This window comes from Phoenix dactylifera, chromosome 13 (assembly GCF_051530095.1).
Source record: "Phoenix dactylifera cultivar Ajwa chromosome 13, Ajwa_hap1_PhDact_Kaust_v1.1, whole genome shotgun sequence".
NCBI classification, from domain to species: Eukaryota; Viridiplantae; Streptophyta; class Magnoliopsida; order Arecales; family Arecaceae; genus Phoenix; species Phoenix dactylifera.
This window is the reverse complement of record NC_143202.1, coordinates 10,921,775-10,993,863: the sequence shown is the minus strand read 5'-3', so window position 1 is coordinate 10,993,863 and position 72,089 is coordinate 10,921,775. Positions and strand designations below refer to the sequence as shown.

At 45.2% G+C, this 72,089-nt stretch overlaps 1 protein-coding gene across 5 annotated transcripts; it reads right to left on the bottom strand.

The window, feature by feature from the left end:
- Positions 1 to 43,518: 43,518 nt before the first annotated feature.
- Positions 43,519 to 58,126, bottom strand: LOC103696998 (MACPF domain-containing protein At1g14780-like). Of its 5 annotated transcripts, XM_088709693.2 has the most exons (8): positions 57,208 to 57,564; positions 56,950 to 57,119; positions 52,667 to 52,905; positions 52,004 to 52,205; positions 51,850 to 51,927; positions 51,591 to 51,774; positions 51,183 to 51,349; positions 43,519 to 44,420 (listed from the first exon to the last, which is right to left on the bottom strand). In XM_088709693.2, exons 3-8 carry the CDS (start codon positions 52,903 to 52,905, stop codon positions 43,710 to 43,712), a joined length of 1,581 nt encoding a protein of 526 aa, XP_088565819.1. In that variant the 5' UTR covers positions 56,950 to 57,119; positions 57,208 to 57,564; the 3' UTR covers positions 43,519 to 43,709. The 5 variants fall into 5 exon arrangements, with proteins under 5 accessions (XP_088565819.1, XP_008776979.2, XP_026656894.2 ...); XM_008778757.5 differs by lacking the exons at positions 56,950 to 57,119; positions 57,208 to 57,564 and adding an exon at positions 57,571 to 58,126; XM_026801093.3 differs by lacking the exon at positions 56,950 to 57,119.
- Positions 58,127 to 72,089: the final 13,963 nt, after the last annotated feature.

The window sequence follows — 72,089 nt, the reverse complement described above, 5'->3', positions numbered from 1 at the left end:
CCCTCATGTCAAAATCAGCCCTCCTTCGGTCCAGAAACGGCGCGCCTTGCCGTCTTTGATGAGTTCACCCATGGAAGTGGCCCATTGATCCTTCTCCATCTCGGTCTTGACCCTCTCCATTAGGTTACTTGCTGGTCCGGAAAAGGAAGAGACTGCAGCCAGCTGTGCCTTTCTACTCAAAGCATCAGGGACTGAATTAGTTCGGCCCGGCTTGTACTCGATGTCGAAATCGAATTCAGCCAGAAACTGCTGCCATCTCGCCTGCTTGGGGGTGAGTTTTGGTTGGGTCTGAAAGTAGCTTGTGGCCACGTTATCCGTGCGCACCACAAACTTAGATCCGAGGAGGTAATGACGCCAGGTTCGAAGACAGTGCACAATTGCAGTCATCTCCTTTTCATGAACCGTATACTTGCGCTCGGTGTCGTTCAACTTCCAACTCTCGTAGGCCACTGGGTGCCCTTCCTGCATGAGCACCCCTCCAATGGCAAAATCTGATGCGTCGGTGTGGACTTCAAAAGAAATAGAAAAGTCCGGTAGCACGAGGACCGGCTCCGCCGTGACCGCCTGCTTGAGACGATCAAATGCCTCCTGACATTGGTTTGACCACCGCCATGGACGATCCTTCTTTAACAAATCCGTCAGTGGGGCGCATAACTTCGAATATCCGGTGATGAACCTCCTATAGTAATTTGCCAAGCCAAGAAAAGAGCGTAAGTGTGTAACACGTGTAGGTACCTCCCACTCGGCTATGGCTGAAATTTTTGAGGGATCCATCATGAGCCTTCCATCCCCAATGATGTGCCCGAGGAACGGCACCCTCTGCTGCGCAAACACACACTTCTCCTTCTTCACAAAGAGTTGGTGCTGCCGTAGGGTAGAGAGGACTTGCCTCAGGTGTGCCACATGCTCATCCAATGTCCGGCTGTATACAACAATGTCATCCAAGTATACTACCACGAATTTATCGATGAAGTCGTGGAGTACACGCTGCATCAAAGCACAGAAAGTTGCTGGTGCGTTGGTGAGGCCGAAAGGCATGACAAGGTACTCGAAGCTCCCGTACCTTGTCACACATGCAGTCTTCTCAATGTCCTCCTCCGCCACGCGAACCTGATAGTACCCGCTGCGAAGATCCAACTTGGAAATCCATCGTGCCTTGCCAAGTTGATCGAACAAATCATCAATCCGAGGAATGGGGTACTTGTTCTTCACCATGATCTTGTTGAGGGCCCTGTAGTCGATGCAGAGTCTCAACGAACCATCGTGCTTCTTCTGAAAAAGTACCGGTGCTCCATACGGACTCTTCGAAGGTCGAATGAACCCGCTGTCCACCAACTCCGTTAGCTGCCTCCTCAGCTCCTGGAGTTCAGGTGGGGCCATCCTATATGGTGCTTGAGCTGGTGGACGTGCTCCATGCACCAAATCAATCCGATGATCGATTTCTCTTTCTGGCGGCAATTGCTTGGGTAACTCGGGGGGCATCACATCCCCGAATTCAGTGAGAACACCCTCGATGGGCGCTGGAATCTCCTCTCCTTCCAGTAGTTCTTCCTCCTGAAGGGACGCAATATATGTTGGAAGTCCCCTTCTCAGCCCCTTAGCAAGTTGCATCGCCGATAGGACTCGCTGCGGAGTCCCTTTAACTCGCTTCCCTGGAACTACGCAAGCTCCACTCGGATTCAGGACCACCACCACATCTGAATCCGGCATTATCATGGCTTGTAGCTGGGTAAGCAAAGACATGCCGATGACCACCTCGTAGTCGTCGATCGGGGCGACCACCGCTGTCACCCGTCCGGTCCATGCGCCGAATTGGATCTCAACATCCTTCGACGTTCCGCTGGTAGCCACTTCTGCGGAATTGACCGCCTTGAACGTGTGTTCATCATGTTCAATCTTCAGATTTAACCTCTTTGCCGTAGCTAGGTCCACGAAGAAGTCAGTGGCACCCGTATCAATGAGTGCCTGGAAGATGTGACCACCAATGCAGATAGGTGCATAGAGCAGACCTCGTGGTCCCTTGGCCTTCAGGGCATTGAGACTGAGTGAGCCCATCCTTTGGTCGGTCTCTTGCTTCTCCTCCACCGCCATAGATGCTATCTTGCCCCTCAATGGATAGTCCTTCACCTTGTGCGGTCCATTGCAAATATAGCATGAGATGGTGCTGGTACCTTGCGCCACCCCTTTGCCCTTCGCTTGGGAAGCCCCTCCACTCGAGGAGCTCGGATTCGAGCCCTTTGTACCTCCTTTGTGACCTGATTTCGCTCCCCCACCTTTGCCCTGTTTCGATGCTTGGGCTTTGGGAGCTGTGGGTTGAGTCTTGAACTCGATGAGAGCCTCCGCTTGAGCTATCGCCTCGTTCAAACTCTGGACTCCTCTTCGCTGCAACTCCATCTTTGCCCACGGTTTGAGCCCGTCAAGAAAAGTGAAGAGAGAGTCCTCGTTGCTGAGGTCTGGTACCTCCAACAACAATTCGCTGAACTCTCGCACATACTCACGCACATCGCCCTTTTGCGTGAGCCGCCGTAGTCGTGCTCGAGCATCATCCTTAGCGAACGCGGGGAAGAATTGCTTTCGAAGTTCAGTTTGGAACTGTACCCAAGTGGAGATTGGAACAGCCCCTCGCTTCACATCGTCGGCCCGACGTCGCCACCAAAGCATCGCCACATCCCTCAAGAACATGGCCGCCGTGCTCACCTTCATGGCTTCCTCCCTCACGCCGGTAACCTGCAAGTATTGCTCCACGGCGAAAAGAAAGTTATCCACCTCCTTCGCGGACCGTTGTCCGCAGAACTCTTGTGGCTTGGGAACATCAAGCTTGTGCAGGGGGCGCGTAGCCTCTCTTGCGACCTCCATTGTCAATGGAGAAGAGGATACGCCTGTGGTGGTACTCTCCTTTAAAAGGCCAACCACCTGATTTTGGAGAGCCTTCACCATGATCTCCAACTCCTCGTTACGCCGCAGCACTTCCTTATAGCGCCGCTCCATATCGAAGGAAATCTGGTTCAGCTGAGCGGCGATCTCACCTCGGAGGGTTGCGTCCCTACCCTCAAGGTCCTCCATCCGTCCTTCAACCTCAGCTATTTGGGCCTCGCACCTCCGTAATCGATTGTCGGCGGAGATAACCGGAGATGCAATACGTAACCCATACAGAGATTCATCAACTGGATGCGCTCCACCCATCGCCGTGCCTCCTCCTGAGGCTGGATTGGGATCCATGGTCGAGGATGATGCGTCCGCCATTCCCACCATGGAAGTTACCGTAGAGGTCGTCTCCTTCATTTCTGGTATGGCTCTGATACCAAGTGACACGAACGAAGGGATTACAAAGCGAATCCCAACAACGTGCGGCTCGGTCTATCGAAGATAACCGATCAGCCTTCCTGGCATGGGTACCTAGTCTCTATGACTTAGGTCACGCCTAACAACAATAATGCAGCGAAACACAACACCAGAAAATACCACGAAGGAGAAGAAGAAATGTAGGGGAAGAGAACTTTATTGAATAACCACTCAACTGATTACAATAAGCTCTCTTGGCCTCTCCAGCTCTACCGGATACCAATTCCTCCCCTTTGAGGGTCCTCTTATAGAGGAACAACCTCCAGTTACAAGTCCCTCACGAACTCAACTTCCCATGCACAAGATAAGGATGAATTCTAGATAAGATAGGAAAACCCCGATTCCCGCAGGATTCTGCGCAATCAGATAAAACAGCCAAGTTCGTGCCTCAAACGAACTCCGATTACCATGAAACTAGATTCGTTGGATTCAGGACGAAGAATCCTTCCAGATGGCACCTTTTCCACTTTGAACGGACTTCTGTAGAGTTCCCAAAATGCCCCTCAAAGTGAAAGCGCGTGGAAACAGCGTTTCAGCCACGTCTTCTAACCATACACGTTTTCAGTTATAAAAACGTGTTAAAACGTGTCCCTTGCCTTCTGGAGACTTATGCCACGTTCCTCCATCAGTGGCACACATTTCCATGCATCCCAATTTTCCGGATTCAGTCCATGCTTCGAGATAAGCCCACAACGCTGAATCAGTCTCGTTGCAGCAGCTTTCCTCCTAATGATGAACCAGCATGTATTCTCAACAATACACGCCTTGGAGCACGTGCCCACGGCCCCATGCTCTGGGTATTCCACCTACATCTTGCACACATTTCCCTAGGTGATCCTAGGGTCCAGATTTGGTCTCCAAGTTGCCCAAATCTCTAGAGAGCACCGTCAGACCTCGAACCCGTCCAGCGACCTGATCTGGTTTATACCTTGATCCGCGTCCGGTCCAGCCCCGATTCGAGGAGCCGTGACACCCTCCCCCACCTAAGCCGAAGTCGCCCCTGACGAGGCTAGGCGGTACTCGTTGATGATGTCTTCGAACTGCCATAGTTCGTCACCATATTTCCAGCTTGCTTCTGAATCTGATAATCCTTTCCATCGGACTAAGTATTGCACACGGTTACCCTTTTTCCTGTCCGCCTTGATTTCAGAAACCTTCTTGGTGTAATGAACTCGTACGGCCACTGGAGCTCGCCCGCTTCGAGCCCGAGAAGGGTCAGTTGTGTCCTCTTTGAATGGTTTCAACAAGGACACGTGGAACACCGGGTGCACTTTCAGCTTGGAAGGCAGCGACAATCGATATGCTGTCTCTCCAATCCGATGTGTGATGATGAAGGGACCTTCATACCTCCTCACAAGTGCTTTGTGGTAGCCCGACTTCAATTTCATGTGATGATAAAGCTTCACCAATACCCGATCACCAACCTGAAATTCAGCTGCCCGCCGCTTTATGTCAGCCCACTTCTTCATTCGTTTGGTCGCCTTCCACAAGGAGACCTGAACCAAATCTGTATCCTCCTTCAGATCCCTCACGAACCTGTAGGCGGTCGGACTACGTCCCATGTAGTCTGCTGCGATACTTTCCGGAGTGTCTGGTTGCAGCCCTGTAATCACCTCGAATGGTGATTTACCTGTCGACTCCGATCGCTGTAAGTTGTAGCTGAATTGGGCTTGGTCCAAGAGTCGCACCCAATCCCGCTGGTTGGCACTCACATAGTGCCTCAAATACATCTCCAATAATGCATTGGTTCGCTCTGTTTGGCCATCGGTCTGAGGGTGGAAGGCCGTGGACATCTTCAGCTCCGTTCCGAGTATCCGAAATAACTCCGTCCAGAACCTTCCCGTGAAGCGAGCATCACGATCAGAAACGATACTCCGCGGTATCCCCCAATATTTCACCACATATGTAAAGAACAACCGCGCCACGTCCTCCGCATGGCAAGTAGTAGGTGCTGCAATGAAGACTCCGTTCTTCGAGAAGCAATCCACCACTACCATGATAGAGCTGTTCCCATCCGCCAGAGGTAGCCCGATGATAAAGTCCATGGAGACACTCTCCCACGGACGCTCTGGTATAGGTAATGGCTCCAACAACCCCGCAGGCCGTCGATGTTCAATCTTGTCTTGTTGGCATAATAGACAAGTGCGAACATACTCCTCGATGTCATCCCGCATCTTCGGCCAATAGTAGTTATGTTCTATGAGAGCTTGGGTCCGATGCACCCCCTGGTGTCCCGCCCACATAGAATCATGGTGTTCTCACAACACCTCGCGCCTCAGCCCTCCACCTGAAGGCACATAGACACGTCGCCCTCATGTCAAAATCAGCCCTCCTTCGGTCCAGAAACGGCGCGCCTTGCCGTCTTTGATGAGTTCACCCATGGAAGTGGCCCATTGATCCTTCTCCATCTCGGTCTTGACCCTCTCCATTAGGTTACTTGCTGGTCCGGAAAAGGAAGAGACTGCAGCCAGCTGTGCCTTTCTACTCAAAGCATCAGGGACTGAATTAGTTCGGCCCGGCTTGTACTCGATGTCGAAATCGAATTCAGCCAGAAACTGCTGCCATCTCGCCTGCTTGGGGGTGAGTTTTGGTTGGGTCTGAAAGTAGCTTGTGGCCACGTTATCCGTGCGCACCACAAACTTAGATCCGAGGAGGTAATGACGCCAGGTTCGAAGACAGTGCACAATTGCAGTCATCTCCTTTTCATGAACCGTATACTTGCGCTCGGTGTCGTTCAACTTCCAACTCTCGTAGGCCACTGGGTGCCCTTCCTGCATGAGCACCCCTCCAATGGCAAAATCTGATGCGTCGGTGTGGACTTCAAAAGAAATAGAAAAGTCCGGTAGCACGAGGACCGGCTCCGCCGTGACCGCCTGCTTGAGACGATCAAATGCCTCCTGACATTGGTTTGACCACCGCCATGGACGATCCTTCTTTAACAAATCCGTCAGTGGGGCGCATAACTTCGAATATCCGGTGATGAACCTCCTATAGTAATTTGCCAAGCCAAGAAAAGAGCGTAAGTGTGTAACACGTGTAGGTACCTCCCACTCGGCTATGGCTGAAATTTTTGAGGGATCCATCATGAGCCTTCCATCCCCAATGATGTGCCCGAGGAACGGCACCCTCTGCTGCGCAAACACACACTTCTCCTTCTTCACAAAGAGTTGGTGCTGCCGTAGGGTAGAGAGGACTTGCCTCAGGTGTGCCACATGCTCATCCAATGTCCGGCTGTATACAACAATGTCATCCAAGTATACTACCACGAATTTATCGATGAAGTCGTGGAGTACACGCTGCATCAAAGCACAGAAAGTTGCTGGTGCGTTGGTGAGGCCGAAAGGCATGACAAGGTACTCGAAGCTCCCGTACCTTGTCACACATGCAGTCTTCTCAATGTCCTCCTCCGCCACGCGAACCTGATAGTACCCGCTGCGAAGATCCAACTTGGAAATCCATCGTGCCTTGCCAAGTTGATCGAACAAATCATCAATCCGAGGAATGGGGTACTTGTTCTTCACCATGATCTTGTTGAGGGCCCTGTAGTCGATGCAGAGTCTCAACGAACCATCGTGCTTCTTCTGAAAAAGTACCGGTGCTCCATACGGACTCTTCGAAGGTCGAATGAACCCGCTGTCCACCAACTCCGTTAGCTGCCTCCTCAGCTCCTGGAGTTCAGGTGGGGCCATCCTATATGGTGCTTGAGCTGGTGGACGTGCTCCATGCACCAAATCAATCCGATGATCGATTTCTCTTTCTGGCGGCAATTGCTTGGGTAACTCGGGGGGCATCACATCCCCGAATTCAGTGAGAACACCCTCGATGGGCGCTGGAATCTCCTCTCCTTCCAGTAGTTCTTCCTCCTGAAGGGACGCAATATATGTTGGAAGTCCCCTTCTCAGCCCCTTAGCAAGTTGCATCGCCGATAGGACTCGCTGCGGAGTCCCTTTAACTCGCTTCCCTGGAACTACGCAAGCTCCACTCGGATTCAGGACCACCACCACATCTGAATCCGGCATTATCATGGCTTGTAGCTGGGTAAGCAAAGACATGCCGATGACCACCTCGTAGTCGTCGATCGGGGCGACCACCGCTGTCACCCGTCCGGTCCATGCGCCGAATTGGATCTCAACATCCTTCGACGTTCCGCTGGTAGCCACTTCTGCGGAATTGACCACCTTGAACGTGTGTTCATCATGTTCAATCTTCAGATTTAACCTCTTTGCCGTAGCTAGGTCCACGAAGAAGTCAGTGGCACCCGTATCAATGAGTGCCTGGAAGATGTGACCACCAATGCAGATAGGTGCATAGAGCAGACCTCGTGGTCCCTTGGCCTTCAGGGCATTGAGACTGAGTGAGCCCATCCTTTGGTCGGTCTCTTGCTTCTCCTCCACCGCCATAGATGCTATCTTGCCCCTCAATGGATAGTCCTTCACCTTGTGCGGTCCATTGCAAATATAGCATGAGATGGTGCTGGTACCTTGCGCCACCCCTTTGCCCTTCGCTTGGGAAGCCCCTCCACTCGAGGAGCTCGGATTCGAGCCCTTTGTACCTCCTTTGTGACCTGATTTCGCTCCCCCACCTTTGCCCTGTTTCGATGCTTGGGCTTTGGGAGCTGTGGGTTGAGTCTTGAACTCGATGAGAGCCTCCGCTTGAGCTATCGCCTCGTTCAAACTCTGGACTCCTCTTCGCTGCAACTCCATCTTTGCCCACGGTTTGAGCCCGTCAAGAAAAGTGAAGAGAGAGTCCTCGTTGCTGAGGTCTGGTACCTCCAACAACAATTCGCTGAACTCTCGCACATACTCACGCACATCGCCCTTTTGCGTGAGCCGCCGTAGTCGTGCTCGAGCATCATCCTTAGCGAACGCGGGGAAGAATTGCTTTCGAAGTTCAGTTTGGAACTGTACCCAAGTGGTGATTGGAACAGCCCCTCGCTTCACATTGTCGGCCCGACGTCGCCACCAAAGCATCGCCACATCCCTCAAGAACATGGCCGCCGTGCTCACCTTCATGGCTTCCTCCCTCACGCCGGTAACCTGCAAGTATTGCTCCACGGCGAAAAGAAAGTTATCCACCTCCTTCGCGGACCGTTGTCCGCAGAACTCTTGTGGCTTGGGAACATCAAGCTTGTGCAGGGGGCGCGTAGCCTCTCTTGCGACCTCCATTGTCAATGGAGAAGAGGATACGCCTGTGGTGGTACTCTCCTTTAAAAGGCCAACCACCTGATTTTGGAGAGCCTTCACCATGATCTCCAACTCCTCGTTACGCCGCAGCACTTCCTTATAGCGCCGCTCCATATCGAAGGAAATCTGGTTCAGCTGAGCGGCGATCTCACCTCGGAGGGTTGCGTCCCTACCCTCAAGGTCCTCCATCCGTCCTTCAACCTCAGCTATTTGGGCCTCGCACCTCCGTAATCGATTGTCGGCGGAGATAACCAGAGATGCAATACGTAACCCATACAGAGATTCATCAACTGGATGCGCTCCACCCATCGCCGTGCCTCCTCCTGAGGCTGGATTGGGATCCATGGTCGAGGATGATGCGTCCGCCATTCCCACCATGGAAGTTACCGTAGAGGTCGTCTCCTTCATTTCTGGTATGGCTCTGATACCAAGTGACACGAACGAAGGGATTACAAAGCGAATCCCAACAACGTGCGGCTCGGTCTATCGAAGATAACCGATCAGCCTTCCTGGCATGGGTACCTAGTCTCTATGACTTAGGTCACGCCTAACAACAATAATGCAGCGAAACACAACACCAGAAAATACCACGAAGGAGAAGAAGAAATGTAGGGGAAGAGAACTTTATTGAATAACCACTCAACTGATTACAATAAGCTCTCTTGGCCTCTCCAGCTCTACCGGATACCAATTCCTCCCCTTTGAGGGTCCTCTTATAGAGGAACAACCTCCAGTTACAAGTCCCTCACGAACTCAACTTCCCATGCACAAGATAAGGATGAATTCTAGATAAGATAGGAAAACCCCGATTCCCGCAGGATTCTGCGCAATCAGATAAAACAGCCAAGTTCGTGCCTCAAACGAACTCCGATTACCATGAAACTAGATTCGTTGGATTCAGGACGAAGAATCCTTCCAGATGGCACCTTTTCCACTTTGAACGGACTTCTGTAGAGTTCCCAAAATGCCCCTCAAAGTGAAAGCGCGTGGAAACAGCGTTTCAGCCACGTCTTCTAACCATACACGTTTTCAGTTATAAAAACGTGTTAAAACGTGTCCCTTGCCTTCTGGAGACTTATGCCACGTTCCTCCATCAGTGGCACACATTTCCATGCATCCCAATTTTCCGGATTCAGTCCATGCTTCGAGATAAGCCCACAACGCTGAATCAGTCTCGTTGCAGCAGCTTTCCTCCTAATGATGAACCAGCATGTATTCTCAACAATACACGCCTTGGAGCACGTGCCCACGGCCCCATGCTCTTGGGTATTCCACCTACATCTTGCACACATTTCCCTAGGTGATCCTAGGGTCCAGATTTGGTCTCCAAGTTGCCCAAATCTCTAGAGAGCACCGTCAGACCTCGAACCCGTCCAGCGACCTGATCTGGTTTATACCTTGATCCGCGTCCGGTCCAGCCCCGATTCGAGGAGCCGTGACACCCTCCCCCACCTAAGCCGAAGTCGCCCCTGACGAGGCTAGGCGGTACTCGTTGATGATGTCTTCGAACTGCCATAGTTCGTCACCATATTCCCAGCTTGCTTCTGAATCTGATAATCCTTTCCATCGGACTAAGTATTGCACACGGTTACCCTTTTTCCTGTCCGCCTTGATTTCAGAAACCTTCTTGGTGTAATGAACTCGTACGGCCACTGGAGCTCGCCCGCTTCGAGCCCGAGAAGGGTCAGTTGTGTCCTCTTTGAATGGTTTCAACAAGGACACGTGGAACACCGGGTGCACTTTCAGCTTGGAAGGCAGCGACAATCGATATGCTGTCTCTCCAATCCGATGTGTGATGATGAAGGGACCTTCATACCTCCTCACAAGTGCTTTGTGGTAGCCCGACTTCAATTTCATGTGATGATAAAGCTTCACCAATACCCGATCACCAACCTGAAATTCAGCTGCCCGCCGCTTTATGTCAGCCCACTTCTTCATTCGTTTGGTCGCCTTCCACAAGGAGACCTGAACCAAATCTGTATCCTCCTTCAGATCCCTCACGAACCTGTAGGCGGTCGGACTACGTCCCATGTAGTCTGCTGCGATACTTCCCGGAGTGTCTGGTTGCAGCCCTGTAATCACCTCGAATGGTGATTTACCTGTCGACTCCGATCGCTGTAAGTTGTAGCTGAATTGGGCTTGGTCCAAGAGTCGCACCCAATCCCGCTGGTTGGCACTCACATAGTGCCTCAAATACATCTCCAATAATGCATTGGTTCGCTCTGTTTGGCCATCGGTCTGAGGGTGGAAGGCCGTGGACATCTTCAGCTCCGTTCCGAGTATCCGAAATAACTCCGTCCAGAACCTTCCCGTGAAGCGAGCATCACGATCAGAAACGATACTCCGCGGTATCCCCCAATATTTCACCACATATGTAAAGAACAACCGCGCCACGTCCTCCGCATGGCAAGTAGTAGGTGCTGCAATGAAGACTCCGTACTTCGAGAAGCGATCCACCACTACCATGATAGAGCTGTTCCCATCCGCCAGAGGTAGCCCGATGATAAAGTCCATGGAGACACTCTCCCACGGACGCTCTGGTATAGGTAATGGCTCCAACAACCCCGCAGGCCGTCGATGTTCAATCTTGTCTTGTTGGCATAATAGACAAGTGCGAACATACTCCTCGATGTCATCCCGCATCTTCGGCCAATAGTAGTTATGTTCTATGAGAGCTTGGGTCCGATGCACCCCCTGGTGTCCCGCCCACATAGAATCATGGTGTTCTCACAACACCTCGCGCCTCAGCCCTCCACCTGAAGGCACATAGACACGTCGCCCTCATGTCAAAATCAGCCCTCCTTCGGTCCAGAAACGGCGCGCCTTGCCGTCTTTGATGAGTTCACCCATGGAAGTGGCCCATTGATCCTTCTCCATCTCGGTCTTGACCCTCTCCATTAGGTTACTTGCTGGTCCGGAAAAGGAAGAGACTGCAGCCAGCTGTGCCTTTCTACTCAAAGCATCAGGGACTGAATTAGTTCGGCCCGGCTTGTACTCGATGTCGAAATCGAATTCAGCCAGAAACTGCTGCCATCTCGCCTGCTTGGGGGTGAGTTTTGGTTGGGTCTGAAAGTAGCTTGTGGCCACGTTATCCGTGCGCACCACAAACTTAGATCCGAGGAGGTAATGACGCCAGGTTCGAAGACAGTGCACAATTGCAGTCATCTCCTTTTCATGAACCGTATACTTGCGCTCGGTGTCGTTCAACTTCCGACTCTCGTAGGCCACTGGGTGCCCTTCCTGCATGAGCACCCCTCCAATGGCAAAATCTGATGCGTCGGTGTGGACTTCAAAAGAAATAGAAAAGTCCGGTAGCACGAGGACCGGCTCCGCCGTGACCGCCTGCTTGAGACGATCAAATGCCTCCTGACATTGGTTTGACCACCGCCATGGACGATCCTTCTTTAACAAATCCGTCAGTGGGGCGCATAACTTCGAATATCCGGTGATGAACCTCCTATAGTAATTTGCCAAGCCAAGAAAAGAGCGTAAGTGTGTAACACGTGTAGGTACCTCCCACTCGGCTATGGCTGAAATTTTTGAGGGATCCATCATGAGCCTTCCATCCCCAATGATGTGCCCGAGGAACGGCACCCTCTGCTGCGCAAACACACACTTCTCCTTCTTCACAAAGAGTTGGTGCTGCCGTAGGGTAGAGAGGACTTGCCTCAGGTGTGCCACATGCTCATCCAATGTCCGGCTGTATACAACAATGTCATCCAAGTATACTACCACGAATTTATCGATGAAGTCGTGGAGTACACGCTGCATCAAAGCACAGAAAGTTGCTGGTGCGTTGGTGAGGCCGAAAGGCATGACAAGGTACTCGAAGCTCCCGTACCTTGTCACACATGCAGTCTTCTCAATGTCCTCCTCCGCCACGCGAACCTGATAGTACCCGCTGCGAAGATCCAACTTGGAAATCCATCGTGCCTTGCCAAGTTGATCGAACAAATCATCAATCCGAGGAATGGGGTACTTGTTCTTCACCGTGATCTTGTTGAGGGCCCTGTAGTCGATGCAGAGTCTCAACGAACCATCGTGCTTCTTCTGAAAAAGTACCGGTGCTCCATACGGACTCTTCGAAGGTCGAATGAACCCGCTGTCCACCAACTCCGTTAGCTGCCTCCTCAGCTCCTGGAGTTCAGGTGGGGCCATCCTATATGGTGCTTGAGCTGGTGGACGTGCTCCATGCACCAAATCAATCCGATGATCGATTTCTCTTTCTGGCGGCAATTGCTTGGGTAACTCGGAGGGCATCACATCCCCGAATTCAGTGAGAACACCCTCGATGGGCGCTGGAATCTCCTCTCCTTCCAGTAGTTCTTTCTCCTGAAGGGACGCAATATATGTTGGAAGTCCCCTTCTCAGCCCCTTAGCAAGTTGCATCGCCGATAGGACTCGCTGCGGAGTCCCTTTAACTCGCTTCCCTGGAACTACGCAAGCTCCACTCGGATTCAGGACCACCACCACATCTGAATCCGGCATTATCATGGCTTGTAGCTGGGTAAGCAAAGACATGCCGATGACCACCTCGTAGTCGTCGATCGGGGCGACCACCGCTGTCACCCGTCCGGTCCATGCGCCGAATTGGATCTCAACATCCTTCGACGTTCCGCTGGTAGCCACTTCTGCGGAATTGACCGCCTTGAACGTGTGTTCATCATGTTCAATCTTCAGATTTAACCTCTTTGCCGTAGCTAGGTCCACGAAGAAGTCAGTGGCACCCGTATCAATGAGTGCCTGGAAGATGTGACCACCAATGCAGATAGGTGCATAGAGCAGACCTCGTGGTCCCTTGGCCTTCAGGGCATTGAGACTGAGTGAGCCCATCCTTTGGTGATCCTAGGGTCCAGATTTGGTCTCCAAGTTGCCCAAATCTCTAGAGAGCACCGTCAGACCTCGAACCCGTCCAGCGACCTGATCTGGTTTATACCTTGATCCGCGTCCGGTCCAGCCCCGATTCGAGAAGCCGTGACAATTATAATCTAATTATAATAATTTAATTCTTCCATTTAACTCACTAACTCTTAGTGGGTTATTTCGAACATCAATCTTATTGACAATTGACATTGTGATTCCAAATCACAATTGACATTGTGATTCCAAATCACAATTCGACAATCCTAATAATCAGAACCTTTAATGTGTGTGACCTCATATGTTCTAATCTGACTGGTAATGAGATATATTGAGATCTCCATCTCAATATCACTGAAACACCTTTCAGTGGACTGAAACACTTTCAGTTCTACTCGTCAGGGTTTACCGATCATCAGGTAAATGCCCGTGAGTCCCAACATCCACAAGTGACACCTAGCAGTATGTAGTGGCAACCCAGTAGAATAGAATAATGAACCTCTAGGTGCAGTTATCGTATGATACAGTCCTTCTATCGTGGAACCCTACAGGACGGAGGTCATGGACAACTCGTCAAACCCCATCGTCTGTCATATGTCAAGATTTATTCGACTTAAGTTCGAGAGTGGAAAACTCTTTCTCTACTATTTTTACTGCCCCGGCCGAGGTCTTACGAACTCAAGTCTTATAAATCACATAGGATCTCTCCTTATCTATCAAGGTCGATAGATTCCATATAGGTGCATACCCTACTTTTACAGTGAACCTACTGCAGCCAATCTACACTGCATGGACCCATATGTCTAGAGACCATGTATACGTGCAGTCAAACTACAATAACCTCACTGTGAGTAGCCGAAGCACCGCAGGTCAAAGGACCAGTCACACTACTGCAACATCAAGCAAGTCACTGATGAGTGGATAGACATCCAAGTAACTTCTTATTTTGGTCACGCTCAGTACCCTTGTTCTCTAACAAGCACTTGCACAATTGCTCCAGTGTCCCTACACTGTGGACTCAAAACTCATCCAGCAATATGTGCACTAATCTCAGCGGATCAATCACCGTCTTTGTGATGATCCATCGATCAGGAGCAATTCAGGAATTAATCACCAATGACACATGCCTCAAATTCTCAACTCTTGAGAATATGCGTCATCATCTTATTAATTTCTGGACGATTCATGGACACATAAGAACATGAATGTAAAGAATGCCCAACTTAATAAATTTATAATTAGGTCAAGTACAAATTTATGTTCCAGAATAAAATAATGCGTCAGCCAAATTGGCTTCTAGGGCATACTTCTAACAATCTCCCACCTGTACTAAAGCCAATCAGCCATAAACCTAAGCCCCATCTTCTCAAGATGCGTTTCAGTTTTCTGCTGACTTATCTGCTTAGTGAATGGGTCCACCACATTTTCTGTGGAGTCTACTCTTTGATCCTCTACTTATTTCTTTTCGAGATAGTCGCTTATTAGGTTAAACCGCCGCTCTATGTGCTTCGGTTTCTGGTGAGACCTTTGGCTCCTTAGCTAGTGCTATGGTGCCTTTGTTATTGCAGTAGAGTGTTATGGCATCTGATGACATTACACCTAACTCTGCAATGAACTTCTTAAACCAAAAGGTTTCCACTGCATCCTTAGAGACGGTTTGACATTCAGCTTCTAAGGTAGAATCTATAATGATCGGTTGTTTGGAACTCTTCCAATTTACTGAACCACCGTTGCACATATTCTAATGTAGACTTTCTATCATCAATATGTGTGCATCCTTCTACCTTCAACTCTTATCTTCTCCCAAAGACCAAGAACATGTCCTTAGTTCTTCTTAAGTACTCAAGACTGTTCTTCACAGCTATCCTGCGCTTCTTGCCTGGATTTGACTAATATATGCTCGTGACACTCACAGCATGTACTATATCAAGTCACGTACATTGCATGGTATACATGAGGCTCCCTATAGCCGAAGCATAAGGGATCTTGCTCATCCGCTGAATCTCTTCAGATGTGTTGGGGTACATCTTCTTGGAGAGATTTATCCCATGCCTAAGGAATAATAATCCCCTTTTAGAGGTTTCCATGCCGAACCTCTTCAGCACTTCCTCTATATATATATTCTGTGACAGGACAAGCATCCTTTTAGATCTATCTCTATAGACCTTAATTCAAAATATAGGATGCTTTTCCAAGATCTATCATGGAGAATTCCTTACACAACCAAACCTTGACCTAAGTTAGTATGGAAATATCATTCCCAATTTGAAGGATATCATCCATGTACAATACGAAGAATGCAATAGCCCTCCCACTAACTTTCTTATAAACACATGGTTCCCTTTCGTTATTGATGAAATCAAACGATTTGATTATATCGTTGAAACGAGTGTTCCAACTCCGAGATACTTGCTTTTGTCCATAGATGGACCTTTGCAGCTTACAGACCTTGTGACCACCATCACAGTATCATGATATGCTGCAACAGCAAGCAATATTCGAATGGACTTCAGCAATGCTACAGGATGAAAAGTATCCTTATAATCAGTACTTTCGCACTGACTATAACCTTTCGCCACTAGCCTTGCCTTATAGGTCTCTACCTAGCCATCCAAACTTAATTTTCTCTTGTAGATCCATTTATACCTAATAGGTACTATACCTTCTGGTGGATCTACTAAGGTCCAGACTTGGTTGGCATGCATGGAGTCCATCTCTGACTTCATCACTTCCAGCCATCTCTCGGAATCGATGTCTAACATCGTCTCGTTGTAGGTATTAAGATCCTTACCTTGATCCCTATCTCTCATGAGGAACACTTCCTCTACATCCTCTGTAAGCATACCTAAGTACCTTTCAGGCGGATGGGAGATCCTACTAGATTTACGAGGTGGAGGAGGTACTACGTGTACTGGCTTAATATAAATAGGTTCTATAGGCACAATGGCTCGTTGCTGTTTTGAGACTTTCTCTTCAAGCTCAATTTTCCTCCCACTGTCTCTGTCAAGGATAAACTATTTTCCATGAAGATAGCATCTAGGCTCACAAACACTTTGTGATCCTTTGGGACGAAAAGTCGTATCCTAAAGACTCTTTAGGATATCCTATAAAATGAGCATTAATTATCCTATCCTCTAACTTGTCCGCCTGTTGTTGCTTGAGTTGAGCTGGACATCCCCAAATCTTGAGATAACCAAGACTCAGCTTCTTACCATGTCATATCTCATATGGTGTGGTAGGAACGGACTTTTAGAGGGAACTCTATTCAATAAGTAAATAGTTGAAAATAGGGCATCTATCTAAAGAAACAAGGATAAATCAGTGAAGCTCATCATGGACCAGACCATATCCAATAGAGTTCGATTCCTCCTCTATGACACTCGTTGAGCTGAGTTGTACCAGAAAAAGTCCATTATGAAACTATACCATTCTCCTTGAGATAATCACGGAACTCTTCACTAAGGTATTCACTTTCTCGATCTGATCGAAGAACCTTAATGAGTTTTTCTGTTTATTTTTCTACTTCATATCTCAACTCTTTGAACCTTTCAAAAGTTTCAGATTTGTGTATCATACACATATCCATACCGTGAGTAATCATCGATAAATGAAGTAAAAAATTACAACCCCTAGCCTGCACATCGAATGGGCCACACACATCAGTGTGTACTAGGGTAAGTATTTCAGTGGACCTCCCTATGTCCTACAAAGGATAATTTGGCCATCTTTCCTTGAAGGCAGAATTTACAAATCGAATATGACTCGAAAGTCAATGAGCCAAAAAGCTCATGTTTCTCTAATTTGTTTATTCTATCTTCTCCTATATGGCCAAGTCTGAGGTGCCACAAATACTTTAGATTTATCTCATTTCTGGATCTATTAGATCCTATGGTATTTACTGTTTGCTCAGATACATTTACAGATAATCCATATATATGTGATAGAGACTGTCAATCATAAAACCACGTTGAACCAATTTATTTCTCAAATAAATGGAACAGTAGTCTTATAAAAATCTTTCTGTGCTAAACAAGATACAAAAATCAAATTTCTACTAGCAACAGGTAACAATCCCTAAGTATCCTGAGCATATCTGACATACCTTCTTAAGGTCTGTCACCCTTCATGTTCTTTATGCTTCCCATGTATGTAGGACAGTTCCTCTTCCAATGGCTGTCCATGATGCAATGGAAACACTTTTCCTTGCAATTGGCCTTTTTCTTGGAACTTCCTTACTTGGCGTTTTCTCAGTCTTCTGCTTCTTCGTAGGCTTCTTCTTCTTCCAAATAGACTCTCTCTTGGAAGTAGAAACCAACTCGACAGCGAGAACGATGCCCCTTGAACTCTTCAAGGTCCCTAAGATAGTTACCAATTTATTTAACAATTCTGTTTTGGTGCATACAATCTTGTTCATATGGTAATTTACTATAAACTGTCCATATGAAGCTAGAAGGGATTGTGGGATCAAATCCGTTTGCAATTCCTTGTGCATGGTCATGCCGAGCTTCTTAAGCTTCTCTAAGTCCTTTATCATGGTCAAACCATGATCATGGACAGACTGCCCATCACGCATCTTGGCCTTGAAGAGCCTCTTGGACACTTCAAACCAAGCTACGTGACTCTGATCACCATACAACTCTTGCAGGTGATTTAATGTGTCCTTGGCAATCTTTCATGTTCTCATGCTGGCATTATAATTTATTGGACATGGATGCCATTATGTAGCACCTAACTTTATTGTCATCGTTCGTCTACTTAGCATGTATCTTACGCTGATCAGTGATCGGACAGATTGGTAATACGGGGATTCCATGGTCTAGCACATACCCTAATTTCTCACAATTCAAAATTATTTTGAAATTTGCTGAGCCAGTCTTTATAATTGGGTTTGGTCAAACGGTTGTTCTATAGGATATGAGTTAAAAGTCTAGAAGCTGACATTATAATCCTTAGAGAGTAAAGATTATAGTTAGAATTTTGTACTTGATCTTAATTTGTTCTAGGATCTTTTAGAACAAATGTACCTCCCACTATTTTTTTGAATTCCTCACACTCCCCTGGTAGGAAAACCAAAATCCTACACGACTAGGATTTCTAGTGGGTACTGCGGTCCCACCGATTTATAGGCCACCTCACCTAACAGTTATTGGTGACACATAAATGGATGAGTGTACAACTCTTGTACAATGCTTCTCAAGCATGTTGCAGTGCTACTTGGTCTCTAAGCCATGAAGACCTCACCTAACAGTTATTGGTCTCATTTCTTAGTTAAGTCAGACCCACCGTATAACCGTAGAAATAAAGTCGTCATTGGGTCCTCACCTAACAGTTATTGGTGCCCAATCCCACCTTTACCCTACAACATCTCATGTCTATAGAGAGGTCCAGCCCCCCGATGCAACTTGCCCACTGTATCCAGCCGAGACAAATCAACATCAGAAAGACCTTAGCAGCTCTACTACGGTGGAAGACCTATGGACTTAATATCGGTTAATCAGGTCTTAGTGTTTGCAACTTGAGCTCTTTATAAGAGGTAATCGAACAATTGGCCAGGTAAGCAGGTGGGAGGCTCCCCTTACTCAGAGAGTAAGGTCCTAATTAAGTAACCACCTTTCATGCTTTTCTAGACACCAATTAGATCAATTAATCTAATATGACTCGCTCATGTTGGTTCACTCTCGACTTGATTGAGGAGATTTTAGTTTAGGTCTCATTGGGTTTGCTACATCACATGTAAACCTATCTACCCCGATCTTATTCACATCACATGCAAACGGCACATCGCAGGCAGTTATAATTGCAGCAATGAATAAAGCTAAACTTTAAATAGGTGATGATCATGGATTCTAATTAGGTTATATTACAAGCACATGCACGTCAATCGATCAACTGGTCTCAACTCTTAAATTGGTTCCAAGCCTCCTTGATTCGATCCTTGACCAACCCTTGATCCAATCGCCATCAACCGCTCAGATCGCCGTTCATCTCATGCACTATCTTCGACTGATCATTGACGTACATTACATCACAGAAATACAACCAGATATAGAATAAATTACATCCCTTTTAGGAGGCACGCAGGCCCCTCAAAACATCAAATAAGATGCATGCAAGCATCTGAAAATATTACATGACATTACAGATCATATCGCAGGTCTTTACATTTGATACCAAAAGGGTTTGAATCCTATGATCATCACCACATGCATCTTATGCATGATTTTATCTAATCTGATTTTAATTTTATTATGCAACCATCTGAGATCCAGACCAGGCAATACCTTAATTTTAAACATCATAATCACATCATAATTTTAAAACTAACATCGCTTCCTTTTAATTATTATTAGATCTAACAAAATAAGCATGCTAAAAATTTCAGCATCACAAAATTTCAGGACGCAGAATTTTTCAGCATGCATAATAATTAAAAAATCAGAACTAATTCATAATCAATTAACTATTATCTTAATTGGATCCCCAAAACCTTGGCTCTGATACCACTGTTGGATTGCCCCGCAGTGGCGCGACGATCGCGGCGGAATCCGCATGCCGGGCCCGATGCATCGCATACGCCGGAACAGGATTGGGTGGATTTCAAAAATTTTCAGAGTCAGAACGATTCAGAACCCTTTTGAATTCAGATGGGGACTAAACTAAGATCTAATAATTAATTATGAATTGTTAAACTACCAGCAAATCAGAAATCTAAAAATTCAAATGAAGATCTCATCTTCACCTTTGTGCGGGTAGAAGAACACCGCAACCGATGATCGTGGTTTGGTTCCTTATAGCCGCACAAACGTCCGACCTCTATAAGTATCCACACGAGGTTACTGAAGATCAGAGATGGGGCTTCACCGGGGTGCTAACTCCTTGCAAAAGCCTCTCTTGGATGTCGAAGAAGAAGGAAGAAGAAATCACAAGGATCCCACCTTGTGCAGCCTTCAAAAGGAAGAAGAAAACCCTTCACTGTTTTTTATTCTTTTCTCTCCCTTTTTGCTGATTTAAAATCCCAAAAAATTTTCTTGCTGCCCCACGCCTGGGAGAAGATGTCTCACGGATGCTTGGGGCATTGAGCTTCATTAATAAGGCTCTCCAAAAAACTAGGCGCCAGGATTCCTAGTCTTTTTAGGTTTCCTGGCGCTGGCTCATAGCAAAGAAGGAGAGGGGGCCACGCCCCTCCTTGCCCTCTTGGCTGCCCCCTCTTTCCTATTTTGACCCCTCAAAATAAGGCATCAAGAGGGAGGTTCTATTCAGGGAAAATGGCTGAATTTAGGCAGGGTTTTAGGGACTCGATCTAGCCAACCCTTGACTAGGATTTGAGTCAAATTTTTTTGGATCAGACCCAACATAATTTGACTCAATTAATCAGCAATAAAAGACTTAATTATAATCTAATTATAATAATTTAATTCTTCCATTTAACTCACTAACTCTTAGTGGGTTATTTCGAACATCAATCTTATTGACAATTGACATTGTGATTCCAAATCACAATTGACATTGTGATTCCAAATCACAATTCGACAATCCTAATAATCAGAACCTCTAATGTGTGTGACCTCATAGGTTCTAATCTGACTGGTAATGAGACATATTGAGATCTCCATCTCAATATCACTGAAACACCTTTCAGTGGACTGAAACACTTTCAGTTCTACTCGTCAGAGTTTACCGATCATCAGGTAAATGCCCGTGAGTCCCGACATCCACAAGTGACACCTAGCAGTATATAGTGGCAACCCAGTAGAATAGAATAATGAACCTCTAGGTGCAGTTATCGTATGATACAGTCCTTCTATCGTGGATCCCTACAGGACGGAGGTCATGGACAACTCGTCAAACCCCATCGTCTGTCATATGTCAAGATTTATTCGACTTAAGTTCGAGAGTGGAAAACTCTTTCTCCACTGTTTTTACTATCCCGGTCGAGGTCTTACGAACTCAAGTCTTATAAATCACATAGGATCTCTCCTTATCTATCAAGGTCGATAGATTCCATATAGGTGCATACCCTACTCCTACAGTGAACCTACTGCAGCCAATCTACACTGCATGGACCCATATGTCTAGAGACCATGTATACGTGCAGTCAAACTACAATAACCTCACTGTGAGTAGCCGAAACACCGCAGGTCAAAGAACCAGTCACACTACTGCAACATCAAGCAAGTCACTAACGAGTGGATAGACATCCAAGTAACTTCTTATTTTGGTCACGCTCAGTACCCTTGTTCTCTAACAAGCACTTGCACAATTGCTCCAGTGTCCCTACACTGTGGACTCAAAACTCATCCAGCAATATGTGCACTAATCTCAGCGGATCAATCACCGTCCTTGTGATGATTCATCGATCAGGAGCAATTCAGAAATTAATCACCAATGACACATGCCTCAAATTCTCAACTCTTGAGAATATGCGTCATCATCTTATTAATTTCTTGGACGATTCATAGACACATAAGAACATGAATGAAAAGAATGCCCAACTTAATAAATTTATAATTAGGTCAAGTACAAATTTATGTCCCAGAATAAAATAATGCGTCAGCCAAATTGGCTTCTAGGGCATACTTCTAACACTGCTATCATCATGGACGCCGCTGCTGTGGAGGGAACTGTGGAGTGATTGATTATAACCCTATTTGATTTTGATGAGCTCAAAGCATTTGAGTATATCTTATGTTTACTAATGAATTCAATCTAGTGTTTCAGTGATATTCTTGTAAATTTATGGTTAAGTGTCTCTAGATTTGGTTCAAGACAATTTGGATAAGTTAAGAAGTCAAGATGAACCAAAGTCTGAGACTCGAGTCAACTCCGGGATATTACGAGTCGACTCCAAGCGTATCAGAAGCACTGGCACAGGCTCGAGTCGACTCCGAAACATTACAAGTCGACTCCGACTGAGAACAGACAGACGAGCAGAAAGATACAACTCAAAACCTGTCAGCGAGTCGACTCCTGAAGAGCGCGAGTCGACTCCGATGCTAGCCGAGTCGACTCCAGAGCAGTATGAGTCGACTCCAGGGAGTTACAGACAAAAAGTCAGAGAGCAGTTTTCGGACCCTAAGAGCCGAGTCGACTCCTGAGGAACGCGAGTTGACTCCGATGGTTGGCAGGTCGACTCCAAAGAAAGCGAGAGTCGACTCAAAGTGTTATACAAGGCAAAAGTCAGAGACCAACTTTCGGGCACTGAGAGGGGAGTCGACTCCCGCAAAGCCCGAGTCGACTCCGAGACAGCGCGACCCCAAAAAGACAGAAGACAGTATTGTTGTCTCTGAGACGCGAGTCGACTCCAAGACAGTTCGAGTCGACTCCAAGGCAGCGCTACTCCAAAAAGACAGAAGACTGTTTTTCGGATACTGAGAGCCGAGTCAACTCCGGAACAGTTCGAGTCACTCCAAGACTGCACGAGCCAAAAGACAGAAGATCGGGAGTTCGGCCTTTGAGCGCCGAGTCGACTCGAGTGAGCCAAGTTGAAGAATACATCTATGGATTCCTTGGGATGAGCCGACTCCAAAAGTGCAAGGTCAGCTCCAGATTTTGGCGAGTCGACTCCGGGTTAAGTCGAGTCGACTCCCAGTCGAGAAGACCACTTTAATTCAAATCTGGAACAGTTGCCGAGCTGACTCCAAAAAAGCATGAGTCGACTCCTGCTACAGCCGAGTCGACTCCAGATCGTGCGAGTCGACTCCGATCCCAACGGACACATTGTCAGGATGTGCAGAATGTGCAGAACGACTAGAAAAGTGTGTCTAACGGCTAGTTTCCGTGGAGAATGGCTTAAATAGCCACAGAGGACTGTAGCAAGGTAGAAAAGTGAGACTCCATTCAAAGCAAAAGAGATTTCCACCAATCAAGAGCTCTCTAGAGTGATTACACGAAAAAGAAGGAAGAAGTGCATTGAAGTCGACTCTCCAACTCTCTTCCTTACATTCAAGGCTCTCCTCCTGACAGCAAGTCTGCATCAAATTCAAGAGGAGACCCAAAGTTCGAGAAGCCCTCCTCTAAATCGTCATAAAATAGTTTGAGGGCTCTTAACTTCTCTATTATTTATATTGCTGAATATCTGATTTCTTAGAAGCTGTATTTTTCTCTTTGTTCCTTCTTTCCATTTTGTCTTTACTTGATTCAATCAGGGGATTGAATCAAGGGTGTAAAGGTTTGTTGGTGAGCCTAGGTTGAAACCAACGGTGTAAGGGTTCGATTGTGATCCCGAGAAAACAATCAGGCGGTTCTAGTCGGTGAGCCTGGGAAAACCGACCGAGTTCGTTGTGACCTCGTAAAACAACAAGTTGGGTTGTGAGCTTGCAAAACAACCGGCTGTAATCCGAGGGGTTATAGTGAATTTCCAAGTGAGACTTGGGGAGTGGACGTAGGAGCAAGGGTTAGCTCCGAACCACTATAAAATCCTTGTGTTTGTGATTGTCTTGTTATTTGCACTTTCTTTGTTAGGGATTCAACCCTACGATTGCGGAATATAAGAAATAGTAGGAGAAAAAAGAACACGGCAAGAAACAATAACAAATGCACAAGACACCCAAGTTTATGTGGTTCGGAGTCCCTTGCTCCTACGTCCACAGCCGCACAGATCAATACTTCACTATATAATCAAAGAAAGTTACAGAGATTCAAGAGAAGAGAACAAACTCTCTTTCTTACAGCAAAACAATCTCTCTCAAGACGAGCAACGCGTCGTCTTCCTGATGCACACAAAGGATCTCATTTTGGAAACTTCTCGTTGATGAGTTCTAGGGTTTCTCAAGGTTGCCACACACCTCTCGTGTCCCACAAGAAGTCTATATATACCTCCCAATCTCTTACTTTGATTAGGGCTTCAAAAAAAAACCTTGGCTTGAACCCGGTTCATAACTCAGCCTCGCGTGAAAATCGTGCTCGAGTCGACTCCCGCAATTCTGCGAGTCGACTCGGCCACAGTCCACAGAAAAAGCCTCTCTGTCTGCCTGTGGGAGTTGACTCCTGGAGTTCTCGAGTCGACTCCAACACTGGGGAGTCGACTCCTATGGATCTGGAGTCGACTCCAAGACTGTGCCAAGTCTGCCTGCGTGCTAGAGTCGACTCCAAGTCTGCTGGAGTCGACTCTGGACCTGGCTGAAATTTTTTCTTTGCTGATTCAACTCTGAATCTTTTCGAACTCTTTCCGGCTTGTCTTTCCTTGATCCTCCACCACCATAGTGCACATAGGGGTCTTGAAAAAAGGGAATGGATCAGGCTCCACAACCCAACAACTCTCCCACTTGGAGACTGATACATCCAATTGTGCATCTCTTTGAAAAATAAACAAACTTCTATATCTTGATCTGTATTCTCTGTGCGGCACCTCCATTCAACTAGCTTTGGAGGCCAATTGAGGCCATGCATAGCCTCAATTTCTCTGTAGTGACTGTCTTAGTCAACATATCCGCTGAATTCTTTGCTCCTTGAATCTTCTCAAGTAACAAACTGCCATCTTCTAGCAACTTCCTGATGAAGTGATATCTCAGCTGTATGTGCTTCGTTCTCGCATGAAACATTGGGTTCTTAGCTAAGTGAATAGCACTCTGACTGTCGCAGAATAGTACACTACAGTTCTGTTCTCTGCCCAGCTCTTTCAGAAGGTTTTGTAGCCAAATTATCTCCTTACTGGCTTCTGTAATGGCAACATATTCTGCCTCTGTTGTCGAAAGAGCAACGATCTTTTGCAATTGTGAGAACCAGCTCACTGCTGTTCCGCCTATGGTATAAACATACCCTGTGGTGCTTCTTCTAGTGTCAGTATCACCTCCCAGGTCTGCATCCACAAAACCTTGTAGTGTTTGACTGCCTTTTCTATAACACAAGCCTACATTTCTAGTACCTTTCAAATATCTTAGGATCCACTTGACAGCCTCCCAATGTTGTCTACCCGGATTGGCCATGTATCTGCTCACAGCTCCCACTGCATGTGCAATGTCGGGTCTCGTGCATATCATAGCATACATCAAGCTGCCTACAGCTGAAGCATATGGTACCCTTGACATCTTCTTCAGCTCCTCTTCATCCTTGGGTGATTGCTCTTTTGAAAGTTTGAAATGGCTCACTAAAGGTGTCTTCACAGAATCTGCATCTGTCATATTGAATCTATTCAACACCTTATCAATGTAGTTAGCTTGAGAAAGCTTCAGTGTGCCAGCCACCTTATCCCTTTCAATCCTCAGCCCAAGCATCTGTTTTGCTGCACCCATGTCTTTCATTGCAAACTTCCTTGATAGCTCTTTCTTCCATCTTTCAATCTCTTGTAGGTTCGGTCCGGCTATCAACATGTCGTCAACATACAAAAGTAAGATGATAAAACTGCCATCAAGTACCTTAAGATAACAGCAATGATCTTCTTGACATCTTACAAAACCATTGTTGATCATGAATCCATCGAACTTTTTGTACCACAACCTTGGGGCCTGTTTCAAACCATACAAACTTCTCTTCAGCTTGCATACAAGGTTCTCCTTGCTAGGGACTGCAAAGCCGATAGGTTGCTGCATGTAGATGTCTTCATCAATCTCTCCATGGAGAAATGCAGTCGTAACATCCAACTGCTCCAAATATAGATTTTCTGCTGCCACAATACTCAGAATCACTCTGATTGTTGAATATTTGACTACCGGAGAGAAAATCTCAGTGTAGTCGATACCTTCCTTCTGTTGGAAGCCTTTCACAACCAACCTTGCTTTGTACCTTTTGCTGCCATCATGTTCCTCTTTAACTTTGTAGACCCACTTGTTCTGTAAAGCCTTCTTGCCTTCTGGTAGTGAACTGAGTTCCCAAGTTTGATCTCTATCCAAGGACTTCATCTCGTCCTTCATGGCTAACTCCCACTTCACCGAATCTTCACTTTCCATGGCTTCTTCATAACACTCGGGTTCACCTCCATCTGTCAATAGCAGATAATGTAAAGAGGATGAATATCTATCCGGTTGTCTCGAGATTCTTGTTGATCTTCTCAGCTGTGGTATACTTGGTTGAGGTTGTGCCACAACAGTTTCTGAATTTTCAGGATTTTTCTGAAAACTTTTGGCAACATCTTCTTCTGTAATCTCTTGCAGCTCAACTTGCTGTTTTTCCTTGCTTTGCTCCCCTGCACTCTCAAGATCTGAAGTATTCTTGTCTTTATAGAGAACTCGCTCATTGAATATCACATCCTTGCTTCTGATGACCTTCTGGTTCTGTGCATCCCAGAACTTGTAACCAAAATCATCTGTACCATATCCAATGAAGAAACACTTTCTGGACTTTGCATCTAGCTTGTCCCTTTTCTCTGCATTAATGTGCACAAAGGAGACACACCCAAAGACCCTCAAGTGTGACAAATTTACTATTTTTCCTGTCCACTCTTCTTCAGGCAATTTGCAATCTAGGGGAACCGACGGGCCTCTGTTTATTAGATACGCTGCGGTGTTGACTGCCTCAGCCCAAAACATCTTGGGCAAACCAGCATGGATCCTCATACTATTGGCTCTCTCGTTCAGGGTTCTGTTCATTCGCTCAGCCACCCCATTTTGCTGCGGTGTGCTCGGTATTGTCTTCTCAATTCGGATTCCATTCACTGCGCAGAATTCCTTGAACTCACTGCTGTCATACTCACCGCCATTGTCAGACCTTAGTCGTTTTATCTTTGCACCAGATTCATTCTCCACCAGACTTTTCCACTTTTTGAAGGTGACAAATACCTCTGATTTGTGCTTCATGAAATAAATCCAAACCTTTCTGGTAGAGTCGTCAATGAACGTGACATAATAGTGTGAGCCTCCAAGAGATGCAACCGGTGAAGGCCCCCACACATCTGTGTGTACAAGCTCTAGCTTTTCTGTCTTCGGTGTTCTTCCACCCTTTGAGAAACTAACCTTTTTCTGCTTCCCAAATATGCAGTCTTCACAGAGACCTACATCAACAGTTTTCAGATCTGCTAGCTTGTTCTTCTTCACCATCATCTTCATACCTTTCTCACTCATATGTCCAAGTCTGCAATGCCAAAGACAACTATCTGCACCTGTTTCTGTTAATGTCACCGTATCCTTGGTGTCATTGGTCATGTAGAGAGTCCCCAACTTGTTCCCACGTGCTATCACCATAGCTCCTTTGGTGATTTTCCATAAACCACCTACGAAGGTAGTAACATATCCTTCGCTGTCAAGCTGCCCAACAGAAATCAAGTTTCTCTTCAGGCCTGGGATATGCCTCACATTCTTCAGTTTCCACACTGACTGATTCATCATCCTGATATGAACTTTACCTGTCCCCACAATATCTAAAGGCTCATCATCAGCGAGATAAACCTTTCCGAAGTCTCCTGCAGTGTAGTTTAGCATACACTCCTTCCGTGAGGTAGAATGAAACGAAGCTCCAGAGTCTAGTATCCACGATTCCATAGGGCTGTCCACGCTGAGAATCAAAGCATCGTTGGCTTCATCTGTGGTTGCATTCACGGACACCTCGTTCTGCCCCTTGCTTGGATTCTTCTTTCTAAGCCAACAATTCTTCCTCGTGTGGCCCATCTTGCCACAATGCCAGCAGCCATCGCCTTTCGATCTAGACTTGCTCCTCCTCTTAGACTTCGATCTGCCACGGTTTTCACTGCGTTGCACAGTTCTTCCTCTGCCTTCAGATGTATTCAGAATCGAACCAGATTTCACACCAGACTCCCTCCTTCTGATATCTTCACTGAGTATCAGATTTCGGACCTCCTCAAACTTCAGTTTGTTTGAGCCGCAGGAACTGCTTACAGCTGTCACCGTTGCACCCCAACTTTCTGGCAAGGAGGATAGAAGAATTAGGGCACGAACTTCATCTTCAAAACTGATTTCCACCGAACTCAACTGGCTTGTAATCAGATTGAACTCATTGATGTGATCAGTAACAGAGGAACCTTCACTCATCTTCAGATTGAATAAACGGCGCATCAGGTACACCTTGTTGGAGGCCGAGGGTTTTTCATACATATTCGACAATGCTCTCAGCAAACCTGCTGTTGTCTTCTCTTCCAAAACGTTGAACGCAACGTTTCGAGCCAACGTCAAGCGAACAACTCCCAAAGCCTGACGATCCATTAAATCCCAGTCGGCCTGTGACATATCTGTCGGTTTCATACCTTCAAGAGGTAGATGAAGTTTCTTCTGATATAAATAATCTTCGATCTGCATCTTCCAGAAACCAAAGTCTTTGCCGTCAAATCTGTCAATCTTGACCTTGCCTTCTTCAGCCGCCATTGCTCCCACTTTTTCCTTTGAACCAGATGGCTCTGATACCAGTTGTTAGGGATTCAACCCTACGATTGCGGAATATAAGAAATAGTAGGAGAAAAAAGAACACGGCAAGAAACAATAACAAACGCACAAGACACCCAAGTTTATGTGGTTCGGAGTCCCTTGCTCCTACGTCCACAGCCGCACAGATCAATACTTCACTATATAATCAAAGAAAGTTACAGAGATTCAAGAGAAGAGAACAAACTCTCTTTCTTACAGCAAAACAATCTCTCTCAAGACGAGCAACGCGTCGTCTTCCTGATGCACACAAAGGATCTCATTTTGGAAACTTCTCGTTGATGAGTTCTAGGGTTTCTCAAGGTTGCCACACACCTCTCGTGTCCCACAAGAAGTCTATATATACCTCCCAATCTCTTACTTTGATTAGGGCTTCAAAAAAAAACCTTGGCTTGAACCCGGTTCATAACTCAGCCTCGCGTGAAAATCGTGCTCGAGTCGACTCCCGCAATTCTGCGAGTCGACTCGGCCACAGTCCACAGAAAAAGCCTCTCTGTCTGCCTGTGGGAGTTGACTCCTGGAGTTCTCGAGTCGACTCTGGAGTCGACTCCTATGGATCTGGAGTCGACTCCAAGACTGTGCCAAGTCTGCCTGCGTGCTAGAGTCGACTCCAAGTCTGCTGGAGTCGACTCCGGACCTTGCTGAAATTTTTTCTTTGCTGATTCAACTCTGAATCTTTTCGAACTCTTTCCGGCTTGTCTTTCCTTGATCCTCCACCACCATAGTGCACATAGGGGTCTTGAAAAAAAGGAATGGATCAGGCTCCACAACCCAACATTCTTTTCATTCACTGCACACAGCATCTAATTAATTAACCTACAAAAAGAATTAATTAGTTATCCACAAACGTTTTAATTGCAAAATTAGTGTAAAACCCAATTCACCCCCCCTCTTGGATTGTCTATCTGGGCAACAAGTAGTATCAGAGCCGGAACTCTTTTACCCTAAGAGTAAAAGATCAAAATGACAACCCCATTTGGATCTTCCCACATTGAGGGCCAGTCCACCCAAAGACCCCCATTCTTTAATGGATCCGACTACTCATATTGGAAGGCTAGGATGAGAATATTTATCCAAGCTCAAGACTATGAGATGTGGACCATTATACTAAATGGACCATACATCCCATCCATCTATGTAGAGGGTGTCACTGTACCCAAACTTGAAAAGGATTGGGATGACAATGACTTTAGGAAGGCACAACTCAATGCCAAAGCAATGAATGTGCTCTACTGTGCATTAGATAGAAATGAATTCAATAGAATCTCTACTTGCAATTCTGCAAAAGAGATTTAGGATAGACTTGAAGTGACCCATGAGGGCACGAATCAAGTCAAAAATTCCAAAATAAATATATTAGTACATAAGTATGAATTATTTAAGATGGATTCTAATGAAACGATCACTTGCATGTTCACTAGATTTACTGATATTGTCAATGGCCTAAAAAGCCATGGCAAAAATTATACTAACAGTGAGCTTGTCAGGAAGATTCTTCGCTGTCTACCAAGGTCATGGGAAGCCAAGGTGACGGCAATCCAAGAAGCCAAGAACTTGAATAAGCTTCCACTTGAGGAGCTTCTTGGATCCCTAATGACGCACGAGCTCACAATGAAACAACACAGCGAAGAAGAGTCCACCCATAAGAAAAAGGTAATAGCTCTCAAATCTACATCTTCTAACAAAGACTTGTCTTGCAGTAGCAGCAGTAAAGAAGAAGATCATGAGGGAGATGATGATGAGGCACTTCTCGTGCGCAAGTTCAGAAAATTCATCAACCGAAAGAAGTCATTTCATCAAAGGAGAGGCCCCTCAAGTTCCTATCACAAGGATAAGGGTAAGAAAAGGAAAAATGAGGGGATTGGATGTTATGAGTGCAAGAAGCCGGGGCACATCAGAGCTGAGTGTCCCTTGCTGAAGAAGGGGAGCAAGTACAAGAAAAAAAAAAGCCCTTGTCTCCACCTTATCGGACTCCGACTCATCATCATCATCATCGGATGAGGAACAAGAAGAAAAGGCCAATTTCTGCTTCATGGCAAATGAAAATGAGGTATCATCCGAAACGCATCTAGATTTTACCTTTGATGAATTGTATGATGCATTTAATGAATTAATGGTTGAATATAAGGCTATAAATCTTAAGAATAAAGAGCTAAAACTAGCCAATCAATCTCACCTCCACAAATACGATAAATTAGTTAAGGATAAGGACTCTATCACTAAAGAAAATGTAGAACTTAAAACAAGGAATCAAATGTTGATTCAAAAATCTAATACCTTAACTAAGGATAATGAAAAACTAGCCAAGGAAATTTCTGAACTTAAAAAGGATAAACTAACTATTGGAAGTAACTACACAAAAGACTTAGATGATCTAAAAACAGAAAAACAAAAATTGACACTAGAACTTGAAAAGTACAAGCCGTTTGTAGAAAAATTTACATATAGCTCAAAAAAATTAGAGATGATACTTAATAGTCAACGAGCTGTATTCAATAGAGCTGGTTTAAGGTATAAACCTAAAAATAAGCAAAAACTACTTAGTAATTTCTTTGTTAAAGCAGGGGAGAGTAAAATTAAGAAAATAACATGTTTTTGCTGGGGAACATTAGGACACAAAGCAAATGTATGTGATTATAGAAAAGAAAAAACTAAAAAAAAAATTAAAAGGGTTTGGGTTCCAAAAGGAACCAACATTACTAACCATGAAGGACCCAAGAAAACTTGGGTACCTAAAATTATATAATTTGCTTGTGTAGGAGTGTCTTGCAGCCAAGGTAGACAAAAATTGTTGGTACTTGGATAGTGGCTGCTCAAGACACATGACGGGTGACAAGGATCAATTCTTCACCCTTGAAGCTAAGAAAGGAGGTGCTGTGACTTTTGGAGACAATAACCAAGGTCACATCATTAGTATAGGTAAAGTACAAATTACTCCTTCAACCTTTATTGATAATGTTCGATATGTTGATGGTCTTAAGCATAATCTACTTAGCATTAGTCAATTATGTGATAGAGGTTTTGATGTTTTGTTCAAACCAACCTTATGCATCATAACCAACTCGAATGACAATAGTTTAGTTTTTAAAGAAATAAGATGTGGGATTGTGTATGTTGTAGACCTTGAGGATCTTGCCAAACATAACTCATGTTTAGTTGTTAATGAAACTAAGGATAATGATGCTAGTTGGTTATGGCGCCGTAAGTTAGGTCATGCAAGCATGGACACAATATCAAAACTAGTTAAAAGAGATTCCGTGATAGGTTTGCCAAAACTAAAGTTTGAAAAGAATAAAATATGTGAAGCATGTCAATTTGGCAAACAATCAAGGAACTCCTTTAAATCTATTAATTGTGTCTCTACCTCTAGACCTCTAGAACTACTACACATGGATCTATTCGGACCAACTAGAACCACAAGTCTAGGTGGAAATAAATATGGTCTAGTTATTGTAGATGATTATTCTAGATACACTTGGGTCATGTTCTTAGCTCATAAGGATCAAGCATTTTCAGTTTTCAAGAAATTTCATAAAGAAGTAACAAATGCTAGAGATACTTCAGTCATAGCTATTAGAAGTGACCATGGAACCGAATTTGAAAATCACTTATTTGATGAGTTTTGTAGTAAAAAGGGGATAACTCATAACTTTTCTGCACCTAGGACACCACAACAAAATGAAGTTGTGGAAAGGAAAAATAGAACTCTAGAGAAAATGGCTAGAACCATGTTATGTGAAAGTAACCTTCCTAAGTACTTTTGGAGAGAAGCCATCAATACCTCTTGTCATATATTAAATAGAGTTTTATTGAGACCCATTATAAAGAAAACACCTTATGAACTTTGGAAAGACAGAAAACCAAAAGTCAACTATTTTCATGTCTTTGGATGTAGGTGTTTTGTTCATAATAATGGAAAAGATAATCTAGAAAAATTTGACTCCAAATCTGATGAGGGTATATTTTTGGGGTACTCTACAACTAGTAAAGCCTATAGAGTTTTCAATAAAAGAACCCTAGTTATAGAAGAATCTATACATGTTGTTTTTGATGATTCAAGTGATACCTCTTCTAGTAAGAAAGTTAATCTTGATGATGATGCTGAAATTCTTGAAGAAAAGATTGATGAGATGACATTACAAGATAATGAACAAAAATTACTTGGAAATGCATCATCAAGTCAAGAGGCTATTATGGATCATGAGTTGACTAAGGCTTGGAAGTATGCTCACGGGCATCCTAAGGAATTAATTTTAGATGATCCATCTCAACCTGTTAGGACTAGAGCTTCTCTTAGAAACTTAAATAATCATCTAACTTTTGTCTCACATTTTGAGCCCAAACACATAGAAGAAGCTGAAAAAGATGTAAATTGGATAAATGCAATGCAAGAAGAATTAAACCAATTTACTAGAAACAAGGTATGGAATCTAGTTGAACGACCTTCTGAATATTCAATTATAGGTACCAAATGGATATATAAAAATAAACTTGATGAAAATGGAATTGTAATAAGAAATAAAGCTAGACTAGTAGCAAAGGGGTATAATCAAGAAGAAGGTATAGATTTTGATGAAACCTTTGCTCCTGTAGCTAGACTCGAGGTAATTAGATTATTATTAGCATTTGCATGCTCTAAGGATTTCAAGTTATTTCAAATGGATGTAAAAAGTGCATTTTTAAATGGGTATATTAATGAGGAGGTGTATGTAGAACAACCTCCTGGTTTTGAGAATCATCAATACCCTAATCATGTGTATAAACTGAACAAAGCACTTTATGGTTTGAAACAAGCACCTAGAGCATGGTATGAAAGGCTTAGCAAATTCTTACTAGAACATGAGTTCTCTAGGGAAAATGTAGATACAACATTGTTTCTAAAGAAGAAAAACAAAGATATATTATTAGTGCAGATTTATGTTGATGATATTATTTTCGGTGCTACTAACAATCGCCTCTGCGAAGAGTTTGCTGACTTGATGCAGAGTGAGTTTGAGATGAGCATGATGGGAGAGCTGAACTATTTCCTCGGGCTTCAAATCAAACAATCAAAAGAGGGGATCTTCGTCAATCAAGCTAAATACATCAAGGAGATGATTAAGAAGTTTGATATGGAGGGAAACAAGTCAATCAGCACACCCATGAGCTCATCATGCAAACTAGACCAAGATGAATCAGGTAAATCTGTAGATCAAAAGATGTATAGAGGTATGATAGGGTCTTTATTGTATCTCACTGCAAGTAGACCTGATATCATGTTTAGTGTATGCATGTGTGCTCCTAAGGAATCTCATCTAATTGCAGTAAAAAGAATCTTTAAATACCTAATAGGAACAAAAAGTATAGGTTTATGGTATTCTAAAGAATCTAGTCTGAACTTAATAGGATACACAGATTCAGACTTTGCTGGTTGTAAACTTGATAGAAAAAGCACCAGCGGGTCATGTCAATTCCTAGGAGAAAACTTAATTTCATGGTTTAGCAAGAAACAAAACTCGGTTGCATTATCTACTGCTGAAGCTGAATATGTTGCAGCCGGAAGTTGTTGTGCTCAAATCATGTGGATCAAACAACAATTGGAAGATTATGGCATTAAACAAGATAAAATTCCCATTAATTGTGATAATACAAGTGCCATTAATCTAACTAAAAATCCAATTCAGCATTCAAGAACTAAACATATTGAGATAAGACATCACTTCATAAGAGATCATGTACTGAATGATGATGTGACACTTCAATTTGTTTGCACTGATGATCAATTAGCTGATATCTTCACAAAACCCTTGAGTGAAGAGAGATTTAGTGTGCTTAGGAGAGGATTAGGAGTGATTGATCCATCCTAGTGATGTTCTCTTCTAGTTCGTTAATTTTGATGATTAGATTGTGCTAAATATAGAGTTTCTCATCTATGATCATTAAATCAGATCATAACTTAGTGATTGTCCCTCATTCGGCACGAAAATAGCATGATTTTTAGGTGCGTGCCAGAGTTCGAGACGACTCGAGTAAGTTTCAGAGTCGGCTCATAAGGGGGAGTCGACTCGCACATAGACGGGAGTCGACTCGAGGTCGATGACAGCATTAGGGGAGTCCACTCGCGCATATTTTGGAGTCGACTCGAGGTCGAGTCGACTCGCGACTCTGTGGAGTCGACTCGAGGTCGGGATCCGGATTTTTTAACCCTTATCCAAGCATTTAATCAACACTTCTATTCACCGCCGCCACTATTCATAAACCCTAGAGCCGTCTCCTACGTCGTCTCCGACCATCCTTAGGGCTTTTCCGTCGACCCTCTTCCGTCCCTTAGGGTTCATTCCTCTTCCCTAGGTCTAGAATGCCTCGGAAAACCGTTGTCCCAAGCCGGAGGAGGCCCCAACCCGCGACCGGTGCCGAGCAACGGTCCAAGGCTCGGAACGATCCCGTGAGGCCACAACCTCCGGCTCGTTCCCCGCCGAGGCCCGTTCCCTCGCGTCCGTGCGCCGGGAAGGCGGTCTCTACCGGGAGATATGTCAACTTTGACTATCTCTCCCGGAAGGGCTTCACCATAGGAGATAGGTTGAAGGCCCAGGGTTTAGAGTTCTTTTGTTCCTTGGATCTCCCCACATACCCTGGTCTAGTTAGGGAGTTCTATGGAACAGTACATAGGGGAAATGGTGGGATAGAGGGGACTGTAGCGGGTGTCCCACTATTTATTTCGGAGGATATCATTGCTCAAATCCTCCATCTTCCCCAAGTAGGGGTATCACCTACTCATCCTGAGGATAGGACTGAGGCCCTTACGGCCATTTTAGGGAGTCCACCCCAGTCCCCATTAGATGAGGTGTCCGCCAGCTCACTGTCAGTTGAGATGCGGCTCCTCCTGAGCATTATTTCTAGGACACTATTCCCTAAAACCGGCCGTTTTGACTTTGTGTCTGAGAGGGACCTAGCCCTTATGTTCTACCTCCTTCAGGATACTCCAATCAACTTTCCCAAACTAATCTACAAGTACCTATGTGAGCCACTAGACAGGCCTAGGCTCACCCTTCCCTATGGTATGATGTACACTCTTATCTTTAGGGAGTCCGGGATCCCCATTCTTGAGGGGGAACCCTCTCGCACACTGCGATGGATAGATCGCATGAGTGAGGGAACCTTTCACAGGATGGGTTTTTATAAGGTAGAGGGAACTTGGGTCAGGAAACCATCCTCCTCCACACCTACCACTAGACGCTCCCCCAGTCCTGATCCAGATTCAGACTTTCCTACCTTTTCCTCCACCTCAGCACCCTCCACCTCAGCCGGACCCTCCTCCTCAGCTCCACCCACTCAGCCGATGGAGGTCTGGATATCTCCTGAGCAGCTCCGGGAGTTGCGGCAGGAGATTGTTCGGGATCTTCGGGACGACCTGCTGAGGGAGCTCCGAGGTCCAGCCCCTGCACCTTCTTCTGCATTGGTTCCCTCTCTATCAGCCGTGACCGAGATGACGGCTCATCTGAGGGAGGAGATCTTCAATGTCAGAAGCCTGATACAAGCCCAGTTCTCCAACATGAGCGATGTCACAAGCAACACACGGAAGATGCGAGATGACATCCGACACGATATGGGCACTACCTGTCAGGGGGCCGAGCGCCTGGCGAATGTGATGATCGCCAAGCTGGACACACTTCAGGAGACTCTGATCGAGCTCTCCACGACACACAGCAGGGCCACCTCGGCCATTATCACACAGTTAGGGCACGTCACCGATGCGGTCACCGTACTCATGGAACAACAGTCCAGACTGCCCAAGGGAGCTGCATCCTCCTCGAAGAAGCCCTAGCTTATTTTGTTTACTTTGACATGTATTTACTGCTTTACTTATTGTATTCACAAATGTACTTACATATACATCAATACAATGAGTAGACAAATTTCTTCAAAATTGTGTAAATTGATCTCCGCTTGCTTGTGTGTTCTGCTTACTTCCTTTTTGATGCAATGACAAAAAGGGGGAGAAATATATTTAATAGATATATAAAAGAAATCAATGAAAATCAATAAAAAGAAAATTTTTATAACACACAAGAATTTGTTCTTAGTGGATTCGATACCTCGAGGCTCATTATCTCTCTGTTGGGGCTCCTAATGGAGTAATCTCCAGAATCTATTCAAGGGATATTCGGAGATTAGTTGAATCATACTTAAGAACAAATTGACAGATTTTCCCTCTAAAAATCAAAAATTTAAGGTTAAATTCTGAGAATCAAAACTAAGTTGAATGCCTATGTTGAGGGGGAGAATCTGAATATTTAAGAAAGCAAAATCATTAAAAATATATAAGCCAAACAATTGATTGCATGATATGAAGGCTTATATAATTCCAAATGAAAGGAGGAGCCTTAACTTCAAAATTTATTGTTTCACACCTTTCAGGTTTGGATAAATTAAATAACCAGACATTTGAATTCATTTTAAAATTTTACTATAATTCTCCTTGTTTGTTGAGCAATTCACTTTACATATACTCAATATTTTGTCATCATCAAAAAGGGGGAGATTGTGGAGTGATTGATTATAACCCTATTTGATTTTGATGAGCTCAAAGCATTTGAGTATATCTTATGTTTACTAATGAATTCAATCTAGTGTTTCAGTGATATTCTTATAAATTTATGGTTAAGTGTCTCTAGATTTGGTTCAAGACAATTTGGATAAGTTAAGAAGTCAAGATGAACCAAAGTCTGAGATTCGAGTCGACTCCAGGATATTACGAGTCGACTCCAAGCGTATCAGAAGCACTGGCACAGGCTCGAGTCGACTTCGGAACATTACAAGTCGACTCCGACTGAGAACAGACAGACGAGCAGAAAGATACAACTCAAAACCTGTCAGCGAGTCGACTCCTGAAGAGCGCGAGTCGACTCCGATGCTAGCCGAGTCGACTCCAGAGCAGTATGAGTCGACTCCAGGGAGTTACAGACAAAAAGTCAGAGAGTAGTTTTCGGACCCTGAGAGCCGAGTCGACTCCTGAGGAACGCGAGTCGACTCCGATGGTTGGCAGGTTGACTCCAAAGAAAGCGAGAGTCGACTCTCAGTGTTATACAAGGCAAAAGTCAGAGACCAACTTTCGGGCACTGAGAGGCGAGTCGACTCCCGCAAAGCCCGAGTCGACTCCGAGACAGCGCGACCCCAAAAAGACAGAAGACAGTATTGTTGTCTCTGAGACGCGAGTCGACTCCAAGATAGTTCGAGTCGACTCTAAGGCAGCGCTACTCCAAAAAGACAGAAGACTATTTTTCGGATACTGAGAGCCGAGTCGACTCCGGAACAGTTCGAGTCGACTCCAAGACTGCACGAGCCAAAAGACAAAAGATCGGGAGTTCGGCCTCTGAGCGCCGAGTCGACTCCCAGAATTCACGAGTCAACTCGAGTGAGCCAAGTTGAAGAATACATCTATGGATTCCTTGGGATGAGCCGACTCCAAAAGTGCAAGGTCAGCTCCAGATTTTGGCGAGTCGACTCCGGGTTAAGTCGAGTCGACTCCCAGTCGAGAAGACCACTTTAATTCAAATCTGGAATAGTTGCCGAGCCGACTCCAGAAAAGCATGAGTCGACTCCTCCTACAGCCGAGTCGACTCTAGATCGCGCGAGTCGACTCCGATCCTAACGGACACATTGTCAGGATGTGCAGAATGTGCAGAACGGCTAGAAAAGTGTGTCTAACGGCTAGTTTCCGTGGGAAATGGCTTAAATATTTACAGAGGACTGTAGCAAGGTAGAAAAGTGAGACTCCATTCAAAGCAAAAGAGATTTCCACCAACCAAGAGCTCTCTAGAGTGATTACACGAAAAAGAAGGAAGAAGTGCATTGAAGTCGACTCTCCAACTCTCTTCCTTACATTCAAGGCTCTCCTCCTGACAGCAAGTCTGCATCAAATTCAAGAGGAGACCCGAAGTTCGAGAAGCCCTCCTCTAAATCGTCATAAAATAGTTTGAGGGCTCTTAACTTCTCTATTGTTTATATTGCTGAATATCTGATTTCTTAGAAGCTGTATTTTTCTCTTTGTTCCTTCTTTCCATTTTGTCTTTACTTGATTCAATCAGGGGATTGAATCAAGGGTGTAAAGGTTTGTTGGTGAGCCTAGGTTGAAACCAACGGTGTAAGGGTTCGATTGTGATCCCGAAAAAACAATCGGGCGGTTCTAGTCGGTGAGCCTGGGAAAACCGACCGAGTTCGTTGTTACCTCGTAAAACAATAAGTTGGGTTGTGAGCTTGCAAAACAACCGGCTGTAATCCGAGGGGTTATAGTGAATTCCCAAGTGAGACTTGGGGAGTGGACGTAGGAGCAAGGGTTAGCTCCGAACCACTATAAAATCCTTGTGTTTGTGATTGTCTTGTTATTTGCACTTTCTTTTCATTCACTGCACACAGCATCTAATTAATTAACCTGCAAAAAGAATTAATTAGTTATCCACAAACGTTTTAATTGCAAAATTAGTGTAAAACCCAATTCACCCCCCCTCTTGGGTTGTCTATCTGGGCAACAGGAACGACATCAGTGGAGGGTGCACTGTGTGAACCTCTCAGCTCCCTCACTATGTCATCTCTCAGTTCCCTCACTATCTCAACTCTCATCTCCCGGAGCTGCTCAATGCTGATCCTGACTTCTAGGGGCTGCTGAGGTGGTGGTACGGTAGAGGATCCAGCTGAAGTAGATGGCTCAGCAGGGACTGAAGGACCAGATGTGGATGGGAAGGTAGAAGGATCTGTGGAGTGGTCCTGGTCATGATCAGAGCTAGGTGAATGATGAGTAGTGGGGTCAGATGGTGTGGATGTGGATGTTTTCCTAACCCAGACACCCTCCACCTTGTGGAAACCCATTCGGTGGAGAGTCCCCTCACCCATGTGGTCAGTGTATCTGAGGGAGCGAGAGGGTTCTCCCTCAGGGATAGGAACTTCTAACTCCCTAAAGATGAGTGTGAAAAGCTTGCCATACGGGAGACTCAACCTAGGTTTGTCTAGGGGTTCACAGATATATCTATAGATGAGTTTGGGGAAGTTCAGGGGGATGTCCTGTAGAATGTGAAACCTCAAGCCTAGGTCTCTCTCAGAAATGAAGTCAAACCTCCCGGTCTTAGGAAAGAGAGTTCTAGAGATGATACTTAGGAGAAGTCGCATTTTAGCTGAAAGCTGATTTGCAATTTATATTTCTGATTTTTTGGTAGTTTAACAATTCATAATTAATTATTAGATCTTAGTTTAGTCCCCATCTGAATTCAAAAGGGTTCTGAATCGTTCTGATTCAGAAAAATTTTGAAATCTACCCGATCTTGTTCCGACGTATGCGATGCACCGGGCCCGGCATGCGGATTCCGCCGCGAACGTCGTGCCGCTGTGGGGCAATCCAACACTTATACCCATATTCACTCAGAACATCTCTTGACAGGAGCATTCCGAAATTGGTCACGTTCAAGGAAGTGTACTCCTATACTTCACCTGTGTGACATATCAGTATCTCCACACTCCTTGGTTAGGAGGACAACCAACGTATATGTCACACAACGATCTAATCTTGATAATGCTATCGTCCTAGTAACAGCATATCATTTGGCCGAGAACAGGTTTAAGGACTCGAAGATAAATCCTCCTTTAACTTACAATAAGTCCTAAGGACTTCATCATATAAGAGTTCATTTGAAGATGTACAATAAAATGATGAATAATGTCAAATAACACTTTATTAATTTGTCAATTCATTTACAAAATTCATTCATCAACATGCTGACGATTGACATTTAGGATACAAATCCCAACAAAGCACAGCTCTGTCCACCACCATCCTCCGAGGTAACCTCCTGCCCTCGAACAAGCCTGCATTCCTGTCCAGCCATATATAGTAAGCCAAGTATGCCCATAAAATCTTTGCCTCGACAGTACAAGAGCTCCGCATAGAAACTCTTAGCTGATGAATCAGGTCCTGTGCCAACTCCACCGAGTGGGGCAGGGGAACAGGTGACCTGCTCCATACTCCCTAGCCATGGGACACCACAGAAGTACACGATCAGTGGTCTCCTCAATATCCGTGCACACCACACAGCACTGAGAGACCCTCATCCCTTGCCGGGCTAACAGACATCTAATCGGTAGGCAGCTCCATTCTACCTTCCATATGAAGAGTGCCACACGCGGGTGAACCTGCATCCTCCAAATCCATCCTCCCTCTATCCGCCGGACTGGCTCCGTAGTCAGCAGCACCTGAAGATCCCTGACTCATACCCGTGACCGTCCTGTCGGCATCCAAACAAGCCTATTCTGACTCTCTTATGCAGGAACCAATAGGGCCAGAACCATCTCTGCCAGCTGCTCCCCAAAGACCTCCCGAATCAACCCCTCCCTCCAACGTCCCCTACCGGGCTCGAATAGGTCACTGACCCTGTAATCGGCTAACCTTGATGTATCCACCATGGTCGGCACTCTACTGATCGGCTACTCAGTCACCCAGCTATCCTCCAACACATCGATGGATCGTCCATCACCAATAGCCCATCTGATCTTCGAAAGCATCAATGCAGCTCTAGCACACACCTCCCTCCAAATCGGTGAATGGTGACAATTAGCTCGGACTCCATGCACTAGAGTGCCATACTTGACCCTCATCAGGGAGGACCACATGCCGTCAGGCTCAAGCACAAATCTCATTGCATGTCGTGCTGCTAAGACCTCCCGTCTTGCCACCAAGGACTGCACCCCAAATCCCCATAGTTGGTTGGCTGACAAATGACATCCCACGCCACCAAAAGATTGCCACCTCTCTCGCTACCTCTTCCCCATATGAAGTTTCTGAAGATCTGCTCAAGGGACCTCAGAAGCGCTACTGGTAAGAAAGAGTTGGAAAGAAAGTAGATGAAAATCGAAGAAAGAACTGATCGCGCTAGGGTAACCCTGCCCATCATGGAAAGTTAATGCATCTGCCAACCCTCCAGTCTGTGTCTGATACTAAGCTCAAGGAAGGAGCAATCCCTACTATGCAAACGTTGGCCAGAGAGCGGCACCCCTAGATACCTCAACATCCCCTCCTGCTCTCCCACCCCCAGAATCTCCAATATGGAGGCCTTCACAGCCGGTCTAGTCTTTGGGCTAAAGCAAATTGCTGACTTGTTAACATTGACCCATTGACCAGACACTGCGCAATAATCCCGAAGGATCCTATTGATAGCCCAAGCGGCCTGCCTAGTCGACCGGGCTAACAGTAGACAGTCATCTACGTAAAGCAGATGGAAAATCAAAATAGCCTCCGGCACTGGCTTGTAAGCCTCCAACTCCTAAGTGAACACAGCATGACGAAGAGCTCTGGACAGTGCGTCTACACCAAGTATAAAGAGTAGCAGAGAAAGAGGGCACCCCTGGCGCAAACCTCCGGATGACTCGAAGAAACGAGATGGCGTACCATTCATCAGAATGGCGAAAGATGGGGCTCGGACACAACCCATAACCCATTTGATCTATGTCTCATGAAATCCAAACCCCTCTAAAGACTGCTGCACAAAGTCCTACCTCATCCTATTGTAGGCCCGTTCCATGTCTAGCTTGATCCCCCTCAAGCTCCTCCTGCTCGAGGCCCTACGAAGGTCAAACATGAACTCCTAGATAATAAGGACATTATCTGAGATGTACCGAATATGAATTCTATACATGATCAGCCTATGTTATTTTTCTTGTATGGATTCTGTACACGAGTATATATAACCCCTGAGATCTACCAAATATGATGAAACAGAGCTATACAGTTCTTTTTCTTTTGTTTTTCTCTTTTGCAAATATTTTAACAAAAACTAAGCTAAGCCAATGAAAAGAAAGATCAAAATTATAATTCATGTTTTCTATTTTGCTTAATGTGTCCAATTAGATACTGTCTTATATAAGCGAACATGAAGATAGAAGATAAATGACACAAGCAGGGATTACTGGACCAGAGAGAGGTGGTGATTCTCAACTAGTTGTTAGCATGACTTTGCCGCTGCAAGTTTTGTTTAGTATATAGTTCTTGGGACTTGGGTGATTCATTATTAAGCAACTTTGATTATAGGCATACCAGTCTTTTGCTAACTAGGAATTTGTTCTAGTGGAGTTGAATGAGAAATGTTACTAAAATTTGGTGATAAAATCCTGTTATAAAATCCTAATTTGAGATGGTTCCTTCCCATCCTGTTACAAAATCCTGTAAATATAAAAATAGGGACTCAATCCAGAATTAAACTCTCACTTATGTATATAACCTCAAATGCAACTAAAACAAAGTCAAGAATGTTGAGCGAGCATATTCGTTTTTTTAATTGTATGTAGACATACCTTTTGTTTTGGAAGCTAGCAGAGCTGCAAAAAACTGACCCTATTTCCCACCCCTTTGGCTTCTTCTGCCTCAGATATCTAATAACATCTTCAATTTAGCGGTTAGTTGGTGTATACTAAGTAGTTCATTGAAAATCTAAATTTGTTGAAATTTATCTTGTAATAATAATTAATTGTCATCAGTGGTGGAACAGTGCTGAATCGTATTTAATAAAATAATTGTTTGCGATTGTTCTGAATAGCTTGCAATTTAAATAATGTGAAGCTATTTAAATAACATGCTGATTCAATTGTAGTAAATCTGAGTTTTTGTAATCAATTCATGTTTGTGTTCAGAGGATTAAAAGATGTTCACTTACTTTCCTTGGTATCATTTCATATTGCTGGGTGTGATAAATTGTAGGAATATTTATTCCTTTATTAACAAGCTTTTCAGCTAGTATCCTTGGTACTTCCAGCTCTTTGAGAACAAAAGCTTGATTCATAGTGAATAATAACTCCAACATGAAAGCTAATTGAACCTCCAACACGAAAGCTAAATTGAACAAGTAATGGGTATGCACAACCTCTCCAAGTCTCATGCAGTTTATTACTGTCTTCTATACAATTAGTCACTCAAAAAATCAAGAGTAAATGCACAGATTGGCCTAAATATGCTATCAAAATCCTAAAATCTACAGAAGAGATGCACACTCCGATATGTACATCAGCTAATCATTTCAATCTGAGGTGTATGGTTCAACAGAGCAAATTTTACATGCAAGCCGATCTTTCCTCCCTCTTTGACAAGCTTGGCAGCTGTCACCAGCCAATGTCCTGGCACATCATGGGGACCCCGAACCACCTCAACCATATCGACAAACTTTAATAACTTTCGTGATTGGATTGGAACAGGTGGACCATCGGGGTAAACTCCTGAATTCAGCTGTGCAGGCTCATGCTTTGGGGGTGGAGGAGCATCCCGTTGCAAGAATGGGGTGCTAAATGTTGTACTGAGATTTGTTAGAAAGCTTCCCTTGTGAGAAGTAGCTGGTGCACGAGTCCACTCAGTTTTTCGAATCGTACAATTCGGGATGTGAGTGAAGAGCAGGCGAAGATGAAGCACCTTCTTCGCCCACTTCCCTTTGGTGACAAGCTGAGCACCTGTGACCACAAAAACGCCATCAGATACTCTCTGGAGCCATTCAGGATTGTGCTTTACAGCGGCTGTGCAAACACACGAGTATCTCTTCCACTGGATAGGCTCAAAGTATTCCGAATCTGAGTCTTCAGATCCTTGCCACTGAGACATCCCAGACGAGGTGCTGAGCATGCTGGGGAGACTTGAAAGGTGCTGCACATGTATGGCTAATCGATTGCATTTCCTACCCTCCAAGTACAATCGTAGACCAACTACTGGCTTCTGGCCACTTGACACCTGAAAAGTATATGAGAGTTTCATTCAGAAAAATAAAAACCCACAGCTTCTCAGAATTGGCGAGAATGTGCCTGGCAATAAATTCCAAAGGCAGAAAACGTCAATTCATGAAATAAATTATTTCTTTTATTCAGAAAAAGTAGAAGCCAGCAGATGCTCCAGTTCTATAGACAAGATTGTTCTTATCATTCAGATCCTTTACTGCAGACTAATCTACCCAACATCTGGTGCATCAATGATAAGAAGTTTCTATCAGCATGATTCTGTTTATAAATTTCTTGTTGAAGAGTAACGTTCTTTCACAACAAAAGTATATACTCCAGGCTAGAGAGCAAATGTTGCAGTGCATGTCAATGATTGCTACTGGTTTAAATATGAACTTCTTGAACAAAAACCTCCAATGGTCGGGGTGTAGCAGCATGGTTTAGGGTTTAGGAGCATGAGTTGCATATAGACTTCCAATGCACGCAAGGAATTCAAATCAGGCGAAAACCTTAAATTTTGGAAAATGAGGCAGTTTTAAAACAGCAAAACATGTGGAATGTGGGAGCTTATGGAAATCCAAGGTTCATGGAAACTTTGGGGCAGGTTTGATGCTGTCGCTTTTTTGTGTTCTTGTTCCCCTACAAATGAGTGAAATATCACACAGAGATTGATGTGGAAGATAGCATTTGCAAAAAGGTTTTGCTATTACTGCCTTCTATTTTCACTCCTTTTTGAAAGCAATAGATCTTTGCTTCCAAAACAACTGAACATTTCAAAAGCAATTTAAAAAAAAAAAAAAGGGTTTCATTATACATGCTATTCAGTTTGGTTCATTTTATTTCTTGGTTTTTTGAAAACAATAACAGAAAACAGAAGCAAAACCAAATGGGCCTCAGCTTTTAGGAAGTTTGGACTCCACTTTTCAATCATGGAAACTGCACAACATGACACTCATAAGCATCTGCATGGCACTCTTTGCTCTTAAAAATGGAATATTCCACTCAAATTGACTAGAACTATCAACACTCAGAATGACTTTCTGGAACAGTTGAATGCAAGTAATGGCACTCAGATTATCATCTATTTTGACTGCTAGCATATATTATCCAAAGTGTGTTTGGACACTTCTAGGCAAGGTTTACCATCCCGGTACCAGATCCCATACCGGTGCCACACTAGCATAGTATCGGTACGGTACCGTACGAATTTTTTTGGCGTACCGAGTGTTGGTACGCCACATGTACCGGATACTGGTACGGAACCGGTACGGTATAGTATGTCCTGTATCGCCAGATTTAGGCCGGTATGACATACCTTGCTTCTAGGAGTCACTTTCTTTTTTTTCAACTTTTTGCTACATTTATAATGTGATATAACATGAACCAAGCTTTCAGCAAAAAGTACCATTCTTTCATTCAAATTTCGTCCAGTATTAATGCAATATGTGTACTAATATCTATACTTCAAAGATCTATATTAATATGTAGAAATTATAGGTATTCTCAAAATTTCATGACACCCTTCCATTCATGAAGAAAATTTTTTCAAAACCAAAGGATCACATTAAGTGTTTTCGCCATATCAAGAAATCACAAACCCAACATGTTATAAAATCCAAGAAGTTTATGTCCCAAGAATGAAGTACAGTAGCCAATAAATAAATAAAACCCAAAGTGGCTCAAGGAGAAGGAGAGGAGAAAAAGAAATAAAGGAGAGAACCCAACTTGATTCTGTCAGGCCATGTGGGGCTCATTAACTTGCACTAAATTAAAGCAATCAAAGTAGGGGCAAAAGATAATTTGTCTCATAAGTGATCAGCGATATAACATATACATGTAATGGGACTAAAAATAGGAGCAAATGATTAGAGTATGGCATTGTGACATCCAATGTAAAGTAAGGCTAAAATTGGTCACATATTAAGTATATATGTCTTCTCAGAAAATCTAATATAGCAAACTAAAAAATATTTTTATTATAATAGTATCAGTAAGGATATTTGTTTTAACATTAAAATAACAAAAATAATTATATCAAGAATGAAGGGATGATCAAGGGCTTCAAATCTGTTTAATCAAACAATAACTGGAATATTCATATAGTCATGAATCAGGAACCAAAGTTCTCACATCACCGGTAATTTTGATGGTCAAGGCCATATCGACAAGAAAGAATTAGAATTAGGCACTGAAATGTTAAAATTCTACTTATCAAAGAGTTGTACTTTGCATCTGTTTACTACATTAAAAAGCACATTTGTTTTACGTAGGATTCAGATCATAGACAGATGGAATGGATGAGCTAAAAGATGTAAAATGACCACATATCCTTCAGATCTAGGAACAACTAAGGCAAGGAGAGCCTTTTTTAAACATCAATTTAGCACAGTAATAAAATTAACTTTGTGAAAGATGAAGGAAGACTCGGTTAAAGTATCATGTGAGATAAAGGTGGGATCTGATTAGTCATCAATTCTCTAACACTACTCATTTTGTGAGAGTACTCTTGAGAAGTGTTCATCAGTATGTCTCTATCCTCACATTTTCTGGGTGGTTGATGGTTAACAGGGTAAAGAGTGCTTTGTTTGAAGCTCTATTGATGAAGGATAGTTCATAAGTGAGTGCTAGTTTTATGGGGTACTTTCCTAGAAAGCTACAAATCAAGTATTTTGGGGTTTTTTCCTGTTAAGTACCATAGTCTAAAAATTCCAGATTTATGGTGAAGGGTCTGAAAAAGGGTCAAGGACGACTAAGTCTCACAAGGAGTATAACTAACTGCAAGTGAGGTAACCAACTGACAAATGACATCAGTAAAAGGACGTGGAAAAAAATCAAGGTAGATATTGAAGAAATAAAGAGGTTGTTTAAATCAATGTGAAATGAAAATTGAAACCATGAGTAGGCTTTGTTCAACATCTTTAAAGGAAGTGGTAGTTGTGGAAAGGATGTCAGATATCTTTCCAGGTTCATGTTATGCACCAAGATCTGTAAGAGCAAAGGTTGCCGAGCCCCCTAGATCACTCTGATACCATGACATAATGTTCTAAGAATAAGCCAGCTCCCCTACATCACTTTTTATCTTACCTTTTACCTACATTACTGATGAGATTGGCTTGCAAGTCTACATCCCAGACTTTCATAGCAAATCTGTATCATCCCCTTTTCAGCACGGAAACACTTCCCTGTCACAACAGTCCACCTCCAGATATAGGAGGTCATTGAATTTTTCTTGCTCCATCTAAATCATCATTTAGGCCTTCTTAACTATTGTAACTTCATCCAAATCACCTCCAATTAAAATGAGACCATCCATGTAGATTAGTACCACAATAATCCACTTGTTCTTCGGTTTAAAGAATAAATTGGAATCAACTGTGTCAATTACCAAACCCACTAATCACAAGGAATTCTTCAATCTTGACATATCCTGCACTGGACCTAGTTTCAATCCATACAGCACCTTGCATACATAGCCTGCTTTATTCGCCCTTGAAAGCTGCATCCCTGCTTTATGTAGATGTCTGAATCAATTACCCAACATTGCAATGCATTTTTAACATCCAGCTTTAAGAGCTTCCCATCCATGCTTGATGAAATGGCAACCAATAGATGCACACTAGTGATTGTTGCTGCTAGACTGAAAATCTCATCAATATCAGTCCTATACTTTTGGCCCACAAGCCACCACATGTGTTTTATAGCAGTGAATAGACCTAGCTGATTTCCACGTCACCTTGTAAAACCACTTATTTAACCAGCTTACTCCCCTTGGAAGTAGGACAAGTCTCCACATTTTGTTCTCTAACAAGGCTGTTGTCTCCTGACTCAATAGTGTCTTCCCACTCTTTGATCCACTGTGCTGCTTGAAAATTAGTCAGCTCTTCAACCTTGTGGAACACCAAAGCACTGCAAAAGCCATCCAAGCTCTGCATAAGCCTCACCAGCCTGCTCTGGCTCATCAATCTCAATCCCTTTAGAACTTGAATCAATCTGCACTTGCTATAAAATCATCATGTTTGAAATAGTCCTACACTTCTTCAATCTCCAATGATTTTGACAACATGGATTCATTTTCTCCTGAAGCTGCAGCAACCTCGCCATTGATATCATGCATAATCAGCATGAAGAATGCTCCTTAACTACCTTTAAGCTGGATCAATCACTACCTCCACCACCTTCATAGCTACCAAGTAATTCACCCCTAAATCCCTACCTTTGTCACTGGCTCCCCCTTGCTGACTGGCTCCGCTATCCAGCAAACCATCAATAGGTATATTACTTTGTGTTGGAACAAGCTTCACCCTGCATGAAATGATCTGGTTTCCCACAATAATAGCAAACCCTACTCATTTACCTATGTTGTCCCTTATCACCCTTGGCACTCTCAAAGAGGACAAGATAGATTTCTTGGATTTGATTTTATGGTGAAATTGGCTTCAAAGAGTCATTTCCATGCGAGGTCCGCCGTACCGGTCCGGATCGGCGTACCGGTGGCCGGCCGGACCGGTACGGTACCGGTCCGGACCGGTGCCGTACTGGTCCGGACCACTTTCTTTCCCATCAAAAAAAAAAAAAAACCACAGCGAGGCGCTGTGGTTCCCCCCCCCCAAAAAAAAACACCGTACCGGTGCGAACCGGCCGGTTCGCACCGGTACGAGGCCGGTACCGACCGGTACGGTCTCCGTACCGGCCGGTTCACAGAAGAAAACCGGAAATACCGGTTTTCATCTGTGTCCGGTACCGGTCAGGGACCGGACCGGTACGTACCGGCCCGTACCGGCCGGTACGGGCCGGTACGGCATTCCTTGATTTCCATTCCATGCTTTACCAAATTGTTTGCAATATAAACACTATAATAAAGGGTTATTGGAGATAGATTAGGGGGATGAATAGATGCTTTTCAAGATTTTTTTGAGTAAATGAAGAGACTATTCATCTTGTACCATTGCTTCCTGAAAATTGAAGATTGATAAATACTACATTGTATGAATAAGAGGATGAGATTCCTAAGCAGCTAGTACTCCATTGTGAATTCACTTTTAGGTCTTTATTATAAGCCCTTGTCCCATGCTGGATACTAATACTCAAATTTTCAAGCCATGGCATGAGAATTAAAATTTTGAATTTCCTAATAATAAGTTACTCCACACGAGTGACTACTTTGTTGCAAGAGTGATTCAAGAGAATGTTGTTTTGTGTAAATATTCCCTTTTGCATTGTTTAAGATTTTCCTATTTTTGTTGGTTACATTTCTATAACACCTTGTTTAGCAAGAGGGTTATTATGTTTTATTGTACACTTTCAGTTATAAATTCTATAAATTTGTACAGCCTTCAAGATATGGAAATGGAATAAAGTTTCTAAAATAAATTACAGCCAACCTTGGACATAAACATACCCTAGACCTAAATATTGCAATTTAAGATTTGAAGCACATGTGAATACTCTCCTGGAGGTGTTAATTCTCCTCACTCAGTATACAAGTTTGCTGATGGAGTCCAGCAGTCCAACTTTTGGATATGACAAAGCATTACAGTTTGCAAAGTAGCAATTTGAAAAAGCCCCACAAGCCCCTCCATGAAACTCACAACTCTCATGCACGACTGAGAGAAGAGAGTAGCAAGTGCAATCAACAAGAACTGAAATTTTGTATATCACAAGCCATAAGGATTTGCCCTTCTCAAGATTGTTCAAAAAGGGATGAAGAGAAAACAGGACGGGATGTCTCTTTCATGAAGAGATGAATAAGAAAAGAAAGAGAAGACCCATTGAAGTAGTTCCTTGGCTAAGGAGAGATCTCAAGAACAGTTGATTTTATCACATTTTAAAAACCAACAATAGCTAATGGAAAACCAGTGCACATCAAGTTATAGAACCATATTTATAAATCATGATCTATCATGGACTAAGGCTATTGACATAGATATTGACTTTGGATTCAATAATGTACTTTCACATGTTACGTCTAATACACACCTACCACATTTCTTCCTTTTTGATATACACCTACACTTGCAAAGGACTTTACTCTTAGGACTAGATAAAACCCCTAAACTCCCCTAGAACTTAGTAAGAATTTCATTGTTTTTCTGTACCTAGGCATCTATGCTTGTTTCACATGTCACATCTAATATGCATCTCCTTCTCTACATACACCAACACTGGCACAAAACTTTAGGCACTAGAGAAGAAAAAATCTCTAGACCCCCTTAGACTGCATTAAGGTTTACCTTGTTTATCTTGAAAATTGGCATCTATTGTTGAAATATGCATGTACAAAGACCAAAATCATTAGATTTTCCTTATATTAGGTTAACATTTTGTGACAGTGTTGCATTTTTTTATTTTCCTTTTGTTCATGAATAAGTGCATGTCTTTGATGTGTCACTAGTAATTGTTTTACCTAGTGTTTCACATTTTGCATTCCTATTAATTTAGTTAGTGAATGCTTTAAGGCTTGTATTTTCTGGTTCTTTTACCAATAGTTTTACATTTTAGTTTAGTCTATGATTCTAGTCATAAATAAAAAATTGAAGTCACAAAGCTTCCATGAATTTTGTATAGTTATAAATTCTTTTACAGTCAACCTGTCATAACTGATAATTGTAGCTGATTGCATATGCTAGTGGTTATAATCTGTAATAGAAAGTTTAATACCAAAAACAAAGAACCCTGACAATCTTTCTTAGAATGCCTGAATTGTTCTCATACAATCAACAAATTCATGATCAAAGAAGAAAAGAGTTAGTCCATCGAAAGGTAAAAGCACCAGTTCTACCTGAGCAGTGTTCACATGAAGTCTGGGACCCAAAAATCTAAATTGCAGTGTGGGGTAGGATGCCTTTCTTCTGTGTGGTCCCAGAGCCAGTTCATTGAACATCGGTGCCCATTGACGAGGGACTTGGAATTCCAAGAAATACTGTAAATCGTCGGGATCAGGTTTGTCTGTTGAGGAAGCATTATATCAGAACATCTCATTTTGTTCAATCTCCTCATGGATAGAAGTAAAGAGAACTGAAACATGACATTCATATTTTTACACTTCAAATATGAAGATGCCTTGGTGGTTTTTAAAACTAGTATAGCTATAAAATAATGATGTCAGAGCAATGTGTATAGATCTCATATAGAAGCGCTAATAACAACTAAAAAAATATTCAAATGTTTCCTTGTGCAGAGGACTTACAGCGAAGATATAGATTGATTGCATGACTAAGATATCCACTGCCTGGGATGCCAGTCAGAAGAGAAGTGATGGGGACAAATTTAAAGAGTATAGCATCAGGATTATTTGGTACTGTTTGTAACCAACTGGAGTGACCAGACACATATATGTCTCCTCCCCTTTTTGAGCAAATGACTGTGAGGCCCTGTTTATATCCAAAAATTGAGCTTAATTTTTCAAAAATCAATAGAATGTCAGAGACAAGTTTTATGAGTCCTACATCCTTGCTTGAACTTTCTGAATGGCTAGCCAGGTGCAAAGTGTTTGATTGCAAGATTCTGACGAAGACATCAGGCACCTATATAAAAGACCACCTCAATCAACTGTGCAACTGCATAAAACAAGACCTACTCTGTAAATATAAGTAAATAGACCTTGTTCCTTCCTTCTCCAGTCTTCCGATGTAGTGGAGAGAGGCTTCTTCCATCAGAAAATAAAAAATCTCCAAGATCTTCAAGATGCACCTTAAGCTCGGCAGGAGAAATGGTCGAAGAAGGACTTTGCCTAAGACGAACTACATCCTGTCCTCCAATTCCTATTTCCACAATTATGTGAGTCCCAAATGTCTGGATGAACCTGAGGAGAGGTAAAGTCTGCGTATTATTACATTTCTCTATGAAAAATAATGATGCACTGAAATTTGCTCATTCATATCGAGACCACCATATCTTGGGAGTAAGAATATATCTTGATAAAAATTCTCAGACTACCAAAGCTAGGCTGCAGCACAGGAAGACAGAAAACAGGTCTATGATGAAACATATAGACCAACTAACCTTCATTAGTTGATGAATAGATCTATAGGTTATGCTTCACTGTGTCAACTCCAGGTTATTGGTTTAAAAAAATTTTTGTTCAAGTTGATCAGAAAACTATTATCAGGCTGCTGGACATTCTTAGCAAACAAAGATGCAAACTGAATAGCATAAATTGTCTTACTGATGTGTAGACGAACCAGATATTGCTGAACTTCCACAGCATTAGGCAGCTTCATTATGTAAAAATATAAGAAACATTAGAAGTAATGTAGTTCTTACCTAGATAATGATACAGGATCCCACTTTGGTGGAACAGCCTTTTTCACATCATCTCGGAGAACCAACGGAGAAGCCCTTAGGTGCAGATTGTACAAGGAAATGAAGGAACCATCAAAGGCAAGAAATTTAGTCTCCTTGATGTCATTCAACCATGCTCCACTTAATCCAAAAAGTGCATTAAAATAACCAGAAGGCACTTTCCCTTGCACTGAAGACTTCTGATTGAGTAACTCAGACATCTGTCATTGGAAAAAGCTGATGTGGTGAACAAATTGTAACTCTAACATGGCAGAAGGGAGATTTAGGACATCTAAAAAAAAGAGAAAATCGAAATTTAATCTGAATTAACAATAATAAAGTCTAGTTTGATCCACTGTCTGAAAAAGGATCTACTTTTCTGACCTTAATCAATTTAGGAAAGGAGAAAGAAAGGAAAAGCAACTAATCAGATATGAGTTTTAAGCTGTACCTTCATAGAAATCAGATTACATCATAATATTCATGATGTACAATAGTCAAGGAAAGTTTAGATTGAATAAATTCAAGAAAGATTATGTCTAAAATTTGAAAGGAGAGAACTCACTCAGGCAGCCTAGTCTTAAATGTGTCTGAACCTCCTCACTGACTGCCTAGGTGGCTTCTTCATGGGGCTTGACCACCAAAAATGAACCTAAGCTACCTTCCTGGTTGGGTTGGACAATCTTCTTGGCTGGGATAGGTGAAATATTAGGCATGTTGGGTCAGCAGGCTAACCCTCTCTGCTTGGTGCTTTAGCATAGCTATATTTTATATCACACGCTTCACCAATTATGATCAGTTATTTTTATTTCCAACCTATACTGATTAGTTGCTACTTGACAGAGTTGTTTGTTTCATTAAGTTACTTAAAGTATTGAACTTTTTTTTTAATGTTGGAGGATTTGTAGTCTTGGACTATATAGGGAACTTAATGTATTGCATAGAAAAAATTTGATAAAATTGATGAAATACATCTATATAAAAAAATAAGTAGAAAATTAAATATTAAGTAAAAATGCCAAGGAACTTAAAAGCAAGGTTAGGTGTCCTCGAGTGAGTTGGGCAGACTGGTCAAACCCACTCTTCCTGATACCCTAAGACCTTCCACTAATTACAACTCATGCTACAAATTTCAGCAGTTAATGATCAGTAAACTAACCGTATCAAAAACATAAATAATATATATTACAGAAAAACCCTAATAAAAGATTATTACTGAGTAGCACAGCACACAAGATGCACAAACATTGCATCTAACACTGAAGAAGCTGCATTTTCATTGCATTGAATGATGCCAAGAGAGAAGATAATATTCCTTTTATTGTTTATTGTCATTTGTAATAGAGGCTTATGCCTTCTATAGGCTCTTAGGGGTTCCTTCTAGCTTGAAGAATGCAAAAACATAAAGGAGTTCTGATTCCCTCCAGTAACTGGAGACCTTTAGTTCACCTGCCGTCTGTGTGTCTTGCAATGGGCTAGTGATAGGACAAAAAGGACATATGTCCCAGCCCTGTCCAAACACCTGCTATTGCTTGATAGATGGACAGTGGATGATGTGGCCCTGGACCTTTCCAATTCAACTAAAAATGGGAGAGTGACCCAACTCAACATCAGACAAGAATAACTGCCTCCTCCTAATAGAACAATAAGGGCTTTTATTACGGCAAAAACAATGCTATCTAGGCCTTTCATAAAGAGATTCACCAACACATGAGAAAGAAAATAAAAGCAAACAGCTTGTGGAACATGTAAAAAGGACACCCAAAGCTTTACAAAACATGGTCCTAATGAGTTGAGGACTCTCCCGAGCCAAAGAATATCTAAAATAGGATCCTTAAAATACTTATCCTGTCCTTAATAGGACTCTAAACAAACCCCAAATATAGCTCATAAAATGAATGTGAAAATTGCTATAAGATTAAAATACACAAAAATATAAGCTATTTTTGGATCCTTGAGTACACCAAAAGTGATCCCACCTAACATAGTACTAAAATGTTAGCTACATATTTTGTTTTTACCAAAATTTGGATGCATGCACAAGCGCGTTCATATGCACATGGATATATATAGGGGTTTTCTATGGTGCTTCCTAAAATCCAAACGAGATAAAGTTTTGAATGTTGCTTTGTTGTTTATTGTACAATGACGGTGCGTGATCATTCCTACGATCACCGGCTATAGCCCATAAATAACCCAAGTATGAGCGGCAAGTACAATAGTTTGGGCGAAATGGAAGGGTCTTAATTGATAACCTTTTTCCTTCTTTCACTCTCGGACCAACAACCCAATCAGTGCCTTTCCCTAATCAACAAACTAGCATCCCCTTCTTTCTTCATCCACTCACCCCCACAACCAACTCGACAACTCCCTCCCCCCTCCACCACTCAACTTACTTAGCACCCCACAGCTCAGCCACCCCCTCCTCCATCCTTCACTCAAACCCACGTCCAAGCTTCCACCCTCCACTCCATCTCCATTCATTCACCATTGTCAACCTCATCATTGTCGACCTAGTTGAGATGGTGTACCATCATATAAGAGGGGGCCTTGAGGAGCTCCTCCAGCTCGAGCTTGAACCACTTGTCCACTTCCAAGAAGATCTCCCCGCTCTATCCATACCGACGCTCCTCTATCACTACAGCTGACCCTGAGAGATCTAGCCGGAGAACAAATTATAAGAGAGATTTAGCAATGCTAGAGAGCTATGGGATGGCAACAATTATAAGAGGGAGGGATCAATTAAACAAATTGGAGGAGAAGTCAAGATGGAGAGGGGGTTCAAAGTGTCGATTCCAGCAAGGAGTGCCCTAGAGAGGTTAATATTAGTGAGGTCGAGGGCAATGAGGATCCATAGGGTAGTGATGGTGGCGGGATGAGGTTAGAGAGGAGGGAGCGCTTAGACGAGAGGTAGCCCTCGAGGAAGCAGTTGGAAAGAGAGAGGATGGTGACCCAACCACCATGGAAGGTGATGTCAAGCCAGTCGTAGAGGTTTCGGTTGGAGCCAAGCTAGACGACAAGGACGCAAGTAGGTTGGAGGAGACCGCCGACTTGAGGGCCAGGAGGGCAAAACATAGGAGAGAGGAGCGGAGGGAGAGAAGATAGTATTTTTTTTCTTTTAAATATTAATATATTAAAATAATTTTTGATCCACAACCTCGATACTAGGTACCTACTAATACATTATCATTCGGTATGGTATGGTTGATACAGTACAATACGCACCCTATATCGAGATAGCCTCCATCTTTTTTCTCACTTTTATCACTCCTAAACTAGGTGGTACAGGTTGGTACAGTACAATACGCGCATTGGTATGGGACAGTCTCACTCGACTAGGACCAATATGGACTAGTATTGGTCAGTTCAGATCAGCTTGAGGTCTATACTGAGCCAAAACCCCATCTCATCCTGGTTCCCACCCAGTACAGGTTAGTACTCCCTAAACCAAGCAATTTGGGATGAGATGACAATCGTTGAATTTTTTTATAAAATAAAAGTGGGGAGGTAGGCAACCGGTTGGAAACCTATATTTAACATAATACCATAAATTTCCTAATTATTGGATGTTTAGGATGTTTCTTACTTTCGTATAGAATAATATAAGAAGTATCATGGCCAAACCCATTTATATATAATTCCTAGATTCCAAGAACACCATTTACCAATTTAGAATATAGTGCACAATCAAGAAATCAAGGACAACCTACCAAAAATAATGCACTAGAGTTTATTAAATTTCATTATCTGTTTTATATTTTCATGTCTTAGTATCCTTTCTAGTGATTCTTTTTTCTTTATTTTCTTATTTGCAAATTTGAAACATTTTCGTGGAAGGCATATCTAAGGCTTTTCTGACTACATCCACCATGGCAAAGGGAACTCCAGAACACCTTGAAGCTCACAGATAAGTCCACATAAAATGAGGCATGAATATCCATAAAGAGACTTGCTTGAGGTGCATGAGCCATGTCTTTTCTCATGATTACATTTAAGGCATATACGTTGGGCTACGACTGTTTCAACCATCAAAGTAAAGGGAGAGGTGGCCTATGTTCACAAAAGCATTATAGCGATACTTTACTCTTTGATACTTTTCCTCCAAAATTTTTGCACCAATGGACATATGCAATACAAAATCCTTAGCAACAACTAGCTGAATAACAAATTCCAAACACAATAAATCATTTCTTCATCGTGCTACCTGACATGGGCTTTTTCCCCTATGCATCTCTTTCATATAAAGGTTACTTCATGTAGCTTACCCTTCAAACATACATTCATGCATTAACATGAGTCTCTGCATGGTTGAGCAGGCCATATAGTCCTAATAGGCAGGTGGAATTCATTTTTAGAGAATTCCAAGTAATTTCTTGCTCTGAAAAAGTCCAACACTTCATCATTTTGCTGACAACGTAACTTCCTATGAAGTGAACTGTAACAAATCGATACCAATTATCAATTTTAATTGACTCGTTGTGACCTCATACATCCATGCAACTGTTTTTGCAAACTAGTTATACCTTCTAGAGGGGCTTTCCAAACGCAGCATGCAATATCAGTATCAATTCCCTTTCAGTCAAACAACTGGTGCTCGGTCATGACACGCTTGTGCTACCGCCCCTTATTCAACTTTGTCCGACTCTTTTCACAGACTTCCCTTCCCACAACCGTAGACTAGGATGGCCAACAGACAAGTGAATCACAGTGAAAAAAATATATCAGATCTTATCAAAATTCTTGGAAACACCCCTATCAAATTTTCGCCTGCAGCTTATTAAAATTAATTTCCGACAACTACGAATCCCAATTCCAATCAACCAAGAGAGCAAAAAGAACAAAAATTAAAAAGGGAAGAGATATATGGTAGCTATAAATAACATCACCTGATTGAACTCGAGCACATCGGAGCGGAACCGCATGCGATCACCTTTGTCGAAGCCGATATCCTTGGAGACGCCACGAATTGTAGGGCCCCCGGGGATATCTATGTCCCAGGTATTAGTTTCATCGAGCTCCACGAGCCGGCAGTGGGGGTATCCTTTGGCGAACCGGAGCTGGAAATCGCAGGTCAGGTCGAAGCCCAGACCCAGCGACCGGAGCGCCCTCAGCTCCACCGGCTCTCGCCACTCCCCTTCCATCGAAACAGAGATCTAAGAGAGAAGCAACACAGGCATCTACAAGAGGGAACGAGAGAGCTCGGCCGAAAGAAGAGTCGGGGGATTAATTCAAAGGGGCGCAGACATGGAAGAAAGAGGGATCGAGGAGGCGATGGAGACCTTTTGTTTGTCGTTGCTTATCGAGGTGGGAAAGTTTGACCCGAAGGGAGTCCACGAAAGGAAGCAAAAATAATTCGACGGGGGGAGTTGGTTTGTTTAATGGGATGGGATGGACGATGGAGGGGTTGCTTCTCGGAAGGCCGCGGGGGGCAAAGTGAGGGCGAGAATAGCAGGTCGAGCGGAGTCGGAGATGTATCTTTGCACGAAAGAAGAATTCACCTTTCTTCGCGCGAATTCACCGTTGGATCATCCGTGATCGCTTTGCGATATGTGCACAGAGAGAAGGGTGAGTTCGGATCGCCTTGAGATCTGGGCGGCGAGAGATCTCCCACGGTCGATTCGCACGAAGGAAGGAGAAACCTTGTTTCGCGCGAATGGTACGACCCCGATCCCGCAGCGCAAGAGAGGGACGTGCGAGTGGGCCCCACGTAGCGTACCGGGGCGGACCGGCAAATAGGTCAACCCGGGAGTGGGTCCCCCGTGAAGCTGAACGTCGGGTAGCTCTCGGGACTTTTGGTACCTTGGAGACGCGGTTTGGGTGTCGCACCTATCACGGCTGCGCGGATTGATTTTCCCCTGGTGCGGAGGGCAGCCGTTTGGTGCGTGCTTTTGGGTCCTGGTTATTGCATTTATTTCCTGTGGTACCTACGGCGGGTTGTTCGCATTTAGTTTTCACCTCGCTGCGACACTACCTTAGGTTTAGGTGGGTGGCAAATGGGCCAAGCTAAATAGGCAGTAGCCTAGTTTTGCAAGTAAACGATGGTGTTTGAGTTTGTTGAAGTCTGGTACTAGGCCATTTTCAGTTTCTATAGGGGTTGCGTTGGAGTCATTCCGAGGTCCAGGAGTCCAACAAGTATTAACCGATGTTGTTGAATGTAGAGCTAGATGAGTTGCTAAAGAGTTTGGATGATTAGTCATTCAAACAGTGAAGATTGGTCTAAGGTCATAATATGCCTACAAGATGGTGGGATGGTGGTTGATGTGCTCGCATGGCAATAGCTCGAATACTGATTGCTCCCAAGATGGTACTGAAAAAGGAAGACCATACTTGGACCTTCCTTTTGACACCGGATCTGACCTGAAATAGTATCTGTTGCTGGGGGTCCAAACCGAGAACGATTGGCACAGCGGTGTGAATGGGGTTCCCTTGGAATTACTTCGGTTGCGCTCCGCCTTCCGCCGGGAGACCTGCAAGCAAGCATCGCACCACCACCGGGGTAGTGGGGGCCCTCCGACGATCAAGTTAGGGGAGATCGAAGGAGAAGAAGAGGTAGCAGGTAAGATAATACTTTGGAAAATCTTGCTTACCCTCCCCCTTCCCCCCCAGCCCCATATATATCAGGCTGGGGGGGTTTTCTGGGGATTGGTCATCGTGTGGCACGATGGGGTTGCCACTGACGTGGCCGTTACAGGACGTCGTGGGGCAGCGCCGGGTACGGCCATGGCAGGGCGTAGTGGAGCTCCGCTTTGTACGCTGTTACAGGGGATCGTGGGGCAGCGCCGGATTCGGCCGTTGCAGGGAGTAGTGGAGCAGGGGGCCGCGTCGTGCCTCAGGGGAACAGTCTGTTATTGTCAAGAGATTGCCGACCCGAGGTCGGATTGCTGGATCAAGGGGCAACCGACTCGGGGTCGGACTGCGAAGCCGAAGATATCCGACCCGAGGTCGGATTGCTGGATCAAGGGGCAGCCGACTCGGGGTCGGGCTGCGGAGCCGAAGATATCCGACCCGAGGTCGGATTGCTGGATCAAGGGGCAGCCGACTCGGGGTCGGGCTGCGGAGCCGAAGATATCCGACCCGAGGTCGGATTGCTGGATCAAGGGGCAGCCGTAGTCTTCCTAGGCGCGCGTGCCGGTCACGTGGGGCATGGTGGCTAAGTTCCCTGTTGCCCAAATAGACAACCCAAGAGGGGGGGTGAATTGGGTTTTAAATTAATTTGGATAATTAAACGTTATGGATGATTAATTAAAAACTATTGCAAGTTATTTAATTAATGCTAAGTGCTGTGAGTGATGTGAGAGGAAGAAGAGAAGAGACAATCCAATGCAAACACAGAGTTTTATAGTGGTTCGGAGCTACCCCTTGCTCCTACGTCCACTCCCCAAGTCTCTCTTGGGAATTCACTATAACCCCCTTGGATTACAGCCGGTTGTTTTGCAAGCTCACAACCAAACTTGTTGTTTTACGAGCTCACAACGAACTCGGTCGGTTTTCCCAGGCTCACCGACTAGAACCAACCCCGATTGTTTTCCCGGGCTCACAATCAAACCCTTACACACGTTGGTTTTTAACTTGGCTCACCAACCAACCTTAATCCCCTTGATTCAATCCCCCGATTGAACCAAGTAATTACAAGTTATAGAAAGAAAAGAAAATAAGCTTCTCAAAAGCAGATGTAAAACAATATAATCAAAAGAGGAGTTTAGAAGCCCTCAAACGCTTTTAAGCTGAAGTAGAGGAATGGCTTCTTGAACTCCGGTCTCCTCTAGAATGAGTAGTCGACTTGAATGCAGGAGGAGGAGGCTTTAATTGCTGGGAAGATGTAGTTGGTTGCAGTAAATGCTGATCTTCCCCTTTTTCGTTGAAGAGCACGTTGCAGAGCTTGAAAGCTTGAATGCTTGGAGTGGAATGGTTGTTCTCTTCCTTGCTACAGTCTTCTGTGGCTATTTAAGCCAACCCCCACGGAAACTAGCCGTTACACTGCTTTTTCTGCCCGTTTTGCACACTCTGCGCAGCCTGACAATATGACCGTTGGTGGGTTGGAGTCGACTCGCGCGATCAGGAGTCGACTCGGCTGTAGCGGGAGTCGACTCAAGCTTTTCCGGAGTCGACTCGGCAACTGTTCCAAATTTGAATTAAAGTTGCCGTCACGACTGGGAGTCGACTCGTCTTGACCCGGAGTCGACTCGCCAACTTCTGGAGCTGACCTGGCAATTTTGGAGTCGGCTCATCCACTGAAGTCCGTGGATCCAATTTTGAATTTTGTCCACTCGAGTCGACTCGACTGTCCTTGGAGTCGACTCGAATCTCAGAGCCCGAACTCCCGATTCTCTGTCTTTTGGCTCATCCAGTCTTGGAGTCGACTCGAACTTCCTTGGAGTCGACTCGGCTCTCAGTTTCCGAAAGTTGGTTTTCTGCCTTTTGATGTGAAGCTTGTCTTGGAGTCGACTCGAGCTGTCTGGGAGTCGACTCGAATCTCAGAGGCAATAACATGGTTTTCTGTCTGTCGATGGTCGCACAGTCTCGGAGTCGACTCGCGTATTGCGGGAGTCGACTCGAATCTCAGAGTCCATAAAATGCTCTCTGACCTTTTCTTTGTGTACCGCTGAGAGTCGACTCTTGCTTTCTCTGGAGTCGACTTGCCAACCATCGGAGTCGACTCGCGTTCCACTGGAGTCGACTCGAATCTCAGACTCGAAAACTGCTCTCTGACTTTTCTTTGTGTACCTCTTGGAGTCGACTCTTACTACCCTGGAGTCGACTCGTTGAACATTGGAGTCGACTCGCGCACTTCAGGAGTCGACTCGTTGACAGGTTCTGAGATGAGGCTTTCTGTTCTTCTTTCTGTTCTCAGTCGGAGTCGACTCGTACTAGTCTGGAGTCGACTCGAGCTCGTGCCAGTGAACTTGATACGCTTGGAGTCGACTCGTGATACTCGGGAGTCGACTCGAGTCTCAGACTTTGGTTCAGCAGACTTCTTAACTTATCCAAAATACTATGAACCAAATCTAGAGACACTTGGACAGGATTTTCACTGAAACACTCAATTGAATTCATTAGTAATCACAAGATATACTCAAATGCTTTGAGCTCATCAAAATCAAATGGGGTTTTAATCAATCACTCCACAATCTCCCCCTTTTTGATGATGACAAAACTTTGAGTATATGTAAAATGACTTGCTCAATAAATAATGAAATAAAATCCATAAATGAATTCAAATATCTGATAATTTAATTTATCCAAGTTTGAAAGGAGTGAAACAGCAAATTTCGGAGTTAAAGCTCTCCCTTTCATTTGGAATTATATAAGCCTTCATATTATGCAATCAATTATTTGGCTTATATGTCATTAATGATTTAGCTTGATTAAAATTCAGATTCTCCCCCTCAACATATGCATTCAACTATGTTTTGATTCTCTGAATTTCCTTTTAATGCTATGAAGTTTTCGAACTGAATTTTTTGTTTGTTCTTGAGTAGGATTCAGCTAATCTCCGAATATCCCTTGAATAGATTCTGGAGATTACTCCATTAGGAGCCCCAAAAGAGAGATAATGAGCCTCGAGGTACCGAATCCACTTAGAACAAATTTGTGTGTGTTTTTAAGAGTTTATCTTTTTATTGATTTCTTTTACATATTTTATCCATGTTTCTCCCCTTTTACATATTTTATACATATTTCTCCCCCTTTTTGTCATCATATCAAAAAGGAGGTAATCACACACAATCAATGGCACAAATGGCACAAATGGCACAGAAATGAAGATAAGATGTCTACTCATTGTATTGATATGAATGTGAATACATTTGAGCATACAATAAGTAAAGCAAAACAATACAAAACAGAACTCAAACACATCTATGTCCTCCTCGAGGATGAAGCTCCCCCTCTCGAGGATGCATCTCCTCCTCTGGAGGATGTGGCTCCTCCTCTCGAGGATGTGGCTCCTCCTCTCAATCGGCTCTGCTCCATGAGGAGGGTGACTGCATCTGTGACATGGCCAAGCTGTGTGATGATAGACGTGGTGGCTCTGCTATGTGTAGTGGAGAGCTCTGTCACCGACGCCTGAAGCCCAGTCACCGATGTCTGAAGTGCGTCCAGCTTGTCGATGAGTACATTCGCCAAGCGCTCGGCCCCCTCGGTGGTGGTGTGCATGTCACGACCTATCTCCTCTCGCATCTGTCGAGTGGAGCTCGTGACCTCACTCATGCTGTGGAACTGGGCCTGGACCAAACTCCGGACATTGTAGATCTCTTCCCGTACATGAGCCGTCATGTCAGTCACGGCTGTCAAGGAAGGGACCAACTGAGAAGAGACGGGTGCAGGAGTGGGAGCAGGCACCGCACCTCGGAGCTCCCGAAGCAGCTCTCCCTCACCTCTCTGACTATCTCCTGTCGCAGCTCCCGGAGCTGCTCAGGATCAATCCGGACTGCCATAGAGGGTGGTGCCGAGGAGGAAGGTCCGGCGGAGGTGGTAGGAGCAGGAGGAGTGGATGGGGGGTCTGGATGGTCTGGAAGGTCTGGATAGTCTGAATCGGGCTCAGGACTAGGTGAAGGTCTGGTGGTCTGAGCGGTGAGGGTAGACTTCCTAACCTAGATCCCTTCTCTCTTCCGAAACCCCATCCTGTGCATGGTCCCCGTACACAAGCGATCTGTCCATCGCAATGCACGAGAGGGTTCCCTCTCAGGAATGGGAATCTCGTACTCCCTAAAGAGAAGAGTAAAAATCATGCCGTATGGGAGGGTGAGCCTAGGTCTATCTAGGGGCTCACACATATACCTATAGATGAGTTTAGAGAAGTTGATTGGGGTGTCCTGAAGAATGTAAGACATAACAGCTAGGTCCCTCTCATTTACAAAATCAAATCTTCCTGTCTTAGGGAAGATGGATCTGGACAGAATACTCAAAAGGATTCTCACTTCAATAGGAAGTGAGCTAGCAGATACCTCGTCTAGGGGGGACTGAGGTGGATGCCCTAAGACGACCGTAAGGGCCTCAACTCTATCCTCAGGGTGTGCGGGAGCCATCCCTACTAATGGAAGGTGGAGGATGTGGGCAATGAGATCCTCCATGACACGCACAGGGACACCTACTACTGTGCCCTCGATACCTCCATCTCTCCGATGGACGGTACTATAAAACTCTTGAACAAGGCCATGGTAAGTGGGAAGGTCCAAAGTGAGGAAGTACTCTAGGCCCTGGGCTCTAAGCCTATCACCTATGGTGAACCCTTCCCGGGAGAGATAGTCAAAGTCGACATACCTCCCGGTGGTGACGGCCTTTCCGGCCAACGGCCTTGCGGGAACCGCCCTAGGCGGGGAACGAGCCGGAGGTGGTTGCCTCGCGGGATCGTGCCGCGCCTTGGAGCGCCGCTCGGGACCGGCCTCGGGACGGGACCTCTTCCTAACCACGGTCTTACGAGGCATCTTGACCTAAACGGGAAGAAACACCTAAAGGACGGAGAAAGGTCGACGGAGGAGACTCGGGACGGACCGGAGACGACCTAGGAACGGACGAAAACCCTAAGAACCGGTGAAAAATCGACCGAACAGAGGTTGGAGACGATCGGGAAAGACCTCGAAGTCGGCTCTAGGGCTTTTTGAACAGTGGCGGCTTGAAAGAGAAGTGTTTGCGAAACGACAAACCTAGGGTTAAAAAGTCGGATCCCGACTGCGAGTCGACTCCCCTGAGTCGCGAGTCGACTCGACCTCGAGTCGACTTCAGAATATGTTGGGAATTGTGTCCCAAAGCCAATTTTTAATTGTAAGAAATTGGATTATGTATATATTTTTTATTAAAATGAATAAAAATTTATTCTGGCAATTTTCTATTCATCACAAGTGTTACATCTTCAAATTGAACTCCTGTGTATTGTGATGAAGTCCTTAGGACTAATTTAGTGGATAAAAGAGGTTTTATCATTTAGTCCTTAAACCAGTTCGCGACCAAATGATGAGCTGTCAATTGGACAATAGCTATGTCAAGTATAGGTCGTTGTGTGTCATTTAGTTGGTTGTCCTCTTAAACCAAAAAGTGTGGAGACACTGTATGGTATACAGGTGAGATGTAGGAGTACATCATCACTGAACAGTGACTCACCTGCGTAGCACTCCACTGTCGGGAGTTAGCTCGCAAAGCGTATGGGCATAAGTACCCCTTAGACCTGAGACTGTCACGGTGACTTGCAAGCAACTCACTGTACTTAGGCACTGGATGACCTGAATTTCTAATTCAGGGATCGGAAGGAAGCTGGGTGCAGTCAAGTACTCGCGAAGTCTGTGTACGAGTCAAGATGGGATTGACCGCTCCAGATTATAGGAGTTGATGTCTCGCTGTATTTCAATTCAGTAAAACCTTGGCCAGGGTAAACCAAGTGATGGTCACTTGATTTGATTAATTGAAATACACTATGGATGACCGGACCCAGAGTTCGACAGTCCACTCTGAGGTCATCTTGAGCATCGATGGTCATAGGGATGAATTATGCAACAACCATACGTCTAGGTTCTTGAATGTTGCTTTGCATATTCGACCTATCCGGACGTCGGGTATCATTGCTAGATGGTCACCTCGATTAGTGCATGGAGTAGTCCATGTACTACCGGCTTAGTGTTCGAACCTATCGGAGTCACGCACATTAGTCAAGCTAAGTAGGAAGGTCTTGACCCAATTTAATTAAGAATTAAATTGTGGGTCATTTGGAATTTGGTTCTGTCTATGTTCAGCTAGCACTGAACATGAGGTACATGCTAAAATTCATGGATGAACAACTAATTAAGTCTGTATTTCGGGTCAATCAAGTTTTAATTAATATAATTGAACTTGATCAGGACTCAATTGTTGAGATTGGATTTGATTGGGTCTAAATTAGTGTAATTGGGCTCGATCATGATTTAATTGGGATTTAATTTCATATTTGTTCTGATCTAAGTCGGACTTGGATCGAGCCGAAACTGGACCTAATTGTATCTCTCATGAGTCGGACTCATGTGGAATTTTTTCGGGTCAAAAATCATTCAAATGGGCTGTCAATTTGGTTTAGAACCAAATAGGCTTGCTTTATTTCAAAATGGGCTAACCCATTTCCTATTTGACTAATCCTAGTTAAATGGTTACGGCTGACATGTTTTTAAACTCCCATAGACCCGTGGACCACTCCCCCTCATGGACCCTTAAGGATTTTTTTGTGAACCGCGATGGAGAAAAGCCTGGGAGGAGAAAATAGAGCCTTCTTCCTCCCGGCTTTGTCCCCACACCGTGCCACCGTCTGGCCTCCGGCCGCTCTGCCGTCTGGACCGGAATGTCCGGTTTTGAACCCGCTACATTTCGGTTAAATTTGATTTTTGAAATCCGGCTGTTATCGGATGGATTTACTGTTTTTTCCCCACGTTTGTTTTTGAAACAAACGTTATGAATTTATAACGTATGGATTCGTAAAGACAGTCATTACTCCTCTTAAATCCTCTCTGCGTTGGCCTATAGAAACCAACGTTTTCCTCTTGAATACAGAACGAATCAGAGAGAAAAAGGTGTGAATCTGTCCGTGAAATTTTGGGAAGAAACTTCACAGACAGAGGCGGCTTTGGTGGGATTTTTCTAAAGGAGAAGTGGAAGAGAGAAGAAGTGGTCCTTCTCTCTCAATCTTCTCCCAGTGGCAAGCATTCAGATCCGGCTTTCTAGTCTCCTCTCTTCTCCTCTGCGATCAGTCCAAAATTGAAGCTCTCGGGTTGGAAATGGGAGAGAAGGAAGAAGAAGAAGAGAAGAAAAGAAAAGTGTTTCTTCTAGGGTCCTTTTTGCAAAAAGTGGTTTTGCAAAATACAGATATCGTCCAACCTTCCTACGAAGCTCGACGTGCGTGCGAAGTAGAGGGCTTGCAGATCCAGGCCTTACAGAGCTACCTTCAGGGATCTAGATCCAGATCCAGATTCAAATTACCTCGACCAACTTCCGCTACGGGCTTGAGGTAATTTTACATAAAAGTTAAATTTAATATTTATAATTATTATAAATAAAATAAAAAAATTAAAACTGATTTTTCATGCCTGGCGTTCGATTTTATCGGACAACTCGGAAATTTTTCCTTCAACTGGTATCAGAGCAAGGTTGGCCGATGGAATTGGCCTATAATATCTAGAATTATGCATGATTTAATTTTTTAAATTTAGATTAGATCTAGATTTATTGATAAAATATCAATCTTGTGCTGAATTATAAGGTTGTCCTGCTATAAGGTTAACCCCTTATAGTGAAAAGGTTGTCCTAGCACAAAATTGAGATTAATTTGTATCATAAAATAAATAGTTTATTTTTGTGAAATTATGCATAATTGATGTTTATGAAATTTCAGTTTTAAATTTATTATGACCACAAAATTTAAATATAAATTGTTTATGTTGCTGGTGGTCCAAACCGTGAACGATTGGCACTGCGGTGTGAACGGGGTTCCGTCTGAGTTGTCTTGGTTGGTGTTGGTTGCGCTCCACCTTCCGCCAAGAAACCTGCAAACAAGCCTTGCACCACCACCAGGGTGGTGATGGCCCTCCGACGGTCAAGTCAGAGGAGATTGGAGGAGGAGGAGAGGTGATAATCGCAAGTAAGAGAGTGCTCTGGGAGATATTGCTCACCTCCCCTCTTTCTCCCCCCAGCCGCATATATACCTGGCTGGGGGGTCTCTCAGGGGGGTTCGTTATCGTGGGGCACGATGGTGTGGCCACTGACATGGCCGTTACAGGGCGTCGTGGAGCAGCACCGGGTACGGCCACGTCAGGGCATAGTGGGGCTCCGCTTTGTACGGCTGATGCAGGAGATCGTGGAGCAGCATCGGGTACAGCCGTTGCAGGGAGTAGTGGAGCAGGAGGCCGCGGCGTGCCTCTGGGGAATAGCCTGTCGTTATCAAGAGATCTCCGACTCGGGGTCGGAGCGTTGGATCAAGGGGCAGCCGACTCGGGGTCGGGCTGCGGAGCCGAGGATCTCCGACTCGGGGTCGGAGCGCTGGATCAAGGGGCAGCCGACTCGGGGTCGGGCTGCGGAGCCGAGGATATCCGACTCGGGGTCGGATTGCTGGATCAAAGGGCAGCCGACTCGGGGTCGGGCTGCGGAGCCGAGGATATCCGACTCGGGGTCGGATTGCTGGATCAAAGGGCAGCCGACTCGGGGTCGGGCTGCGGGGCCGAGGATGTCCGACTCGGGGTCGGATTGCTGGATCAAAGGGCAGCCGTAGTCTTCCTGGGCGCGCGTGCCGGTCACGTGGGGCATGGCGGCTTATTTCCCCCGTAACAGTAGCCCCCCACTTCCGAGCCTGGAACCAGAAGGGGAACAGGTGAAGGGAGTGATGTTTCGGGATTGCCGCCGTTCCTCGGAGAGGCGCGCGCTTCGAGCTCCCCGCCCTTTTTATGGCGTATGGCGGTTATTGCCGACCTGGCAGTCTGAGGATTTCGGCGGACATCCTTCCTTAATGGTGTCGATTCGCCTTTGGGGCGCGAGCGACCCTTCGGCAGCCAGGCGTCCTCTGGCGTCATCGAGGCGTCACTTGCCTTTCCGCCTATTTAATTGGGGGCCTTTCCCCGTCCGTCTTCTTCTTTACAGATATTTTCAAGTTTTCCCTTTGCGCTGCTGTTGCTGCCGTCGGACTGTTCACTTGTTTCTCCTTTGGTGCTCTCGGAGCCGTTCTTACCTCTTTTCCGGTGAGTTTTCCCCATTCTTCTACTTAGGGCTCTCCATACTTTCCCCTCTTATACTAGTGTACTCCAGTCGCTCCGGTCTTTCCCCCCTTCCTGTCCCCGTCCTGACCGTAGGTTTATTGGCCATTAGGAATGGGCGAAGTGAGAGCAGACCAAATTAAGTCGGAGCTGGTCGCCACAGACTTAGACAGACTCGTGGCTCGGTACCACCTTCCCGAGGCCTGCAACGCCACGCTCCCGGGGCCTGAGGAGAGGATGTCCCATCCTCCTCCAGGGAAGATCGCCATCAATGAGGGCATTCTCCAGGCCGGGTTCCGCTTTCCCCCTTCGGACTTGGTCATGCAGGTGCTACGGAGTTTAAGAGTGGCACCGACGCAACTGGTGCCGAACTCGTGGCGGGCCCTGACGGTCTTCCAGGTTCTCTGCCGTATGCACGAGATCCCCGCCACCCTGAATGTTTTTTGGGAGTTCTACAGCCTGAGCGGCCACCCCCAGGACAAAGGGTGGTGGTGCTTCGCAGCGCGGCGAGGATGCGGCCTTGTCAAGGAGGCTCCTACCTCCATTCACAAATGGAAGGAGCGCTTCTTTTTTGTTGATGCAGATCCCTCTTGGGAAATCAGGGCGACCTGGGAGACCCCGATGAAGTCTCCGATCGGCCTATCGAGACTGTCAAGGGAGGAGTCCGATGGCTTGGCCGCCTTGAAGGGGTTGGTTGCCGAGGGCCAGCTCCCCCCGGTGGCCCGCCTTATTTCCGAGGATACTTTGGTGAATGTCGGTCTGAGCTCGGTCCCCACCGACCGTGAGTCCGCCACCGATTCTTTCTTGACTTTTTCCCTTCTTTCGTCCCGTTCTTTCCTTTGGTTTCTCCGTCTCCGACTATCCCGTCCTTTTTGCAGAGATCGACGACGTCATGCGGTCGGTGAAGACAAAGGCTGTTGGTAGGGCGTCCCTGCTGGAAGCAGCCCAGAGGAGGAAACGAGCTCTTCCGAGCGGGGCCCCACCGGCGAAGAAGTCCCGTAAGGAGGTGCCTCCGACGCCGACCGACGAGTCCGGGCCCACCGATCAGGGAGACGTCGTGGGCACGGACCGGCAGCTGACGCTGTATCAGCCCTCCGGTGGTAAGATTGCCGCTACTCCGGAGGTATTATCCGAGCCTGCCCAAGACGGACGGGTCGGACGTGATCGGTCCCCGACCCGGCCTTCGACTCGGTCGGCTCCTGATGACTCGAGGAGGGACGCGCCGAGGCCCCAACCGAGCGGGACCCTATCAATTCCTGGGGTGACCCCCGCCCCGAGCGCGATCGGCCGGACTCTTCCCCAGGCGATGGATAGGGGTAAGGCTGCAGAACCACCGTCCGGCTCTGGGGAGAAATCGGGGTCTGCCTTCACTACCGATGGCGCCCGAAATCTCATCGAAACAGTGCTGCTGGAGAAGGACCGTCGGCGGGTCCGGGAGTTGGAGGTCTCTGACGTTGGGGCTGCCAGCTGTGTCTGTCTCATGTCGGTGAGTGTTCTTCTGGCCTCTTTTCACCATTTATTGGCTCTGTTGTTCTCCGCCTGACTCCCTTATTTTTCCTATTTCTTAGCTCGCCCAGTACATGATCCGTCTGGAGGAGTGCTACAAGGAACAGGCGGGGCTTCTGGCGAAGGCCGAGGACCGGCTGAAAGCAGTGGAAAAGGGAGGCCAGGCTGTGGCAGGCAGGACGACCGGGGACTTCGAGGCGAGGCTCCGGGAGGCCGAAGAGCGGGCACTCGGCTTTGCTGCCCTCGAGAAGCAACTGTTGGAGGCTCAGGAGCAGCTCAAGGTTGCCTCGGGTCTCGAGGGCGAGGTCAAGAAGGCGGATGAGCGGGCCGAGAAGCAGTCCCGGAAGGCTGCCGACTACCGGGAGAGGTGGGAGAAGGCCCAGCGGTCAGCCGACAACGCCCGCAACCGAATCCGGTCTCTTGAAGCTAAGCTGGGCGAATTGGAGTCGGCCTTGGAGAAGTCCCGTGCGAGCGATCAGGAGCTTCATTCGCGCCTGACGGAGGCTGAGGCTGCTCGCATTGCTGCCGAAGCGAAGCACAAGGAGGCTCGGGCTGAGCTGCTGAGGGTCTCCACCGAGGCGGAAGGCCGGATTGTGGCGAAGGTCTTGGAGGCGAAAGCCCAGATTATGGAGCGGGCAGAGGTGGCGCTGGCCGAGAGGAGTGCGGAAATCGGGCGTCAGGCGGTAGAGGCTTATCGCCAGTCCGCCGAGTTCGCTCATGATATGTCGGAGGCAGTACAGACCTATCGTCAGTCCGACGAGTTTGTCCGTGACGCGTCGGACGCGGGGGCCGAAGCCTTTATCTTAGGCTTCGAGGAGGGCCTGGCAAGGGTGTCGGCTAAGTACCCCGAAGTTGACCTGAGCGAGATTTCCCTTCTCGACTCCTCTCCGGCGCCATTGCCTGCTGGTTCTCCTGCTGCTTCCCTACCTCCTGCGGACGAGCCCGACGTTCCCGACCCGGGAGTTCCTCCAAGCTGACCTCTTGTACCTTTCGTTGTCTTCTCTTTTTTTTTGTATACCGGGGTTTTGCCAAATTGTATGGGCCTCGGCCCTGAAACAATGAAAATTAATGCAAGTTGAATGTTTCTTCATCTCGCCTTCGTCCTTCTTTTTCTTTTAACTCTCGGTAGCGTCTTGCTGACTCCTGGCTCCCGAAATTCTTCCGGCGCTAGGCCAGGCATCCGAGGGTTAGGCCTCAGGAAATTCTTCCGGCGCTAAGCCAGGCATCCGAGGGTTAGGCCTCGGGAAATTCTTCCGGCGCTAAGCCAGGCATCCGAGGGTTAGGCCTCGAGAAATTCTTCCGGCGCTAAGCCAGGCATCCGAGGGTTAGGCCTCAGGAAACTCTTCCGGCGCTAAGCCAGGCATCCGAGGGTTAGGCCTCAGGAAATTCTTCCGGCGCTAAGCCAGGCATCCGAGGGTTAGGCCTCAGGAAACTCTTCCGGCGCTAAGCCAGGCATCCGAGGGTTGGGCCTCAGGAAATTCTTCCGGCGCTAAGCCAGGCATCCGAGGGTTAGGCCTCGGGAAATTCTTCCGGCGCTAAGCCAGGCATCCGAGGGTTAGGCCTCAGGAAATTCTTCCGGCGCCAAGCCAGGCATCCGAGGGTTAGGCCTCAGGAAATTCCACTCGTTGGTCGACCAAGGCTGGCGCATGCCGAGGCAACTGGTCGGGGCTTCAGGCTAGTCTGCTCCCGGGATGATCGTCGGGTTAGCCTGGCATCCGAGGGTTGTCAAGCCTCGGGACATTCCGCTCGTTGGTCGGCCAAGGCTGGCGCAAGCCGAGGCGACCGGTCGGGGCTTCCGGCTAGTCTGCTCCCGGGATGATCATCGGGCCAGCCAGGCATCCGAGGGCCGAGCCTCGGGACATTCCACTCGTTGGTCGGCCAAGGCTGGCGCAAGCCGAGGCGACCGGTCGGGGCTTCCGGCTAGTCTGCTCCCGGGATGATCATCGGGCTAGCTAGGCATCCGAGGGCCGAGCCTCGGGACATTCCACTCGTTGGTCGGCCAAGGCTGGCGCAAGCCGAGGCGACTGGTCGGGGCTTCAGGCTAGTCTGCTCCCGGGATGATCGTCGGGTTAGCCTGGCATCCGAGGGTTGTCAAGCCTCGGGACATTCCGCTCGTTGGTCGGCCAAGGCTGGCGCAAGCCGAGGCGACCGGTCGGGGCTTCAGGCTAGTCTGCTCCCGGGATGATCGTCGGGTTAGCCTG

What these genes read in the sequence shown, in the direction of transcription:
- LOC103696998 (XM_008778757.5), bottom strand. Translation starts at nt 57,825, where the DNA reads ATGGAAGGGGAGTGGCGAGAGCCGGTGGAGCTGAGGGCGCTCCGGTCG. An exon ending in AATCAATCTATATCTTCGCT is followed by an intron (nt 51,350 to 51,590) that starts GTAAGTCCTCTG and finishes CTTCCTCAACAG; the next exon opens with ACAAACCTGATCCCGACGAT. An exon ending in TTCATGTGAACACTGCTCAG is followed by an intron (nt 44,421 to 51,182) that starts GTAGAACTGGTG and finishes TATACTTTTCAG; the next exon opens with GTGTCAAGTGGCCAGAAGCC.